This window comes from Vitis riparia, chromosome 12, assembly GCF_004353265.1.
Source record: "Vitis riparia cultivar Riparia Gloire de Montpellier isolate 1030 chromosome 12, EGFV_Vit.rip_1.0, whole genome shotgun sequence".
Taxonomy (NCBI): domain Eukaryota; kingdom Viridiplantae; phylum Streptophyta; class Magnoliopsida; order Vitales; family Vitaceae; genus Vitis; species Vitis riparia.
The window spans coordinates 15618489-15677424 of record NC_048442.1 but is presented as its reverse complement, the minus strand read 5'-3'; the positions used below and the strand labels follow the sequence as shown (position 1 = coordinate 15677424).

Below are 58936 nucleotides of genomic sequence, written 5' to 3'. Positions count from 1 at the left end.
TTTATTAAAAATATATTGTATTTTAAAATAAATTTAAATATTTTTAGTTGTTTCTTGGATGACATTAACAATAATTGAAAATATGGAAAATCTTTTGAAAAGCTTAATATTATAAGTAAGAATAAGTTGAGAAAATTATTTTTATATTTGAATAGAAAATAATTAAAAACAATTCTTAAAAAAATTATTTTAAAATATATTTTCAAACATATTTTCGAACAAATCCTAATTATTTTTATAATTAAGATTTATTCTTACTCATGGTGGCATTCTCTATACAAATTTGATTTTAGATTATTGAAAAAATTAAGATGTGACGTTTCACATCATATATAAATAAAAGTTTATAATATTGTATAAGTACGAGTCATTTTTAATCATGTATATTTGTTTTAAAGTCTCGAAAGTTCAATAAAATTAGAATGGATAATATTTATAAAATTGAGAATGAATTATTATAAATAATGTATCGATCTTTAATTCAACAGTAGAGTTTGAATTTTTAACTAAAGTTTATTCTTGAAAATAATTAAAAAATATTATCGGTCTCATAAATATTGGCACAAAATCACACTGCAGATTCGCTTGTACTAAATAGATTTCACAAGGATGAAGGTGGCTCACAGCTTCTTTCAATGCACAAAATAAGGGCAATTCTTACTATTTTTCTCCATTCCACTAGGTGAGTAGCTCGTGAAACAACAGGCTCCCTAACCCTAAGTATATATACACACACTTCACCCACTGCCCTTACTATTCTAAGGAGGAAAAAGCTACATCCGCTGTCCTAATTTTCCACTCCCATGGTCCCTACCCGGCACGGTCTCTTTCCCTCCTTTCCATTATTCAAACCTACAATCAAAATACCACCCTTATATGAATGTCTTTTTCTACTCATAATTCCATGACTAAGTTTATCTTTCGTTTCAAGATTTCACCAAACTTTTGAAATCATAGTAGTTTTCAATTTTTGTCCTTTCAAATTATTAATTGGAAAATAATTGTGAATATTATATTTATAACATGTTTTCAATTTTTTATTTTTGAAATATGATTACAAAAATAAAAATAAAGGTATGAGGTTGTTTAATAACAGTTTTCGGGAATAATTTTTTATTTTTTAAAACAAAGAAAACGTTTGCTAATCAAAATACTGTTTTTTATTTTCTGTTCTCAAAAACAAAAAATAAAGTGTTTTAAGAGAATATTTTTTAATTTTTTTTACTTATTTTTTTAGAGTTGTTTTTAAAAATAATTATGTAAACATGTATAATCTAGACATCAAAAATTATTTTTAAGACTTATTAAAAATATTTGTAAGTTCATAAATAGATTTATGTTTTACAAAATATTAAAAAATATATATTTTAAATTATTTTTAGAACTATTTTAAAAAATAGTTATCAAAGAGATCATAATTTCTTTTAATTTTCAACTTCAATGAAAACAAATTTTAAAGCCAAAAATAATGATATCACGATTGGTTATCTTAGTAATAAACATAAAAAAGGTAAAAAATACTAAAAAATGATGAAACATTATAATGTTATATATGCATAAATTAACTTAAAAGTATCAAACATATTTAAAAATATAAAAATAGTTATAAAGAATTAAATTAATTTTATGGGTTTTTATTTATTTAGATGAGGTTTTGTTGGTTTTTCTATTTTCATTTTCACCCCCGCCAAAAAGTAATTAAAGAAAGAAGGAAATATATAAAATAAAAAAAATAAAAAAATTGGAGAAAAAGAAAATTGAGAATGAGAATGGCCTGGGAGGAGAGGGCATCTAAAAGATTTGACAAAAATAAATAAATAAATAAATAAAAATATATATATATATATAAAAAAAATGGAAGCAAAAAAAATTGAGAACAAAATAGATAATGGCCTTGGGGGAGGAGAGGGCATCTAAAAGTTTTGACATTTCTCAGTGAAAACTCATGCGGGCGGCCGTATCTGTATGACTGAAGCGAGTGGTTAGGTACCTCTTCTCAGACAACGCTCCCTCCGTGACAGCCTTTTCTTTTTTTTATAGATAATTTAAACAAATCATCCAACTACTATATATATATATATATATAATATTTATTTATTTTTGAAAGATCGAAAGCACATTGGTCTTTGGATCTCCAACCCACATGAGCATAAGGAATGGGTCACTCCCTCGCTGTTCTACCCTGCCAAATACTCAAAACGGTGTCGTTTCAATGTACCCAGCCAATCCGAAAAGTTTACTTTTCTTTTTCAATCTGAATTTTGCTTTTTCTTAAAGATTTTTTTTTTTACTGTTTAAAAGGGCACATTTTTTATTTACAATAAAGTGCTTTTGAAGAGTTTTGGGAATTCTCAACCTTTTATCCCTTAAAGCTATACATTTTGGACCCCTTGAAAAGTGTTTTTTTTTTTTTTTTTCCTTTTGCTTTATAATTATTTAAAAAAAAAGTAGTTTCAAATGGAATTTAGAAATTATGAATTTAGTGAAAATTTAAAAATTGTTCATCAAAAATATTATTTTAATATAAATTTTAAAATCATATTTTGAAACTATAGTTTTAATTTTTACAAAATTCATATTTTTTAAAATGTATTGTCATTATGCAAAAAAAAAAAAAAAAAAAAAATTAAATAATGGTTTTAAAAAAGACCTCTATATTTTATTAACTTAAATTAATATATTGAATAAATTAAAAGTGCTTGTATAATGATTTTAAAAAATATTTTTAACCGCGTTCAGAATTTTAAAAGCTATGCCAAGCATTACATTTTTTAACTAATATAAATTTAGGAAGAAATTGATTGTTGAAAGAATCACATCAAAAACGGTGCCGTTTAGCAATCACTAACCGAAGAATCAGCCCCATTTTCAAAGTAGTCTTCATGCTCCCCACTCCACAGTCCCTATAATATGACATGACATGACACATGTTTTGCTAACGCAAGCAAGCAAGCTCCCATCACCATTCTTTTGATTTGAAAGTCGTTCAAAACGGTGTCGTTTAACAATAATCAAATTTCTTTATTATATTCGAAAGGACAAAAGATGACACACACCCAAGTAGGTACAGCATCACACAATCACCACAACAGATAGAAAACTACAAAAAAAAAAAAAAAAAAAAAGGAAAAAAATTGGAAAAAACGGAAGAGGGGTTTTTCAATGGTGTTTGGTTGGGTACCATGATACAAGTTGCCACCAATCAAACGCCACCACGTGGTCACAAAATAGTGCTATTTCTTTATTCTTGGGGTATTTTTTAATTTAAATTCTAGAATTATTTTTTAATATTTGAAATATTTTTTTCCTTAAGTCTAAAGTCAGGTAGCATATAGAATCATTAAAAAAGAATAAGAGTCTAAGGACAAACCATGAAGCGCCAATCAAGCAGAAAATTATTCCACCAAAAAGCTCACAGTCCCCACAAAAAAATATATATATATTTTTTTCTGATATCTTTTTCTGGGTTGGAAAAAGAAAAAGGCTGTAGCTTTTCATGATCCATATTTTTATGGTAGAGAGATGAGTATATTTTATGAAGGATTAGGTTTAGGTTTGGAGAAGTGGGGAGAGGTGAGTGGGGTTTTGGTAAATGAGCTTGGAAAGTGCAGAGAAAAAAAGGTGTCATCATGGTGTTCGGTTACCCACAGGAGTTGACGACCCCCAAACACGCCTTCCAAACCAGGCCACCATGGCGGTGACTTTGGTTTCTTTTCAGTTTTCACACATTTCGGCTGCAAAAAGCCTGTCACTTGTTTGGTTTCAACTTCTATTTTATTTCCCAAAAATTTTTAGTCACTTTTTGAAGATGGAGATCACTTAATGAAACTTTTGTTTTCTTATGTGAACAAATATCATTTTATTTTTGAAGGGTTGTTTTATTTACTGATCTAGTTTTTTTTTTTTTTTTTTTTTTTTTTTTTTTTTATGTTTATTTTAAATGACAAGGAAAAGAGGGATGGAAGTGGGTTGGTGGTGGTGGTGACCATGGGATAACTTCGTTGGTAGGTAAAGAACTTTGATATGGTGGTGGTGGTGGTGGTGGTGGTGGAGGTGGTTGTTGTGTCAAAGGAGTGGAGCGGTGGCGCAAGGTGTGAGTGAGTTCTTGAAATTTGTATGGATTCATGGCCTCAAAAAAGAGTTGTAAGTGTTTATTGGTTTATACTTTTTTATGATTTTACTTGATTAATTAATTAAAGGGAAAATTTGATTTACCCGAGCAAAATATAAATATACCCAAACATATTTATCTTCGAAACGGGTAAAAATAAGTACCGTAAAAAATCCAAAACCAACCATGAAAAAAAATAAAATAAATAAAAAATCATGAATTTGAGTCATATAATTGTCACCTTGCACCAAAACCTTCAAAGAAAAGACAAAACCTTTGTAAATTTACAAAAATCTACATGATATATATAACAAGTATAAATCTTATAAATTTAAATTTTTTAAAAAATTTATATTTTAAAATTAATATATACATCAATTCCTAGAACGATGAGGGACAAGTTGAGCTCCCTAATTAAGATCCTTTTTATACCTTTTCCACATATTTTTAAATAAAAAAGTTTATTTGATTAAAAAAAGATTATCTTATTTGATGACAATAATCAATGAATACCAAAAAATTGCTTATTTCATTTGACTTATTTGTAATAGGTTGAGGTTTCAATAAGGTAATTTTTGGGACAATTTATTTCTAAATTAATAAGTAAATAATTTTATCATTATATAGAAGTAATTTTTTTTTTCCTTTTAAGCCAAAATGAAATCCAACAGGCTATTCCAAAAATCCTTGATTAGGGCCCCCATAACAATTTTTGGTGATGGGTCATTTACAACTCTCATAGTGCTCAATGGGCCCAAAAAAAAATTCTAGAAAACCCATCAAAATGCCACATTGGTGATGGCATGTGTTGATTGAAAGGAAACATTATTCTAATGCCCATATAGTCAAGGCCCTAAGATAAAAGTGGTTCAAAGATCACATGAACCATCAATGACCACCCAATTTTACCTGCCCCCATTGACATTCCTTCAAACATTTACAAGGTAACAAAAGTCAAGAGCAATAACATTATTGGTTCATTTTCATCATGATAATATGATTATATATAGTGGGCCAATACTCCAAACATAACCTAATCTTTTCCAAATTAGTGTCACAAAATTTGATGCAAAAGAACATAGATTTTTCTTTTGCTAAAAGGGAGATAAGAAGAAGATAAAAGAAGAAACAATGTGATGCTGATGGTGAATGTGCTGCCTTTTCATAAAGCCATCCTCTTTACTAACTTTGACAACTATCAACAATCTCAAAAGCAAAATAAATTCAAAATCATTAGAATGAAGTGGGCAAGAAAGTTGGGGTGATGGAATGCCATGAAGTTGGTAACTTTTCAAAGCAAACCACAATTATACAAAGCTGCTTTTCATTATATTTGTTTATAAATAAGTATACAATATCAACCACTTCAATGTGCTATCAAATGACTCAACTCCACCATTGAAAAACACATGCATTGGCACTCTTGGTGGCTTCCAAGGATGGGGTAGGTGATGAATTCTTCCTATTAAGATATGGATTTGTTGGGCTTTTTTCTTTTTTGTTACATTATCATACATAAAGCTTTTTGAGGATCTTGGTGCCTTTTCAATCCAGTGATCATTTGCTCCAGTGTAGTATCTATCCAGTACTAAACAAAAAGGTTTGAGCAATAAATAATTACAAGCAACATTATCACTATATATAAAGAATCAATAAGTGGATGCCCCATCAATTATACTTGATCTAAAGTCAAGGTTTCATTAATAAGAAGTATGAAGCCAAGCAGGCTCAAGAAAGGGCCGTGACCCCAGCAGAAAACAAAAGTAGAAGAGTGAAATCAGCACCAGTTGGCCACAATGGCCTTTGGGGAAAAGCTCAACGGCAAGCTACCACAATCACTTTAGTTGGTCTGTTGGGTTCTTTCATAAGTTCATAGATCATTTTCTTCACATCAACTGTTATACTTCACACACATATATTAGATGATTTGCTCTTTATAAGTATTATAACGTTATAACTTAAAAGATTTGGAATGTCATATTTATGTTTCCATATATATAGATATAACATTCTCGTTGTTATGGTCTGTGATGACCTTGTTGTTTTTGGTTCGATCTTAAGAGCTTTAAGACATGTTTATATATACTAAATGAGAAAGGATACGACACATCAAATAATACCACTATGTGACAAGTGACAACTTGAATATTACGTTTAGGCATGCCATTTTCATGTCATTGAAGAGGTACTTATTGAACTTTTTATCTCTAATTCTCTATCACTGAAAATGAACAGTAAAATTTAGGTTGTTAGATGAGGATACAAACAATCACAAAGTTAGGAAATGAATCGAGGGAGGGCAAAATATAAAAATATATTTTGAAGGAGGCATACATGAATGAAATAAATCATGTGGTGTACAAATCTTTGCATGCTTGTGTACAAAGATTTCTTCTAGTTTTATATATGTTAGATGTGTACCACACACCTCAAAACCAAAATCTATATATAGCAAAGTGTAAAACCAAAATATTGTTGGAAGATTGCCAAAACCCACCTTTTTTTTTGGTTGATAGGCAGATTGTCAAAACCCACTTTGCCTAGCTTGTCCCACATTTCCTGGGAATAGGAAGAAAGTGGCTTGTTTTACTTTGCACTACCTTCAATATGTTGGTGGCTTGTGAAGAGGCCCAACCCACTCGTGGGATTTTGAATATGCCCCAATTGGATCCACTTTTTGTTGGGGACAAATGACATTTAGTCTTAATTAAGACATGTGAGAATAGTATTTCTTCACAATAATGACAACATAATGAGAAAAAGGCAATAGTAATCCAATCCTATGTAATTAAAATGACACTAAATATAAATATACCAAGAAAAAAACCTTTATAAAGGAGGGGATAACTCATGAAGAAAATTTATTTTATATATTTTGATAAAAATGGGAGTACAAATTCTCGCTAATTTATTCACCCTTGAAAACAAATGAAACATATATCAACGAAGAACCTTTAAGTTACAAAAGCTTTTTCAAAAGGCTAATGAACAAACCTTTATGTTCTTTCTTGAATTCAAGGATGATACTTGAGAAAATTAATCCTTATTTTTTTTTTCTCTTTTTTCTCTCCCACCATTTATCTTATTCATTTTTTCAATAATTACAAAAGAAATGCTAAACACCGCTTATATTTGACTTAAAAAAAAACCCAAGACAATAACCCAACATAGACTTAAGAAACTCTTTATAGGTTGGATTAATCTAATTCCAGTGATGGAGTCAGGGAGTGTTTAGGGGGGCAAATGCCCTTCATGAAATTTTGCGAAAAAGTATTATTGGTAGTAGGAATTGAACCATAGTCTTCAATTTTCAAGATACTAACTACCTTTTCATCAAATTGCTCAAGAAGTTTGATATTGTTTTATCCCTTTTGAATAAGTTCCTTTTAATGTCCCCTTCAACCACTTTCTTGGCTTCGCCCATATCTAATCCAATGCTTTTTGCTCCTCTTCATCGAGGGCAAAACCATATTTAAGAACAGTTTTTCTAACATATACGATTTTTTCTTACATATATTATTGCTTCAAAAGGTTAAAGTGTGTATATAATTAAAAAGTTTGAAAAAGAAAAGGAATAAAGGAAGCCAAACCCAATTCTGAAACCTCAATCAACATAGATTTGATTGGTATATATGGATATGGGGAAACTTGACAAAAAGTAAAGGGAGGAGGGGGTGTGTTTACAAACTAAAATCGGTGTCCGTATTCCAAATTTGAAAGGATAGGTGAATGTGAAACCAAAGGTAAGGCGTAAGGGAAGAGAATAATGAATTGAAACTGATGACCCTGAAGAAACAAATAGAAAAAGTGCATGCAGCCCATAAAAGGCCAGCAATAATGAGAGGACCTGGAGAAAAGTCAGCATAGTAGACAAGCTGTATGATGATTAAAAGTCCCTTGCATTTTTCTTCTAATCATTTGCATTTAACACGCAATGATAGAATTAGTTGAGAATTAAATTCATTTTTGTGTGGACCAAATTAATGCAAGTAATCAATCTCCACCATCATTGAAGATGATAAGGCTTTTGTCTCCTGCTATTTCCTTTTCAATGAATGATTAGGTCCCACAATGTAATTTCACGTAGAAGTTGCAGCATGTGGGTCTTATCCAAGCAGAAATAATTGCATCAAAACAGGCTAATCTTCAGAAAATGGAAGTCATGCATTTAAGTCTACAAATCCGCCCAGAGCGTGGAAAATATGGAAAATTTGGCGTGTTTATCCGACGAAGCCCCGACGGATGGGAAAGAGTCAAAAACTACGTCTTTGTGCCCAAAATAAGCCAAAAGTAAAAAAAATAAAAATAAAAAAGTATAATGTAACAGCTACCATTCCCACCTAGCTTCCACAAGCATTGAGGCTTTTTTGCATGTTCATTTGTTTGTGTGGTTTTTTTTTTTTTGAAAAGTGTATATTCATGTACTCGTTTAGAAATATATGTGATATGAAAACTTTTTTTTTCTTCACATTTTTAATAATATAATAGGATATTAGAATATTTATTGTTTTATATTCTTTAAAATTAAAAATAATACAAAATATTAGGACAGTTTGGTACTATATATTTTTTAAAACAACTTTTTGTTCTTTAAAAAAGAAAAGAAAAGAAAACACGTTTAATATTCAAAAACTAGAAAATTATTTTGAATTCTTAAAAATAGAAAATAAAGTATTTTTAAAAATATCTTTTAATTCTTTTAAATTATTTTAAAAACTAATTGTACAATAAGAAAAATAATTAAAAATAGAATGTTATAGATAAAAGTTATTTTTAAAATATATTAAAAATATGAAAAACAAGTTAAAAACATTTTAGATCCTGATAAACATTTGTTCTATAAAGCATCAATGAATATTTTCCAAAAACTAATTTAAAAACCGGTTTTTTAATACTATTTTTAAAAATAGTTACAAATAGGCTTTAACTTTTAATGATACATGCATTACCTTTAATTTGAAAGTGTATGAAATAAGTTTAGGTTTTATTTTATTTTACTTTATTTTATTATTTTATTATTTTCAAAAGTACATATCAACAGTTCTTTTTTTTTTTCAAATTCTTTTTAAAATATAACCGACACATTTCCTTTTTTTTTTTTTTTTTTGACCTTTTCCGTGACGATTGTTGCAACCTGCAAGGAAAAAAAAAAAGCCTGCATGCTAAGACAATACTACACTTTTTGGGCTTTGTACGTTGGTAGGTGAACTTTTGAAAAAAGTGCATGTCCTTTTTCCTGTTCAAGGATAAGTGCAATGAGCTGTTGAAAACTAGTCCGGAAAAGGCGATTGCTTGGCCTTGTGGTTTAAGAAGAATGGAAGAAGAAGAAGAAGAAGCCTATTTTCCATGTAATGGATAAACATTATTGATTTCATAAGAGAAAAATTTATGATTTAAATTTCACTTAGAAATATATTGTGAAATTAGATTTAATTCTATCATATTTAATAGGAAGAAGAACTCATACAACTCGATCGATTTCACACCAAGAAAATAGGATACTGTTATTTCAACACGACTAAGAAAAGAATTACACAAGAAGTTCAAGTTATCCACATGATAGGATCAACTAAATAAACCAAACACAAAAACATGATAATACCAATAAGACATTGATTCCAATATACTTTCTCTTAAATTCTAGGCATTATTTACATGAATTCACTGATGTTAAAACTCTCGGGAATCTCAAACTTCAACATGCTGCTGCAGTAGCTTTCCCTCTCATCTTCATTGCCGGTGTTGATGAAGGTGGACGATGAATTCAATTGAGTAGGGCTTGATATCGGAGTTGATATAACCGAGTCAAAGCCGAAACCCTGGTTATTGTTGTAGTAAAGATCGTTGTTTTGATTCTCAAGTGATTGGAAAGTCGAGGTTTCGGATGGATTGATGAAGCCATAGTTTGGTAAGGAAGCAAGGCTTTCATCAAAATTTGAGGGTGTGAAATTTTGGTAGCTGGGGTTTGCCAAATTTGATGGAAGCCCTTCTGTATTGGCCTGCATGGCTGCAGCTTCTTGAGTTGGAGTGGCGTGGAACTGATTGGACTGCAATGGCGGGGTGTTGATTTGGTTCTGAACTTGGGAATTCCAAATTTGAGGATTTTGTGGAAAATGTGGATTTTCATGTTTCAATGACAAAAGGGTGGAAGCAAGTCTCAGCAGTTCTGGATTTACCAGAGTTTGGATTCCAAGCAAGTTCGAAAAATTGAGTTGGGATGAACTGCATACAGATGAGCTGAGAAGAGATGATATGTCCAGAAGATCAAGTCGAGGACTATGTGTTACCGGATCGATTCCCATTCGTAGAAGCCTCTTTCTTATATGGGTGTTCCAGTAATTCTTGATTTCGTTGTCGGTCCTTCCGGGCAAGCGAGCTGCAATTGCTGACCACCTGAGGATGATCGATAAAAAGACCTAGAAGATTAGAATTTATCAAGATAACCAAAAAGAGAAAATACAAGAAAATTCTGAAAAAAGGGATCTTACTTGTTTCCAAGAATACTGTGTAATTGAATTATTGTCTCCTCTTCTTCAAATGAGAATCTTCCTCTCTTTATATCAGGTCTCAAGTAATTAGTCCATCGAAGACGGCAACTCTTCCCACATCTTTGTAGCCCTATGAAAATAAGAAGAAAAAGAAAAATGATAAGAATTCCTCACCATGGATTGAAAATTTAACTTTGTTGTAGAAGTATATAGAGATATAGTTAAAGTACCAGCATTCTTTGGAAGAGTTCTCCAGTTGCCAGGGCCATGCAGCTGGATATAATGGCTGAGCTTATCATCTTCCTCAGGGGTCCATGGACCTTTCTTGAGTCCATTTTTATCACAGCAAGGTGCTCTCCCCATTGGCTATGGCGGTGATGGTGTTTGTTTCCTGGGAAACTAATGGAAAAAAAGAAAGGATGGAGCTGATCGAGGAGGGAAGTTACAAGTTATTCAAGGAAGAAAAGGGTTTGCAGCAGAAGTGAATTTGTAGGTCCAAATAAGAAGAAGACCTTGGTATATATAGTTGAGAAGGAGAGATTGAAGTCAATGTAAGGCGCCGACCTTATTGCAAGTCCCTCTCTTTCACAATGGTGACTGTGTGAAGGGAGATGGCTATCTCAGAGTGGAATATGATTGAAGAAAAATGACAAGTAAGCATGGATTTGAACTTTTTAATTTTAACATGTCCTAGCCAGATTGATTGGACGGTAGGGTAGATAGGTGCTTTATGGCCTTGAGAAAGAAAATGTTTTTGTCTGTTTCTTTGTTTAAAATTGTATTAATTTTCTCTTCTTTGGACTTGGAAATGAATGAATGAGGACAATCCAGGAAGCTTCCAAGCTAGATTACGTTTGGCTGTCATCAGCATGGTTCTAGTCTAAGGATTTTCCAGTTCATATTATGCTGTAAGGAAAGAAATGGAAATGTCAAAATGAGTGTTCTGAAAGTAATGGGGAAAATCATTAGAAAAAGAAAAATATAAAATCCCAAATTTATTTCTCTACCATTTTGAAAATATATAAACTTTTAAATGATTTTTATTGCATAAAATGATGTATGTTTTATCCGGTAATTGTTTTCAAGTTCCAGAACACAAAAAAATAAAAAATAAAGATAAAAAATAGAAAAATACAAGTTTGGCAACCAAATTTTTGTTCTTAAAATAAAAAAGCGGAAGGATCTCATCTCATAATTATCCATGATTGTTCATGTCTCTAGCATGACCATTTGATGAAATGTGGAGGGAAGTGGGGTAAATGACCGATATTACTGAAAGGATTCATCTTTGGCTAATAGGTACTGTAATTGGTATTCCTGTGATCAGTTTAATAGGCATTTTCTTTTATGGTTCATATTTCGGATTGGGTTCATCCATGTAGTAATCGGATGAATTGAGTTGTCGACATGAAAACGTAAAAACTCAATGGGACCCACGCCCTTCTTTAGCCAAGTTTGTTTGATTCGAGAGGGAAGGTCCCGTTGAGTTCTTAATAATCATAAGATTTAATATTTTTTATTGTTTTCATTTATTTTCTCAAGGTTCTTTTAAAAAATAATTATATAAATACGAAGAATAATTAAAAATAAAGTACAAGATATAAAATTTATTTTTAAAATATATTTAAAAACATTAAAATATTTTAAATTATCAAATAAACCTTTATTTTATAAAATATTATAAAATAGTTCTTAAAAACTATTTTTTAAATCTGTTTTGAAAAATAATTATCAAATAAGTCCATAGTTTTTTTAAATTATTTTTTTATCATTACCAACAAAATGACAAAAGTTTTAAAATGTACAAATTCCTCTATGCCAATTTTTTCATTCCAATAAATAAAAAGAGAGAAAAATTCTCATATCTTAATTACAAATAATTTTTTCTCCAACCCATTTTCAACCTTCCTATAATGGTTAAAAGGGATATACATACATATACGCAGCATAAGCAAATTTTCTATTAAAAAAAACATGGTATTCCATCCCCTTTACAGGTGTATCCGTACAAAAGGTCAAGCCCTACACATCACACCACCTACCAAAAACCATTCCACAGGAGTCTAGCCACCTTGCATGTAAGCTCGTAGGACATGTGTCCTCCACCTCACAAGTCAAACGCCCTTCTCCCTCCCTCTCTCTCTCTCTCTCTCTCTCCATTCACAGGAGTCTAGCCACCTTGCATATACACTCATAGGACATGTGTCCTCCACCTCACAAGTCAAACAAACCCCACCCCCCCTCTCTCTCTCTCTCTCTCTCTCTCTCCCCTCAATAATCTGAGTATTAGAAGCTTAGAATCACTTTAATCACATGAATCTCAACAGTGCCTTGATTACTTGGACAGTTTTCCATGAACAACAACTGTACAAATGGCCACTTATCCACCATAACAAGTAAGGTTTTGAACATTTTATGAGAAATTCTAAGTATTGAAAGTCATCGAAAATCAGGTGTTTGTTTCATCCACCATCTATCTAACTTTCCCAGGCTTTGGTCAAATACTATTATATTCATTTCCAATCTATAGAGATTCGCATGCTCTTCAAGGGTCAAAACCCAGGTTGCAGCCTCTGAAGTTAGACTTTAGAGAACTGTTTGTTTTAAACTAACTTGAATGATACTCCTAAAGAAAGATGCTAAAATATTGCTAGTTTTCCTTCCAAAGAAAATTATGTCTTGAGGATAGAACCTTTCTAATAACTTTTATCAGTAGTAGAAAAAGTAAAAGTAAGTTAGACTAAAGGATACTTCGGTAGTTTTAAAATTTTAATTAAATAAAAATATTCTTTCGATATTATATTTGAGGATTAAAATTCTTTTAATTAAACAAGTCTATCGTAATGGTTTTTTTTAATATTAATATCGGTCTTTGCTAATCCTTATCAAATGTATTTAATTAATCTTTTGTCTCCCTGTTTGTTGTCCAAAAGACATCACATTTTTTCTGTAATTTTAATTTTTAATTAGGGTTTAAAAATGGAAGAATACAATAAGCTTGGTAATGCATGCACCGTCTTGAAATCCATACCTTAATTGAGTTGAATGTCATCACAAGCCTTCGTCATCGAAAGGAGATTATCCTTTAGGGTTCATAACCATAATTAATATACACGATTTGCTTACATAATATGCTAGTTGGTGAAATTATTTATCCTAAATCTAGGGTTTGCTTGTGCATGGTCTATCTTGAATAGCCATCCACGTCTTCTAAGTTGACTATATATATATATATATATATATATATATATATTATTTTTTATGGTAGCTAGTTATATGAATGTTGTTAAATTATAGTTGCACGGTTGCCACTGCTGCAACAACCAATTTGAATATTAATAGCCTCTTATGTGTTCATATATTTCCTGGTCTATAACTGATACGAGATCCAAGTATGTGGTGGACAAAGTGTAGCCACCAGTATTCAAAGTATAGCCATTAGGACAAAGTGTTTGTTCCTAATGTTATAATAAGCATATCTTTAATTAATATTTGTTTTCTTATGGATGATAAAAAAGAAAGCCTAGCTCATGGCTTAAACATTTTCTTATGGATAAGAAAAAATAAAAAAATAAACCTAGCTCATCACTTTCATTAAGATTATGATAGACTATTAGACACGTAGTTTATGGCCATGCACATATGTTTACACGTCAATGATAATGTTGGGTGTACATGTTGGTCACCAAGCTGCAAACATTTTTAGATTGATCAACATTTATTAATTAAGTTTTGGCTTTAGAAATGATGTACACATATTTTCTTACATCATTTCCATTATTATATAAGATATGATTAATTTATCTCTTGCCCCCTTATTTGGTTTCAAGACATCACATTTGATCTATAATGTTATTTTTTTTAGGGTTCATGAACTTTAGCAATGACGACGCAGACACATAAATAAAGTAATTAAATTAGAGAATGCATGCATCGTTGAGCTTCATATCTAATTGAGTTGAAAGCCGACACAAGCATTCTTGTCAAATTGAGATTATCCTTTAGGGTTCATAATCTCAACTAATATACAAGATTTTTGCTTACATGATATGCTGATTGGGGTAATTATTTGTCCTAAATCTATTGTTTGCTTGTGCATGGTTTACCCTAAATAGGCGTCCACGTCCTCAAAGTTGACTAAAAAATACATTATGTTTTTGTGGTAGTTATTGAATGCTATTAACTTATTGTTGCATGGCTGCTAATGCTGCAACAACCAATTTGAATATTACTAGCCTCTTAGGTCTTCCCATATTTTGTGGTTTATGACTGATACGAGATCAAAGTACGTGGTACGTAATGTATGTATGACCATTATTCTTTAATTCCATACACTGAATCCAAATAAGGTCTAATCTAGATTCTTAATGTACAATCAGTCATTCCATGAACATTTTATTATAGAAAAAAAAAAAACCCTAAATCGTGTCTAGCATTGGGATTATGCATATTTCATGTAAACATTACACGTTGTGGAGGTCAATGGTCTACGTGTCTCGTGTCATTGTTTTGCATGCAGGTCGACAGTGAAATATAAGGAGAGAAAGATAACCCTAGGGTTGGGGTGATTATAATTCACATTAATCCTAGTTTAGTTAATAATTGAAAAAATGAAGGGATGGTGATTAATTCTAAGGATAACAACGAGATGGATTAGGGAGGATCGCCTCTATCCCAATCCAATGTCGTTTATTTAAAATAGTTTTCATTCGTATCCCATTTAAAAAATTAAACAAGATGGGGTGGGACACGTATGTGAATTTTCCATATCCATCCCCCTTGTTAGTTTATTAATTTATTTTTTGAAAATTTTAAAATAGTTTTTAAAACTTAATTTTTTATATAATGGGGACGGTGGGGTAGAATAAGACAATATCTATATTTGCCCTGAACCCACGCGGAGTATTAAAAAAAAATCCAAACTCATCTAAAATCAATATATTTAAATTTCAAACTCATCCTATTAAGGGTAGGGTGAGGATGAGGTGGGTATCCTAAAAAATCCACCTCATGGTTATCCCTAACTAATTCTTAAGAACTTTTAATGTAAGAAATGAACTATTTATGTGTTCTAATATAAAGGAGTTGGGTTTGGGCATGTCAAACGGACAAATTAATTGGATCGGGAACAAGCAGGCCCAGTACAAGTTGTAGCTAACTTGATGGATTTTTGCATGGAAAGTAACTTAGTTATAGTTGGGACCAAACTTGATTCAATTATGTTTTAGTGAGACTAATATAAATTCGTAGGTTGGAATAGTAGAGGTATCAAAATTCGTAGCTTGTGTTTTGTATGTGAAATAGAAGTGAGAAAAAAAGAAAAAAAAAAAGAAATGCAAGACCTTGAGAGAAGCCCAATAAGCGTGGGCTGCCAGCCCAGTCAGAATTAATATGTTGTGCTTTGGGCCCATTTGAGAATTTTGTAGGCCAAACTCATGGGCCTTTCATTTTGTCTAGTGTGAGCCTCTACAATGAAATGGGCTTGGCCCCAAATGCTGAAAGGGAAGCCTGCTCTAACCCTAATGCAGGGACCATGGGCTACACTTGGTCCCCAACAAATATAATAAAAATAGATTTTTAAGTTTTTTTCAATTATATATATTTAATTCAATCATACAATGCAGTTTCAAGTTGCATAAAATCAATTTTAATTTATATATATATATATATATACATATTATGAATAACTACCTATATCTAGTTGAAGAATTATTCTTAAATTTGTTGTTTTTCTTTTTTAAATTTGAGCATGTGCATACTTACTCAACCTTAGACTAGTTTATATCTAGGAAGTATTTTATAAAACTTAATACTTAATGATTTAAGTTGACTTTAAGTTAAATTATACTTAAGTTATTGATTTAAAACTTATTACTTAATTTTTATTTTAAGTATTAAGATTTTTTGACAAAATTAACTTAAAATTTATTCCACAACATCACATTGACATCTTTATCTTCATAAATTATAATTAGGGTAGCAATAGAGATAGTGGAAATAATTAGGGCAAATGACAATAAAAAGGTAAAATAAAAATATAAACTTAAAAATAAGTTAATTATTTTTATTTATTACTTAAAATTATTTTTACTTTAAGTCATGCTATTAAGTTATTTTATTAAACATACTTAATTTATTTAATAACTTAAATTAAGTTATTAAATCACTATAAGTTATTAAATTGATTTATTAAACACTCACTTAAAATCCGTTTAGTAGTAATTTTAAGAAGCACTTCTAATAATTTTAATACTTAAAAATTTGTATCTTTCAAGTAAAAAAGCAAAATTTAAGAATAATTATATAAGAGTTTTTGTATTTTATATAAACTCATTTTTTCTATTTTTATAACAAAAATATGTAATATATCCAAATAATACTTTAAATTATTTTTATTTTTATTTTCAAAAATAGAAAATAATTCTCAAATAAATGTATAGACCATTTTTTAGAAGAAATATTATTATACAACAACTTGCAATAATTCCAATTAGTTATTTCTTTAATCAAATTAATTGGTATCACTTATGACACCATCTTATTAAAGTAAGTCAGGGAGTTGATCAAAGTGGAAAAAACAAAGGGGAAAAAATCATTCTCAGATCTCAATCTTATTTTCCAATGGATTTTAATGTTAAAACTGTTGAAAGGTAACATCAAAAAACTAATTCCACTAGTCATTTTTTTATTCACTTCAATAGAGAAGTAAACGATGATGAGATAGTCAAGGGAAAAAAATTATTAATGTTATCAATTTGAAAATTTTTAAACATGAAGGTACAGTTAAGCCAGCAAATTAAATATCAAAATTTAAAAATTATTCATATAAAATATAAATTTTTTGAAAAATAATTATAAATAAATGAATAAACGGTATAGACAAGAATGAGAATAAATATAAATAATTGAACCACCGAATCTTTTGGCATCCCTAAATTTGCATCATGAGGCACACGAGGCACATGGAACATAGAAAAACCCCATCATTTGAGGCAGACTCTTCCGCTACCACCAATATTATTCATTCCGAATCTGCCACCAAATTTATAAAATGGTCACAAGTTGGGCACCCTTCAGTTTTTTTTTTAGGAAAAATGCCTGCGTGTGTACCTCATCTTGTATTTTATGTAGCCTAAGATGATCAAAACTTGTATAAATTTGCAGTACTTCTGTAGCATTTTCGTATCATCTTGCTCACATGGCTTTATTTGAAACGGTAAATGTCCTAGAGCGCTGCCAGGTCGCTCCACCTCCGGTCATGGTTGATGAGAAGTCAGAGTCACTTCCTCTCACCTTTTTCGACATGCCATGGCTGCATTCCCATTTGATGGAAAGTCTTATCTTTTATGCATTCCCCCACCCCAAGACCCACTTCATAGAAGCCATAATTCCTAACTTCAAGCACTCTCTTTCACTCGCTCTCAGGCACTTTTACTTTCTTGCTGGAAATCTAATATTTCCTCCAAACTTCACCAAGCCTGAAATTCGCTACAAGGATGGTGATTCAGTTTCATTAATCTTTGCTGAGAGTACCAGAGATTTTAATTATTTGATCGGCAATCACCCTCGTAATGTTGCTGAATTTCATCCTCTTGTACCACAATTATCACCTGTCTCCATGTCCTCTAGCATACTAGCCGCTCCCCTTCTGGCCATCCAAGTGACTCTTTTTCCTAACTTTGGAATTTCTTTGGGATTCACCTTTCCCCATTCTGTTGCAGATGGCAATACATTTTCTCAATTCGTACGGCTATGGGCTTCAATTAATAAACTAGGAGAAGAGACCGCCATGTTACAAGATCGTATTCTCCCTTTCTATGATAGAACTGTGGTGAAGGACCCTCTTGGAATAGAGTCCATTTTTTGGAACCAAGTGGGGAAGATAAAGTTCGAAGGATATCGACCTCGGCCTCCTACAAACAACGTCCTAGCCACATTTGTACTCAGCCAAGAGGATCTCCAGCGACTCAAAAGATGGGTTGCAGCCAAATGCCCTACGTTATCACATGTATCAAGTTTTACAGTAGCATGCGCTTATGTATGGGCTTGCATGGCTAAAGCTCGAGCAAAGAGTGGTGAAGATGTGGGTGAGAATGAGCCGGAGCATTTGGCTTTTGTGGGGGACTGTCGAGCCTATTTTGATCCACCCATACCTGCAAACTATTTCGGTAATTGCTTGGCTCCATGTTCAGCGACAGTGAAGAGTTTGGAACTGATTACAGAAGATGGCTTCATAGTTGCAGCCAATACTATAGGAAAGGCAATTCAAGAAAGACTTCGAAACAAAGAAGGAATTCTGAAAGGGTTGGAGAAATGGATGTCGAATTATAAATCTTTAAATCCAAAGAGAATATTTGGAGTCGCTGGATCGCCAAAGTTTTCGTGTTATGGTATAGATTTTGGGTTAGGCAGACCTTGCAAGGGAGAAATCATATCGATAGACGTGACAAAATCCATATCACTCAATGAAGGCAAAAACAATAAAGAAGATGTCGAGATTGGCTTATCATTTCCCAAGACTAAGATGGATGTTTTTACCTCTATCTTTGTTAATGGTCTCAAGATTTACGATTAGTAAAATTGTAATAAGAAAATAAACTTTGTTTATTCTTTTCATATGGGTGTGGAGTGCAATTAAGTTTCAAATTTGTTAGTCTCCATTTCCTTCTTGTGTTGAAGATGCAACATTTTACTTCAAAATAGAGAGATAGTCCAACAATGTTAATAAGGGTGCTTCACTTTTTACATGTTACATCCCCTAAAATTCACATCTTAAAAATTGAATTATTTTATAATTTAAAATTAACATTGAGTAAATGTATATTAGTTTACAATAGTATTAATTCAACACATATTGACATTTAATTAATAAAAAAAATTCACTGAAAGACAAAGTTGTATTTAAAAATTCATTCTCAATATATATTTTTTTATTCATTATCAAGAAAAAGAAAAGTTCTTCATTTTAATCACTATTGAAATCATGTTTTAAAATTTAAACATCGATGTCATTGAGATGTGCAATCAACCAAGTGACATGGCACCCGGAAACATTAAGTTATTAATAATTATATTTAAAAGAAAATCAAAAAACAATTTTTCTTTATTTTTTCTTAATCAATTCCATCCACCATGCCAAGGAAATTCTTTTATTTTATAATTATATAATTATGATTACAAATTGGTTGATAGATACGTATTATCCCCCTCAAAATATAAAAAAAGCTTATTGGAACTTATTATAATAATATTATTAACATTAATTATCCATTAATAAGAGTTTAACTTAAAGGAATGATGTTTGATAAAGTTTAATATTTAATGACTTAAGATGACTTTAAGTCACATTACGTTTATTTTGTTAAGTCATAAGTTATTAAATTGATCATCCAAATTATATTTAATTTTAAATTGTAATATTAAGTTATTTTATTAAATATATTTAACAATTTAAATTAAATTATCGAGTCATTATTAGACAGCCTATTAGCCTTAGAATTTGTTTCTTATTAGCATAGTTAAGAATTAAATTTTAGATTATATAATATAAAGAGATAGCCAAACAATATTACTAAGGATGTTTCAATTTTTACATGTTACATCTTGTAAAATTCACATATTAAACATTGAATAAATCTATATTAGTTAATAGTGTTAATTCAACACATAGGAACAAATATAAATAAAGATAAAGAGATTTTAAGAAGGTTTGATGATTATTATGATTTCTATGTTCATAGAATACACTAATGTTCAAGAATTGATTAATCAAATGAAAATAAAAAGTTATAATGATTAAGGTTTTCTTCTCTTTTCCATTAGGGTTGCACACACGATTTTTTTTTTTTTTCTCTCTAATGAAATCATAAACCATAAGAGGATAAAATATAACAAGGGTAAACCTGTAATTCAATACAAAAAAAATAAAAATAAAATATCCAAGGGTGCTACATCCTTCAACCCCTATGAAGGAGCTAGACTCTTGACATTTTGTGAATTATATAATTGGATTAATTTTTTAAATAAATAAGATATATTACTCGTTGAATTAACTAGATTATTACTTGATAGAACTAAAGAGTATGTTTGATAGTTGTTCTCAAAACTACTTTTAACTTAAAAAGTGTATTTGAAATTTTTTTAAGGTATTTTACAAAATCTAGAAACCATTTATAAAAATATGAAAAATCATTTATAATATTGAAAAATTATTTGAACTTATTTTATAATATGTTTGATAATGATTTTAAAAAATGTTTCTAATTTTTCTAATATTTAAAAGATAATTTTTTTTAAGTATTATAAAAATTAAAAATATTTAAAATTATTATCAAACAAATTCTTAATAATACTTTTAAAAATATTTTTTAAAAAACCACTTTTATTAAAAACATTTTAAGCATAAACACCCTTGAGTAAATTTTAACAGTGGGTCATACCATTCACAACACTAGTGAAAAAAAAGGTTATTATTTACTTATTTATTAATTGTATGTGGACTGTACACAAGGACAAATGAATAGGATTCCTTTATAAAATGGTGGGGCGATTAGAATGAAAAAAGAGGGAAGAATCAATCTCAATAGAATTTTCAAAATTTAATTTTGTGAAAGAAACATGCGTGAAGAAAAGATTGGATTTAAGAATCTAGTTTTATGAGAAAAAAAACGCTCACTTAGAGATACTTAAATAAACCAGGTGGAGCATGGCACCTGAAACATTAAGTTATTGATAATTATATATAAAAGAAGTCATATAAGATAAAAAGTTTTGCAGTCTATGATATAGATTTCGGGTTGAGGAAGCCTAAGAAAAGTGAGGTGGTGTCGATAGATATGACAGGTTCCATCTCACTTAATGAGTGCAAAAATGACAAAGAAAGTTTTGAGATTGGCTTGAATCTTCCCAAGATTAAGATGGATGCCTTTGAGGATATCTTTGCTAATGGGTTCCAAGTTTAGCAAAATTGGTAAGGATGCACTTTTCTTTCTTCTTTCTTTTTATCCGTCCTCAGACTGATGTTGCATTAACTAGTCGTTGATTCAAGTTGGAGTTAATCTATATCTATATGTTTACTTTTATATGTGTCTAATTGTATGCCTTTTATGAAAAAATATCCCATGTTATAAATTATTTCCTAATATATCCTCTCTTTTTGTTTTTAATTTTTGGTAGGATTTTTTTATTTTTTATGTCTTTATTGTTTGATTGAAATTGTTATAACTAATAATTCTAGCTCATTCCAATGTATCTATATTATCTCTTACAACCAAATGTGAAATATGCATACTTAAATCTTTCCCACCAAAAATTAATAGATGTTGTATCAAAGTACTATTTAGACCTATTGGAATAATAGAAATAAGAGAAAGTATGTCATGGTTTTTAATATGCCTAATATAAACACTTAGACCATGTTTAGTTCCTGAAAAGTACTAAAACAAAAATGTTAAAAAAAATGTTTTTTTTTTCATATTTAATAAATTAATTTGATAACTTAATTTAAATTATTAAGTATGTTAAATGCTTTTGGTGAAATAACTTAATATTGTAACTTGAAATTAAAAATAATAAATTGAAGTAAATAATCTTTTCTAAACCATTTTGTTTTTAAAGAGATCACCATTTTAAATCATAAAGCATCTAATACTTAGTTAATTCTACCATAGCCTGCCCTTCATGGGTCAAAGTAATACATGACCGAAATATACATGGAGTTTGGGGGAAAAATAATCATTTTTTTAAAATATAAATCTTATATCCAAGTTATTTTTTAAAATATTCATCGATCTAATATTTCATTTACATTAATTTTCATTTTATTATATTTTAAATTTTTCTTTATATCATTAAACCATAATTACTAGTTGTAGTATTATCTTTAAGTTAAAATTAAAGTTACCAGCATCATAGTTGATGAATGTGGTTTTATCTTAAAGTTAAAATCATAATTACTTATCGTAGTTTTGAGACGAAAAAAATGACTAAATGGAAGTTGACATGTACATATTACTTTGATGAAATTTTCAACACGAATTTAGATTGAAAACTTTTTTTTTTTTTTTTTTTTTAAGTTTAAAAAGGGTTACTTTGATTGCAAACTCTATATACATGCCTTCTGAAGTGATAAAATGTTCTGGTTGTAGGAGAAAATTTGTGGGTATAATAATATTGAAGTTAATATAGTACAAAAGGAAATAATGCAAATAATAAAATTGGAACAGGAAGTGCTATAAGATGTGTTACAGAGTCGCTTTCCTTGAGATGTTATTTGCCTCCACTGATTCTATTATGCACAAGAGTTTGGCAAGCACACCTCCAAGATAGATATAATGAAATTATGTTTGTCTACCTAAGTCGTGCACCGGCGAAAGCAATATCCTCAAAATATAGAAAACATATATAGAATTTTTAAAATATTGTGTACTAGCTCTATTTATCATCATTAACACTTTCCTTTTGGAGTCCTTACTATCATATTTAAAAGATTTTTATCAACCTCTTTAATAAGAGACTTTTTATAATAAAAACTTTAATTTTGTTTCTAAAAGTAAAACTATTAGATTCTTGTTTGTTTGTTTTATGACTTCATCATCTCTGAGAAAACTTTCATCAAAGTACATGTTGTGTTAGTACTCCAATATCAACATAGTAGTGCAAGAACACAAAACTCAAAATAATACAAATATAGAAGGTGTGAAACCAAAGTTTGGTTAATCTTGATTTTGATGATAACAAAACAAGGTTTAGAACTAATGACTACATTTTAAGTGTGATTAGACAAGACGACTTCCAAAGTGGTAATCCAAAGACAAATCAAGCCAAGGAGAAATCATGAAGAAGAAGACCACCTCAAAGAGAAGAGTTTTTCAAGACCAAAACTTCTTAGGATCTCTTTGTAAGGTTGTTGGTGCATTAGGACTTTCATGCATTTCATTTTTTATTTATGCACCAAAATCATCCAAGAGTAATATTATTTTAAATATCTTAAGAATTGGATGATTTCATGTTTTCAACTAAAACCTTGTGTTAAATGATTTTCAAACTTGTGTTAAAAGGTTTTAAATTGAAAAGGGTTGAGTGTTGAGCCAAAAAAATGGCTCAACCGGTTCAACCGGTCGACCGGTTATGCTCGTTCGGTCGAGGACCGATTGAGGGAGGTCAAAAAGTTTCTCTCTCTCCCAGTGGCCTTCTCTTCCCGGTCAAGGTTGAACCTCAACCGGTTGAGATCCGGTCGAGGTCCGGTTGAGGCCCAACGGTCACTTTCCCTAACGGCTAGTCAACTGGTCGAACCCCCAACGGCTAGTATGACTTTTTTCTTCTATAAAAGGCTCCAAACTTCATTGTTTCACAAGCTAAACCTTCCCAAATCTTTCTTGATTATATTTGAGCCTTGGAAGAGTATTTTTGAGTGCACCATTATTCCAAAACTTGCATATCTTTAGTGCATCATTCAATCCTAATTTCTCTTGTATCATTTGAGCTTAAAGTTCTTGTGTTAGGATTTTTGAGAGATCATTTTATTTGTAAATCTTTGAGAGGAATTTTCTCAAGTGAGGGGTATCACTTGAGAGGTTGTTCAAGAGTGGGATAACTCTTGAGAAGTGTAAAGGGTGCTTAGAGCCAAAAGTCCAAGAGAGTGAATTGAAACCATAATCCAATTGTAAAGAGATTGGAAGCTTGGTTAAAGCTTCAAGATAGTGGAACCCTCACTCGGTTAGGAGGTTGAGGAGAGTGCACGTAGGTAAGAAAGTGCCGAACCACTATAAACTCTCGTGTTTGCACTCTCTCTTCCCTAACTCTTTTAAATTATATGCAATTGTGTTTATTTTGTTTATTATATATTAGCATATAATTGTCTCTTATTTTTGTATAGTTTAAATTTGTGAAAAAGAAACCATCACCCTATTTACCCCCTCACCCCCCTCCCCTCGGCCTTTAGGGTGATTACCATAGTTTGGATTAACCTCAAATTCCTAACAGAAGGTTTTAACATTGTCTAGTTAACCATGCATGCATTTGAGGATGATAAATATTGATTTACTATATCATAAAAAATGCTACAAATGACAAAAATCATATACCATTAGGTTTTGAAACATTTCATATTTTCCTCCTTGTATATATACCTTGAATTGTGAGGTCTTTCTTTATTGGATGTGTTTCATTCTTTCTCGCATGATCTTAATATATTCAATACAGTCTTTACATGTCAATCTCCATCTCATAACGTTTTCTATTAATGAGTTAAAATATTTATAAAGATATTCATAATAACTTTATTTTTTAAGAAAATTTAATACTAAAAATATTTTATAAAAAAAAAAAAATACACCATTTAGGAATTGAAGATATGTTTCAATAATCTCTATCTTGAATCAAATTCTATCAACTCTATATTCCATTTATCTATGATACATGCTTTCAAGGAAATTGCTCGATGCACTCTACTTGGAAATTTGTTCAAACCAAATCCTTACTCCGCTAAACAAATTGTTTGTTGCTTGTTAATTGCTTTTAACTTTTGCTATTTAACATAATTATTGAACCAACACAGAAGACTACAATTGAGTTGCTTCACAAATTCAAAGCTTTGAATTATGGGGCCCAAGGTTAATTCCTTAAATCTAAAGTTGCTTCTCCAAGTAACTCCTGTCAATTTACATCAGGATAATCAAGCTTTTCTATATCATTAGGGGCACACAGGCTTTCATCCCTAAGTTCTCAAATTATATGATTGATAGATGACATGGCAATAGGGTAGGGTCTAATCCATGGTTGACAATAAAGACCATCAATTTTAGACTTTGTGGTTGGAACTTAACGTGTAATGGATAACCTTCACCTTTTTGTAGGCACCTTCCAACCTACAATTCTATTTGGCCTTCAACAGCCAATCTCAAAAAAATACTTACCATTCTCTTTGCACCTTCAACAGCCATTCTAAAAAAATATGTATCATCTCAATTCTTTTTAATTAACTTCAGCTATTGTTAAGTAAATCGATTTAAGTAACAAGAATGAAATGAAAAAAAAAAAGAAGCTTATTTTGCACTAGAAATTAAAACATTTAAAAAAAAATTATTTTTGTTTGAAAGAATAAAAATAATTAATACCTTTATAAATTTCTTAATATTGAATGGTTCTTATCATTAAAATGTTTGAAGTTCTTATATTTCAAGAATAATAATTTTAGTATTTTTTTTCTTTCAAAATAATTGTTTTCAACATTTTTTTTAATGAGATATATTTATGAAATACTTTTAATGTTTATTTTTTATTATCAAAAACATGTTAACTAAACCATTTCCCTTTTTTATCTTTTCATTTCCCACGTGAATCACCATTTTTATCTATAAAAGTGCTTTAGGATACGTTCCTGCAAAGTTTTTATAAAAAAAAAACACAAGAAAAATCTAGGAAAAAAAAAAGAACGAAAAAAGGTAAAAAAAAAAAAAAACACCTTCATTAGGGCACACAGGCTTTCATCCCTAAGTTATCAAATTATATAATTGATAGATGACATGGCCCTAGGGTTGGGTCGAATCCATGGTTGACAATAAAGGCCATCAATTTTAGATTTTGGGGTTGGAACCTAATATCAATTTTAGACTTTGTGGTTGGAAATCAATGTGTAATGGATAACCTTCACCTTTTTGTAGCCCCTTTCAACCTACAATTCTATTTGGCCTTCAACAACCAATCTCAAAAAAATACCAACCATTCTCTCTGCCCTTTAACAACCATTCTAAAAAAAAATATATCATCTCAATTCTTCTTAATTAACTTCAGCTATGGTTGAAAAAAATTCTTATTTTGCACTAGAAATTAAAACATTTTTAAAAAAAATTATTTTTGTTTGAAAGAATAAAAATAATTAATACCTTATAAATTTCTTAATTTTGAATGGTTCCTATCATTAAAATGTTTGAAGTTCTTATATTTCAAGAATAATAATTTTGGTTTTTTCTTTTCAAAATAATTGTTTTCAACATTTTCCAACTACCATTCCAAGATACCTCGTTACCGAATGCTCTATTTGTAGACTAAAACGATTGGGAATATGCGAGTAAACATAGCAAGTAGCATTTGATCACATATGGCTTCATCTGGAATGGTTCATGTGCTTGAGCATTGCCGAATCGCTCCTCCTCCGGGCAGTGTTGATGGGAAGTCACTTCCACTCACCTTCTTTGACTTGCCATGGCTCCATTTTCCTCTTATGAAACTTTTTTTCTTTTATGAATTTTCCCATCCCAAGACTTATTTTGTGGAGACCATCATTCCTCGCCTCAAACACTCACTTTCTCTTACTCTCAAGCATTTTTTTCCACTCTCTGGGAATCTAATATTTCCTTTGGATTGTAGCATACCCGAAATTCGTTATAAGGATGGTGACTCAGTTTCATTAACCTTTGTAGAGGGTAGCTTTGATTTCTATCATCTCAGTGGAAATCATCAACGAAATGAGATTGATTTTCACCCTCTTGCTGTCCAAATGTCACCAGCGTCCACAACCTTTGGCCCATTAATTGTCCCTCTCCTAGCTATTCAAGTGACACTTTTTCCGAACTCTGGTATATGTATTGGGTTCACATTTCATCACATAGCAGGCGATGCGAACACATTCTTTCGGTTTGCAAGAACATGGGCTTCCATTAACAAACTGGGTGGAGATGCAACATTGGCAGAGAGTCTAATCCTTCCGTTCTATGACAGGACCGTGGTCAAGGATCCAATTGGGCTCCGCTCAACCTTCTGGAACTATTTTGGAAAAGTGAAGTTTGAAGAGTGTCAATCTCAGCTATCTACCAATAGTGTCCGAGCCACATTCTTACTCCGCCGAGCTGAAGTTCAACGACTCAAGAAATGGGTTATTCCTCAAATCCCAAAGCAATCACATGTCTCAGCTTTTACAGTAATATGTGCTTATGTATGGTCTTGCATGATCAAAGCTCGATCAAGAAGTGGTGAGGATGTTGGTGAAAATGAATTAGAGCATTTTGCTTTCACGGCTGATTGTCGGACCCTTCTGGACCCGCCTATACCTGCAGCTTATTTTGGTAACTGCTTAATGGGTGGTTTAGCGACCACAAAGAGTACGCGACTAATTCAGGAAGATGGCTTTATAGTCGCAGCCAACTCAATACGGGAGGCTATTCAAGAGAGAGTTCGGAACAAAGGAGAAGTTCTGAAAGGTGTACAGAAATGGGTCTCAGATTTGAAATCGTTAAACCGAATGCGAATGGCTGCAGTAGTTGGATCTCCAAGGTTTGAGGTTTATAATATGGATTTTGGGTTGGGTAGACCTAAGAAATATGAAGCCATATCACGAGATAGATACTTTACACTTGATGGTTGCAAAGATAACAAGGAAGATTTTGAGATTGGGTTGTGCTTCCCCAAGGCTAAAATGGATGCCTTTGCGGAGATCTTTACCAATGGCCTCGAGGCTTATTCCTGTTTATAATAATAAGGATAATGATAGTAAGGAAAAATAAAATGAAAATAGTGAATGATATTGTTACCATCAACATTGTAGCTAATTTCTCTTTGATCATGTGGTATGAATAGTGTATTTTCACTTCCTTGTTTATGAAATAATGAACGTTGTTGTGATATACTAAAGATAACATTAGTTTTTCAATGTTATGGTTGCAAAAAAATCTCTCGCCTTTTAACATATATGGTCCGACATTGGGGCTCATTGAATGTGTTAGTCTAACACATGAGTGTATTAGAGAAATCTGATACTCAATAATGCCTGCCTAGCTAGTACGCCTATCTAAGGAGCTAGTAACTGTTTTTGAATATTGTAATTTCTCCTAGCAACGTGTGATGTGCTTGAATAAATGCTCTAATATCTTCCTTTCTCAAGTGATTATGCATGCTTGTTGGGGTCCTTTGTGCATACTAAGTCCTCTTCTAAGCTCAAAATCAAGACACTTTTAACTTCTGACCTTGTACCAAAACCATCATTTTGAGACTTTGTGGTTGGAAGTTTGTTGTAATTCCTGTAACAATTCCTAATGAATAAATTAGAGAAAAATAAATAAATAAATAAAATACCCAGGTTTAACATGGTTCGACAGAATGTTTATGTCCACAGGAATAGGGTTGATGACTTTCACTACACCAAAAATTAGGGTTACAAGAAAGGGTACTTATACTAAACCTCATGTATTGAAAAATTCCAAAAATATGAGCCACATACTACAACAATCTCCACCTTGGCGAATATTCACCCCTTAGGAAAAACGAAAAGAAAACATAGCTTGGAACTCCACTTGGGACAATAGGTTGGGACATCTCCTATCTAACATCTGGAGACATTAATCAAGTTCAAGCAATGCTTGAACTTTTCTGTGGTAATAGGTTTTGTCAACATGTCTGTTGCATTCTCAAAAGTGTGAACCTTCTTAAGTAACAATTCACCATAAGAAACCAATTCCTTGATCTTGTGAAACCTCACATCTATGTGTTTGGTCCTTGCATGATACACTTGGTTCTTTGCCAAAGAAATGACACTATGACTGTCACAATATAATTGAACTCCACCTTGCTGAATACCCAACTCTTTGACCAATCCTGTAAGCTACAATGATTCCTTTGCAGCCTCAGCTACTGCCATATATTCTGACTCAATAGTAGATAGTGCAACTAGAGACTGTATCATAGACTTCCAACAAATAAGCCCCCCACCAAAAGTGAATACATAACCCGTGGTAGACCTCTTGTCATCCAAGTCTCTTGTATAGTCTGCATCCATGTATCCCTCAATTGAAGAATCACTCTCTTGTTTGTTGAACATGATGTCATAGTCTGTAGTACCCCTAAAGTATCTAAAGGTCCACTTGATTGCATCCCAATGCAATATTCCCGGATTTGACAGAAACTTGCTCACCACACTAACAGCTTGTGCCAAGTCTGGTCTTGTACAAACCATAGTATACATCAAACATCCCACTGCACTTGCATATGGAACCTTTGACATGTATTTCACTTCATCATCTGTCTTTGGGCACTAATTAGTAAACAATCTAAAATGATTCACCAAAGGTGTACTTAATGGTTTTGCATTATCCATGTTGAACCTCTCCAACACTCTCTCGACATAGCTATGCTGAGATAAACATAATCTCCCTAAAGCTCTATCCTTATGAATCTCCATCCCAAGAATCTTCTTGGTGGCATCTAAATCCTTCATGTCAAACTCTTTGCTCAACAAAGACTTCAACTTATTGACTTCACTCATACTCTTTGCAACAATTAACATGTCATCCACATAGAGTAATAGAAAAATAAATGAATCATCATCTAGGCTCTTTACATAAACACAACAATCATACTCACATCTCTTGTAGCCAATCTGGATCGTGTAGGAGTCAAATTGCTTGTACCACTGCCTTGGGGACTGCTTCAACCCATAAAGTGATTTCCTCAATTTACAGACCAAGTGCTCCTATCCAAGTTGAATGAACCCTTTTGGCTATACCATGTAGACCAACTCTTCCAAATCACCATGAAGAAAAGTTGTCTTTACGTCCATTTGCTCCAATTGCATATCAAAATGTGCTACCAAACCCAACACTGTCCTGATGGAAGTGTGTCTGACCATGGGGGAAAAAAATATCATCATAGTCAATCCCTTTCCTTTGTGAGTAACCCTTTGCTACTATATGTTGAGAATTTTCACTATAAAGAATAGAAAGCTATTTTCAACCACTGGTAACGAAAAGTGAAATGCAGGACCTTGAGAGAAGCCCAATAAGCCTAGGCTGCCAACCCAGTCATATTTAATATGTTGTGCTTTGGGCCCATTTGAGAATTTTGTAGGCCAAACTCATGGGCCTTTCATTAATTTTGTCTAGTGTGAGCCTCTACAATGAAATGGGCTTGGCCCCAAATGCTGAATGGGAAGCCTACTCTAACCCTAATTCAGGGACCATGGGCTAAATTTGGTCCCCAACAAATATAATAAAAATAGATTTTAAATTTTTTTTCAATTATATATTTTAAATTCAATCATACACTACATTTTCAAGTTGCATAAAATAAATTTTAATTTTTATATAATAATACATATTATGAATAACTACCTATATCTAGTTGAAGAATTATTCTTAAATTTTGTTGTTTTTCTTTTTTAAATTTGAAAGCGTGCATATTTACTCAACCTTAAACCGACCTATATCTAGGGGGTATTTGATAAAACTTAATCCTTATTATTTAATGATTTAAGTTGACTTTAAATTAAATTATACTTAAGTTATTGATTTAAAACTTATTACTTAATTTATATTTTAAATATTAAGATTTTTTGATAAAATTAACTTAAAATTTATTCTAAAACATCATATTGACATATTTATTTTCATAAATTATAATAGGATAATAATATAGATGGTGGAGATAATTAGGGCAAATGACAGTAAAAAGATAAAATAAAAATATGAACATAAAAATAAGTTAATTATTTTTATTTATTACTTAAAGTTATTTTTACTTTAAGTCATGTTATTAAGTTATTTTATTAAACATACATAATTTATTTAATGACTTAAATTAAGTTATTAAGTCACTTTAAGTTATTAAGTTGGTTTATTAAACACCCATTTAGAATTCGTTTAATAGTAATTTTAAGTACTTTTAATAATTTTAATACTTGAAAATTTGTATCTTTCAAGTTAAAAAGCAAAATTGAAGAATAATTAATAAGAGTTTTTGTATTTTATATAAACTCATTTTTTCTAATTTTATAACAAAAAATGTAATATATCCAAATAATACTTTAAATTATTATTTTTTTCAAAAATAGAAAATAATTCTCAAATAAATGCATAGACCATTTTTTAGAAGAAATATTATTATATAACAACTTGTGATAACAGTTAAAAAAAAATTTCCCATCATTTAGAATAATTTCAATTAGTTATTTTTTTTAATCAAATTAATTGGTATCACTTGTGACACCACCTTATTAAAGTAAGTCCAGGGGTTGATCAAAGCGGAAAAAACAAAGGGGAAAAAGTCATTCTCAAATCTCAATCTTATTTTCCAGTGGATTTTAATGTTAAAACTGTTGAAAGGTGACATCAAAAAACTTCTTCCACTAGTCCTTTTTTTATTCACTTCAACAGAGAAGTAAACGATGATGAGATAATCAAGGGAAAAAAATTATTAATGTAATCAATTTGAAAATTTTAAACGTGAAGGTACAGTTAAGCCAGCAAATTAAATATCAAAATTTAAAAATTATTAATATAAAATATAATTTTTTTAAAATAATTAAAAATAAATGAATAAAGGGTATAGACGAGCTGGATGAGAGTAAATATAAATAATTGAACTGCAATCTGTTGGCATCCTAAATTTGCATCATGAGGCACACGAGGCACAAGAAACAAGGAACATAGAAAACCCCCATCATTTGAGGCAGACTCTTCCACTACCACCAATATTATTCATTCCGAATCTGCCACCAAATTTATAAAATGCTCACAAGTTGGGCACCCTTCAGTTTTTTTTAGGAAAAATGCCGGCGTGTGTACCTCATCTTGTATTTTATGTAGCCTAAGATGATCAAAACTCGTATAAATTTGCAATACTTCTGTAGCATTTTTGTATCATCTTGTTCACATGGCTTCATTTGAAACAGTAAATGTCCTAGAGCGCTGCCAGGTCACTCCACCTCCAGTCATGGTTGATGAGAAGTCAATGGCACTTCCTCTCACCTTTTTCGACATGCCATGGCTGTTTCCAGACGATGGAAAGTCTTATCTTTTATGCATTCCCCCACCTGCAGACTAGGGATGGCCATGAGACAGGTTTTTTGGGTACCCGTCCTGTCCTGCCCCTAATGGGACGGGGTTCAATTTTAATAAACGAGTTTAGGATGGATTTAAGAATTTTTTTAAAACCCGGGGCGGGTTCGAGGCACTGCCCCACCCCGATTATATATCAAATTAATTTAATTTTAATTTTAAAATTAATTTAATTTAATTTTTATTTTACTATTTTTAATATATAGATAATAATAAAATGTTTTTAATAAAATAAGTTATAAAAAATATAATAATTTAATTATTTATAAAATATATTTATTTTAATGTAATTAAAAATTTAAAAGTAATTTTTAAAAAAAAATTAAATTTTTTTTTAAAAAAAAAGTTAAATGGGGCGGGGTAGGGCGGGTATGAGAATTTATCATACCCGCCCCGCCTCGTTTAATTTTTTAAATGAGACATGGATGATAATTATTTTGAATAAACGGAACGGGGTTGGGATGGGGGCGACTCGTCTTGAACCCATCCCTTTGCCATCCCTACGCAAGAGCCACTTCATAGAAACCATAATTCCTAACTTCAAGCACTCTCTTGTACTCTCTCTTAGGCACTTTTACTTTTTTGTTGGAAATCTAAGAGCATGTTTGATTAGTGTTTTCAAAAACAGTTTTCTGTTTTTGAGAACAAAAAACACATAAAACGTGTTCGATAAGAGAGTGTTTTTTGTTCCCATGTGTTCTTCGTGTTTTCTAAAGCCCGGTTTTCAGAGAACAAAAAAATGGTGTTTTTCGTGTTTTTGCTATTGTTCTAAGAAGAAAAAAAAAGATGCAATCAGTGTTCTTGGGTGTTCTCATCTCTTTCATTATGAAGGAAAATTCTTTACACTACTAGGGAAAATAAAAAAATCGGACAATTTTTTTATTTTTTTTATTTTTTTATTTTTTGGTCATTTCTGTTTCAATATTTTTCGGATATTTCAGGATTTATCCCCATATGATTTTTCGGATGCATTTCAAAGCCAAAACCTCAATAAATTCTAGGATTTACCATAAACCAAACAAAACATAAACAATAACACAAAATACCAAGAATGCAAAAAAATAAAAAAGAAAGAAAAATTAAAACAAAAACTAAACCCTAACCAGGAATCTTTACAACAACCACAATCTAGATTTTGGCCTTAGCGAGTAATCTTTTGATCTTAGAAGAGAGAAATAGTTCAACTGTCATAAATAAAAGTTTGGATATTGGAAGAGAAATTGACACAGGAAGGATAGAGAAACAGAGGAAAGAAGAAGTAGAGAAAGGCGAACAAGTTTCAGTCCCAATATATATATATATATATATATATATATATATATATATATATAATAAGTAAAGTAGTGAAAATTAATAATTTTTTATAAATAAATTAGTTTGATTTACTTTTAAAATTTTTCTATCTTTTATATAATTATTAAATATAAAATAAAATTTAATTTTAAATAAAATTATAAATATTTTTAAACAAAAAATTATCATAAATATATCATTATTAATTAATTTTTTTATATTATTAATTACATTTAAAATAGAAAAACACTTTTTTTCTTAACTCAACCAAACATATTTTTTAGGTTTTTGAGAACAAAAACTGTTTTTCAAAATTCAGTTCCCAAACGTAATTTTGTTTCTGAAAACACAAAAAACTATTCTTAAAAATTATTATTAAAAATTCTTTTCCAAAACAATTTTTAAAAACACCAACCAAACATACTCTAATATTTCCTCCAAACTTCACCAAAACTAAAATTCACTACAAGGATGGTGATTCAGTTTCATTAATCTTTGCAGAGAGTACCAGAGATTTTAATTATTTGATCGGCAATCACCCTCGTAATGTTGCTGATTTTCATCCTCTTGTACCACAATTATCACCTGTCTTCATGTCCTCTAGCATACTAGTCGCTCCCCTTCTGGCCATCCAAGTGACTCTTTTTCCTAACTTTGGAATTTCTTTGGGATTCACCTTTCCCTATTCTGTTGCAGATGACAATACATGTTCTCAATTCGTACGGATATGGGCTTCAATTAATAAACTAGGAGAAGAGACCGCCATGTTACAAGATCGTATTCTCCCTTTCTATGATAGAACTATGGTGAAGGACCCTCTTGGAATAGAGTCCATCTTTTGGAACCAAGTGGGGAAGATAAAGTTTGAAGGATATCGACCTCGGACTGTTAGAATAATTCTAGACTCACATATATTAATAATTATTTATGATCAAACTATTCATTTATATTAATTATTAAGTATGAGTCATCTTATGTGTATAGCCAAAATCACATGTGTCTTACATTATGGTCCTAAGGCATAGAGGAAGTTAATAAATAAAGAATGAAATAAAAAAGTTTGATGTCTATTCAATTTTCTTTTGAAATACAGAACGTTCCCCTCTCTTACCTCTCATCACAAGAAAGAATATAGAAAAGTGGTTTCCTCATCTATTGCCTTAGAAGAACCATATTTCTTCAACACCGCAAAATGGATTCAGGTTTGTCCACATTCTCTCAAATAATCGGCATGTTTTCTTTATATGATTTAACATGATATTTCTGTTTTTGGGTTGATAATGGAATTATCAACACGGCCTTCTACAAAGAACGTCCTAGACACATTTGTACTCAACCAAGAGGATCTCCAACGACTCAAAAGATGGGTTGCAGCCAAATGCCATACGTTATCACATGTATCAAGTTTTACAATAGCATGCGCTTATGTATGGGATTGCATGGCTCTCGAGCAAAGTGTAATGACCGGGTATTTTATGCCACATTAGCATTTTTAGTTTGAAAAGTCTTATTTTGTGTGATGGTTGAAAAGTCAAAAAAGAAAAGTGTTTGGAGAACACGTGTCAATTTTGGATTAGTGAATTTCGTTTTATTGTGTCGGTTAATTAAACGAGTTGAAATTTTATGCCATATCAGCCTTAGGGTAGAAAATTTCTTAGGATTTTAGAAATTGAAATTTTCCGGAAAATTAAAAAAATTAATTAGAATTAATTAAGAAAAATTAAATTAAATTGATGAATAATAAAATTGAGAAAAATTAGTTTTAGATTGGTGTTAATAAATAAATTGTGTGTTAAAAAAAATGAAAAAAATGAATTGGAAATCAAATAAAACAATTAGAATAAAGAAAAGAAAAAAAAATAAAGAAATAAAATAAAAATATTCATTGGGCTTTGAATATTGGCCGTTTAAGGTAATGGGTTGTAAAAGAAATAATAATAATAATAATAATAATAATGGAGTTGGGCTTAAGTGGGTGATGTCTTAAAAAAAAAGAAAAAGATATGAAATGGATTGGGCTTAGATATGGGCTGGTGGTAGGAAGCCTTTGTTGTTAAAAAAAAAAAAAAAAGGAAAAGGGGGAGAATTGGAAAACTGGCAGCACGCGGGGGGAGAGAGAGAGAGAGAGAGAGAGGGGCTACTGAAGAAAATTTGGTCACTCGTCAAATCTTTGACCGGCTGTTTGGACGGTCAAACGACCTTCGTTTTAGCCCAAATTCGAAGGAAGTGCTCTATTTGACTAGAGGAACAAGTTTACGGTGGCTGATTTCATTTTTTAACGGTCAACTTCTCAGATTTGTGATAGGGGAAAACTAACCCTAAAACTCAAATTTAATATATTTTTCATTGGAAAAAAAATTATAAATCTGATAATTATGAGTTAATTAGGAAATTTTGATGTTGTGTGAATTTTCTGGAATAATTTGGGATTTTTTCTGGATTTTTTTGTAATTTCCAGAATTCTTTGTAATTAATAAATAATTATTTTAGGTTGTTAAAAATTGCTAGAAATGTAGGAAAATTTTGGAATTAGGGCAAGATTTCAAATCTAGTGACTTATGAATTTTTGAAAATTGATTGGAATATTTGTGGTAATTTTATTGTGAAAAATTAGTTATTTTCAAATATTGTGAATTATTAGAGTTTTTGAAAAATTCTGAAATTGTGATATAAATTCAAGTATATTGATGCTTGAATTTCTGAAAATTTGTTGGTATATTTTCGGGAATTTTAATGTGAAAATTTTATTTTATTGGGTTATTGAGAATGTTGAAATTATTGGAATTGTAGAAATTATTAAGGAATTTTGGAATTTGTGGCATTCATTTGCATCATGGTTGTATGAAGAAATGAAAAAAAAAATAAAATTGTGAAAATTGTATGAAATAGAAAAAAATAAAATAGTGATGAAAAGTGAAAACTCGTATGAGGCGAACTAAGAAGGGAAAGAGATCTCTAGGGTGAAAGACCCAAAAGTTTACCTCGGGAAGACTCCAAATGGAGAGTATATTTGGGTGTGGACGTGTATCCTTCGGTGAAAGCCCGAGAACGATAATGCATTGTATGACTGCGTGTCACACATTCATATGCATTCATTAAATGATTGGATGTTGTGGGATTGAATATAATGTTATATGTAAAATTGTGTGACTTGATTTATATTGGTAAACTGTTGTGTTTGGGTTATTGAAAATATAGTAATCCCCCATTAACCCTTTGGGTGTTAGGCACCCTACTGAGCAATGTGGAAATGCTCACCCCTTCCTTTTTACATATTTTTAAATGCAGATATTACTCCTGAGGATCCACAAGTGGGACATGGAGGACTTCAGGATGCCTTTGGAGCGGTTTAGTGGAAATGTTTTATTTTTTTTATTGTGTTGTGGTATTGAGACCTTGTAATAAGTGAATTATGGATAATGTAATAAGACCTTAGTTTGATTAAGGGGATTTTTATGAAATTTTATTTTGGGATGCAATGATGTTTATTAAATCTTGATGTGTTTAAGTAAGGTTTAAAATATTGTTAGTTGGTGAGAACCCTAGTGGGACTTATATGAAAATAAAAATAAAATTCAGAGTGTTTTAATTGACTGCCAACGTGGAATATGAGAAACTCTTAGAGTCAAACCTTTGACTTGGGGTCACGGGCCAAATTTTGGGTCGCCCGGAATTTGGGTCGTGACACAAAGAGTGGTGAAGATGTGGGTGAGAATGAGCCGGAGCATTTGGCTTTTGTGGGGGGCTGTCGAGCTTATTTTGATCCACCCATACCTGCAAACTATTTCGGTAATTGCTTAGCTCCATGTTCAGCGACAGTGAAGAGTTTGGAACTGATTACAGAAGATGGCTTCATAGTTGCAACCAATACTATAAGAAAGGCAATTCAAGAAAGACTTCGAAACAAAGAAGGAATTCTGAAAGGGTTGGAGAAATGGATGTCGAATTATAAATCTTTAAATCCAAAGAGAATATTTGGAGTCGCTGGATCGCCAAAGTTTTCGTGTTATGATATAGATTTTGGGTTAGGCAGACCTTGCAAGGGAGAAATCATATCGATAGACGTGACAAAATCCATATCACTCAATGAAGGCAAAAACAATAAAGAAGATATCGAGATTGGCTTATCATTTCCCAAGATTAAGATGGATGTTTTTACCTCTATCTTTGTTAATGGTCTCAAGATTTACGATTAGTAAAATTGTAATAAGAAAATAAACTTTGTTTATTCTTTTTATATGGGCGTGGAGTGCAATTAAGTTTCAAATTTGTTATTCTCCATCTCCTTCTTGAATTGAAGATGCAACATTTTACTTCAAAATAGCAATGTTTTTAAAAACTGACCGGATAGCCTAATTTGGTCGCTGGTCTATTTGGTTCAAACTTGATTTCTCTTCTTTCGTTGATATTTTTAATGGGGCAAAATGAGTTCAAATGGTGTGTAAAAATTTGTCACATCTTGGGCCCATTTTAAACCATGCATTTAATATTAGACATGTTGAAAAACCACTTAATTTGTTTAGTGAAAGGAATTTGATTAATCATCAAAATGGGGTAAATAAATTTTAAAATTAAAAAAAAAATTCATATTTACCCTTTTCTAATAATGATTTTTATTATTAATAATTTTATAATAAAATGTGTATTTTTTATAAATTAAATTTATTATTATAAGTTCCTTTACACAAAAATAAATAAAATAAAAATAAATTCATAAGATCATGGCGAAGATGCCACATTAGCAAATTTGATCATGACGTGATCAAATTACTTTCAAATTTAATCAGATGTTATAATTGGATTAATCTACTTATTAAATATGATATGTGATCGCTCAAAATAATTATTACTTATTTGTTTGTGGATTGTGCATCAACGCAAATCCATAGGATACCATGGTTGATTAAAAAGAAAAAAGAAAAGAAAAGAATATCATTTGGCTTCCGTATTATCATTTAATAAAAAATTCACTCAAAGACATGATTATATTTAAAAATTCATTCTCAAAATTTTAAAAAGAAAATCTCTTCATTTTAATCGTTATTAACATCATGTTTTAAAATTTAAACATCGATGTCATTGAGATGTGCAATCAACCAAGGGGCAAGCATGGTACCCGAAAACATTAAGTTATTAACAAATATATTTAAAAGAAAATCAGAAAACAAATTTTCTTTATTTTTTCTTAACCAATTCTACTATCATGACAATAATTATATAATCATGATTACAAGTTGGTTGATTGATAACATGTTATCCACCTCAAAATATAAAAAGGCTTATTGGAACTTATTATTAGGTTAAAATTTTAAGTTATTAATAATATTATTAACATTAATTATCCATTAATAAAAGTTTAACTTAAAGGAAATGACATTTGGTAAAACTTAATGTTTAATTACTTAAAATGACTTTAAGTCACACTATGTTTAAGTTGTTAAGTCATAAGTTATTAAATGGATCATCAAAGTTATATTTAATTTTAAATTATAATATTAAGTTATTTTATTAAATATATTTAATAATTTAAATTAAATCATTCAGTCATTATTAAACACCCTATTAGTCTTAGAATTTGTTTGATAAAACTTACTTGTTAATAACTTAAGATGACTTTAAGTCACATTATATTTAAGTTGTTAAGTCATAAGTTATTAAATCGATCATCAAAATTATATTTAATTTTAAATTACAATATTAATTTATTTTATTAATATATTTAATAATTAAATTAAATCATTCAGTCATTATTAAATACCCTATTAGCCTTAAAATTGTTTCTTAATAGTCATAGTTAAAAATTAAATTTTAGAGTATATGATATAAAGAGATAGCCAAACAAGGAGGCTTCACTTTTTACATGTTAGGTCTCATAAAATTGAAATCTTAAAAATTGAATTATTTTAGAATTTAAAATTCACATCTTAAACATTGAGTAAATGTATATTAGTTAATAGTATTAATTCAACACATATCGACATTTAATTAATAAAAAAATTCACTGAAAGACAAAATTGTATTTAAAAATTCATTCTCAATATTTTTTTTTATTCATTATCAAGAAAAAGAAAACTTCTTCATTTTAATCACCATTGAAATCATGTTTTAAAATTTACATATCGATGTCGTTGAGATGTACAATCAACCAAGTGACATGGCACCTAGAAACATTAAGTTATTAATAATTATATTTAAAAGAAAATCAAAAACTATTTTTTTATTTTTTATTTTTAGTTTTTTCTTAATCAATTCCATCCACCATGCCAAGGAAATTCTTTTATTTTATGATTATATAATTATGATTACAAGTTGGTTGATTGATACGTATTATCCCCCTCAAAATATAAAAAAGCGTATTGGAACTTATTATAATAATATTATTAACATTAATTATCCATTAATAAGTGTTTAACTTTAAAGAAAGGAAGTTTGATAAAATTTAATATTTAATGACTTAAGATGACTTTAAGTCACATTATGTTTAAGTTGTCAAGTCATAAGTTATTAAATTGATCATCCAAGTTATGTTTAATTTTAAATTGTAATATTAAGTTATTTTATTAAATATATTTAATAATTTAAATTAAATTATTAAGTCATTATTAGACATCCTATTAGCCTTAGAATTTGTTTCTTATTAGCATAGTAAAGAATTAAATTTTAGATTATATAATATAAAGAAATAGCCAAACAATATTACTAAGGATGCTTCAATTTTTACATGTTACATCTTGTAAAATTCACATATTAAACATTGAATAAATCTATATTAGTTAATAGTGTTAATTCAACATATAGGAACAAATATAAATAAAGATAAAGAGATTTTAAGAAGGTTTGATGATCAATATGATTTCTATGTTCATAGAACACACTAATGCTCAAGAATTGATTAATCAAACGAAAATAAAAAGTTATAATGGTTAAGGTTGTCTTCTCTTTACCATTATGGTTGCACACACATTTTTTTTTTCCTTCTAATGAAATCACAATCCATAAGATGATAAACTATAATAAGGGTAAACTTGTAATTCAATACAAAAAAAAAAAAAAAAAAACAATTATCCAAGGGTGCTACATCCTGGAACCTCTGCGAACCGAAGAAGTTAGACTTTTGACATCTTATGAATCATATAATTGGATTAATTTTCTAAGTAAATAAGATATATTACTCGTTGAATGAACTAAATTACTATTTGATACGATTAAAGAGTTTGTTTGATAGTCATTTTGAGAAATGTTTTTAATTTAAAAAGTGTTTTTGAAAATAAAAAGAGAGGCATTTTGCAAAATCTAGAAACCATTTTTAAAAATATGAAAAGTCATTTATAACATTGGAAAATCACTTGAATTCATTTTAAAATATAGTAATTATAAAAAACGTTTTTAATAAATAAAATATAATTTGTTTTAAGTATTATAAAAATTAAAAGTGTTTTTTAAAATCATTATCAAATAAATTCTTAATAATGCTTTTAAAAATATTTTTGAAAAAAATCAGTTTTATTAAAAACATTTCAAGCCGAAACACCCTTCAGTGTGGGTCATACCATTCATAACACTAATGAAAAAAAGGTTGTTATTTACTTATTTATTAATTGTATGTGGAGTGTACACGAGGACAAATGAATAGGGTTCCTTCATGAAATGGAATACAGGACCATGACCTTTGAGTGAAGCCCGATAAAATGGTGGGGTGATTAGAATGAAAAAAGAGGAAAGAATCAATCTCAATCTTATTTTCAAAATTGAATTTTATGAAAGAAACATACGTCAATAAAAGATTGGATTTAAGAATCTAGTTTTATGAGAAAAAAACGCTCACTTAGAGACAAGATAAAATTTAAGAATTCATTCCAAAACTCTCTTTCACTTTAATCATGTTAAAAAATATCATTTTTTTTTTCATCAAATGTCATTGAGATACTTAATCAACCAGGTGGAGCATGGCACCTGAAACATTAAGTTATTGATAATTATATATAAAAGAAATCATATAAGATAAAAAAATATTCTCTCACACGTAATTTGATGCAACTCCTCAACCACCACCAATATTATTTTCTCATTCACACATAATTTAATGCAACTCAGGCACCACCAAACATAATTTAATGCACCACCAATATTATTTCCCCATGTGAGAATATTAGAAGCGTTCATGGGTTTCTCTCTCTCTCTCTCTCTCTCATAATTTGAAACAACTTCTCAACCACCGCCAATATTATATTTTCATATAAGATTTAAAATGTTCATGGGTTGGTGCTCGGTATTCCGGTCTTATATAGACTCGATGAAGCCCAACTTGTATAAATTGTGGTACCTCGATAACATCTTGGTTGTATGGCTTCATTTGAAATGGTGAACGTGCTTGAGCACTGCAGACTAGCCCCAGCTCCGGGCACAGTCGATGAGAAGTCACTTCCTCTCACCTTCTTCGACATACCATGGCTGCATTTTCCTCTAATCCAACACCTTTTTTTCTATGAATTCCCTTACCCTAAGTCCCATTTCATAGACACCATTATTCCACTACTTAAACACTCACTTTCCCTCGCTCTCAAGCACTTTTATCCCTTTGCTGGAAAGTTGATATTTCCTCCAAATTTTGGTAAGCCTGAAATTCGTTACGTCAGTGGCGATGCTGTTTCCCTAGTCTTTGCAGAGTCTAAGAAAGACTTCAATCATATCACTGGAAATCACCAACGAAACGTTGCTGAATTTCATTCTCTTGTAGCCCAATTACCACCAGTGTCCATATTATCAGACTCACTGGTGGCCCCACTTTTAGCTGTTCAAGTGACACTTTTTCCGAACTCTGGGATTTGTATTGGATTCACTTTTCGCCGTGTAACTGCAGATGGCAATGCATGTACAAGATTCATAAGATCATGGGCTAGTATTAATAAAGTAGGCAGAGAGACCACCATGGTGGAGAGTGGTACCCTCCCATTCTATGATCGGACCATGGTCAAGGACCCGAATGGGTTAGCATCAGTTTTTTGGGACCATGTGGGGAAAATAAAGTTTGAAGGGTCTCAACGTCAGCTCTCCACCAACAAGGTCATAGCCACATTTATTCTGGGCCAATCCCATGTCCAGCAGCTCAAAAAATGGGTCCTGTCTCAATGCCCAACATCATCACATGTGTCAACTTTCACAGTGACATGCGCTTATGTGTGGACCTGTATGGTAAAAGCCCGAGAAAGAAGTGGTGAGAAGGTGACTGAAGATGAATTAGAACACTTTGTTTTTGGGGCAGATTGCAGAGCTCTCTTGCAGCCCCCATTGCCTGCAACCTACTTTGGTAACTGCTTGGTATCATGCTTTGCAACTACAAAAACAAAGGAACTGATGGGGGACAACGGCTTCATAGTCGCAGCCAAAACGATAGGAGAAGCAATTCAAGAGAGGCTTCGGAAGAAGGAAGGAGTATTAAAAGATGCAGAGAAATGGATATCAGAGTTTGAAACTCGAAAAGAGGATCGAATAGTCGGAGTCGCAGGATCACCAAGGTTTGCAGTCTATGATATAGATTTCGGGTTGGGGAAGCCTAAGAAAAGTGAGGTGGTGTCGATAGATATGACAGGTTCCATCTCACTTAATGAGTGCAAAAATGACAAAGAAAGTTTTGAGATTGGCTTGTCTCTTCCCAAGATCAAGATGGATGCCTTCGAGGATATCTTTGCTAATGGGTTCCAAGTTTAGCAAAATTGGGAAGGATGCACTTTTGTTTCTTCTTTCTTTTTATCTGTCCTCACATTGATGTTGCATCAACTAGTCGTTGATTCAAGTTGGAGTTAATCTATATCTATATATTTACTTTTATATGTGTCTAATTGTATGCCTCTTATGAAAAAATATCCCATGTTATGAATTATTTCCTAATATATCCTCTCTTTTTGTTTTTATTTTTATTTTTTGGTAGGATTTTTCTTTTTTATTTCTTTATTGTTTGATTGAAATTGTTATAACTAATAATTCTAGCTCATTCCAATATATCTATATTATCTCTTACAACCACATATGAAACATGCATACTCAAATCTTCCCCACCCAAAATTAATAGATTTTATATCCAAAGTACTATTTAGACCTATTAGAATAATAGAAATAAGAGAAAATATGTCATGACTTTTAATATGTCTACTGTAGATATAAACACTTAAATCATGTTTAGTTCTTGAAAAAGTACTATAAAAAAGAAGAAAAATATTTAAAAAAAATATTTTTCTCATGTTTAATAAATTAATTTGATAACTTAATTTAAATTATTAAGTACGTTAAATGCATTTGGTGAAATAACTTAATATTATAACTTAAAATTAAAAATAATAAATTAAATTAAATAATCTTTTCTAAACCATTTTGTTTTTAATTAATTCCACCAAAGATCACCATTTTAAATCATAACGCATCTAATACTTAGTTAATTCTACCACAGCTCACGCCTTCATGGGTCGGAGTAATACATGTCACCAATATACATGGAGTTTGGGGGAAAAATAATCCTTTTTTTTTATTTATAAATAAATCTTATATCTAAGTTATTTTTCAAAATATTCATCCATCTAATATTTCAATTACATTAATTTTCACTTTATTACTTTATTTTTTAAAAAAACTTTTTATATCATAAAACCACAATTACCCGTTGTGATTTTAACTTCAAGTTAAAATTAAAGTTACCAACATCAGAGTTGATGAATGTGGTTTTATCTTAAAGTTAAAACCATAATTACCTATTGTGGTTTTGAGACAAAAAAACAAAAAACAAAATGGAAGTTGACATGGCATATACATATTACTTTGATGAATATTTTCAACACGAATTTAGATTGAAAACTTTTTTTTTTTTTTTTAATTAAAAAAGGGTTACTTTGATTGCAAACTCTATATTCATGCCTTCTTAAGTGATAAAATGTTCTGGTTGTAGGAGAAAATTTGTGGGTATAATAATATTGAAGTTAAAATAGTACAAAAGCAAATAATGCAAATAATAAAATTGGAACAGGAAGTGCTATAAGATGTGTTAGGGAGTTGCTTTCCTTAAGATGTTATTTGCCTCCACTGATTCTATGATGCACAAGAGTTTGGCAAGCACACCTCCGAGATATAATGAAATTATGTTTGTCTACCTAAGTCGTGCACCGACGAAAGCAGACTCAAATATCCTCAAAATATAGAAAGCAATATAGAAATTTTATAATATTGTGTACTAGCTTTATTTATCATCATTAATACTTTCCTTTTGGAGTCCTTACTATCATATTTAAAAGATTTTTACCAACCTCTTTAACAAGAGACTTTTTATAATAAAAACTTTAAAGTTTTTTTTCTAAAAGTAAAACTATTAGATTCTTATTTGTTTGTTTTATGACTTCATCATCTCGGATAAAACTTTCATCAAAGTATATATTGTGTTAAGACTTCAATATCAACATAGTAGTGCAAGAACACAAAGCTCAAAATAATACAACTGCAGAAGGTTTTAACATTGTTAGTTAATCATGTATGCATTAGTGGATGAGAAATATCGATTTACTATATCATAAAAAATACTCCAAATGGCAAAAATCATATACAACCATTAGGTTTTAAAACATTTCATATTTTCCTCCTTATATATATATATCTTGAATTGTGAGGTATTTTTTTATTAGATGTGTCTCATTCTTCCTCACATGATTTTAATGTATTCAATATAGTCTTTACATATCAATCTCCATCTCATAACATTTTCTATTCATGGTTTAAAATATTTATAAAAATATTCATAATAACTTTATTTTTTTAAGGAAATTTAATATTAAAAATATTTAATATAATATTTTTTATAAAAAAGAAATATACACCATTTAGGAATTGAAGATATGTTTCAATAATCGCTATCTTGAATCAAATTCTATCAAGTCTTTATTCCATTTATCTACAAGACATGATTTCAAGGAAATTGCTGGACGCACTGTACTTGGATATTTGTTTGAACCAAATCCTTACTCCACTAAACAAATTGTTTGTTGCTGGCTAATTGCTTTTAACTTTTGATAAAAACTATTTAGCATAATTATTGAACCAACACAGAAGACTACAATTGGGTTGCTTCACAAATTCAAAGCTTTGGATTATGGGGCCCAAGGTTCATTCCTTAAATCTAAAGTTGCTCCCAGTAACTCCAGTCAATTTACATCAGGATAATCAAACTTTTTTATATCATTAGGGGCACACAGGCTTTCATCCCTAAGTTCTCAAATTATATGATTGATAGATGACATGGCAATAGGTTAGGGTCTAATCCATGGTTGACAATAAAGGCCATCAATTTTAGACTTTGTAGTTGGAATCAAGGATGAAAATATCATTAATCACGGATATATCGGTATTTCGATTTTACGGATATATCGGATATATCGAAGATATATCGGCGGATATTTTGGAAAAAAATATCAATAAACCTAAAATTGATTAAAATTTATAAAAATATAAGAAAAACTTCATAAAAATGTAATTAGAAGTATAATGATATTTTTAAGTTGTTTTATTAAATAATTTAATATATGTATAATATGATTTATCATATTTGATAATAATATCATTTGCATTGATAAAAATATGAATTTTATAAGTGTACATTTATTATTAAATTACATCTAATATTATGATATTTGATTATAATATGTCTAATTTTAAAATATATATTAATATTAAAATTATGATACATTTAATTCAATTGTATTAAACAATATAAAATAAATTATGATATATGTACAATTTTTTAATATTTAATTAATTATCAATGATATTAAAAACACTATGAAGAAAATTGTATAATTTTTATATTTTTGGTAATCACTTAAAATAAGATTTTGCAGTTAATTATAAAATAATTATAATTAATTTGCTCTTTAAAATATTTTTTAATATTTTCTTTATATAACGAGTTTAATTATATATATGTTTTTAGCCCAGATGGCAAGTTGTTTGAACTTCAAATCCCCTCAACATTAACCTACAATTCTATTTGGCCTTCAACAACCAATCTCAAAACAAAATATATCATCTCAATTCCTTTGTTAAATAAATCAATTTAAGTAACAAGAATGAAAAGAAAAAAAGAGAGCTTATTTTGCACTAGAAATTAAAACATTTAAAAAAAAATTATTTTTGTTTGAAAGAATAAAAATAATTAATACCTTTATAAATTTGTTAATATTGAATGGTTCCTATCATTAAAATGTTTGAAGTTCTTATATTTCAAGAATAATAATTTTAGTATTTTTTTTTCTTTCAAAATAATTATATTCAACATTTTTTTAATGAGATATATTTATGAAATACTTTTAATGTTTATTTTTTTATCAAAAACATGTTAACTAAACCATTGCCCTTTTTGATCTTTTCATTTCCCATGTGAATCACCATTTTTATCTATAAAAGTGTTTTAGGATATGTTCCTGCAAAGTTTTTAGAAAAAAAAACCCAAGAAAAATCTAGGAAAAAAAAAAAGAAAGAAAAAAGGAAAAAAAGAAAAACCCTTCATTTGGTTGTTCATGGAAGAATTAAGGGAAAAATAATAATTAAATTCATAATAAATATGCTTCTCAAAACTTTCTCAACCATTTACAAGAAACATGAGATTTTCTTTATTATTTATTATTTTCCCTTCTCTTTTCATTAATATTTTTTTATCTTTTTTTTTTGTCATGTTATCTAGTGAGAAAATTATTTTTCTTATATCACTTTCCAAAAACCAAATACAATCTTAGGATTTTTTTTTTCCCCTTCCTTTAACACTTTTGAGGAACCAAATATAACCTTGAATGGTCAATAAAAGAAATTAATCTATAATTTTCTTAATTCACTTGGCCAATTGACAATTTTAAGGATTTAATAGTAATGTTAGAAGGAAGATAAGAAAAAAGAGATAAAGAGAAAATATAAACATCATATCATGTATGTGGTTTGGTACAATCTCTCCTACAGCTACTATCCTCAAATTCCTCCAAGTTGCCGAGAGGTTACTCCACTGACGTAAATTAAATAATCCTCCAAATGTCAGGCTTGTTCCAAATAGAATTGGTTTTCATTCAATTTTTACAAAGTCTTTTGTATTAAAAAAATGTCTAAGTAACTAGTTATTAGGTAGAAATTCCTACTTCTTCAGTCAACTGATTGTCAACCACATAATTAACCGTTAGAAATAAATTTAAAATGTATATGTATATTATTGTTATAAATGCAAATAGACAAGTAGTTGACAACTTGGCCGTCCAAAGCTTCGTCATCCAACACACATCATATGCTAGCCACTACTAAAGTGGTTGATTTTGGAGGAGAGAGTCAATCCACGAACCAAGGATTGCCACTACTAATAATAATAATAAGAAGAAGAAGGTTGTAGGATTTCGTATTATAATTATTTCTAAAAAGCTACAAGTCTCATTTCCTCATTTGTATTATTATTTCTCGGAGCTTTGATTCTTACTCATAGTTATATCATATGATCACAATATTTTATTCATATTTAACAAATTTTGTTACATATCATTAATTTTTTATGTGGAATTGATAGAAGGAATTCCCGATCAAATATCACATTGCTTTTCTTATAGGTTCTCATTGCTATTTATCTCATTGGAAAATGAAATTGATGGAAAATATTAAAATATAAATATATATATATATATATATATATATATATATATATATATATATATATATATATATATATATATATGATGGCGTATCGTTGGGGCCAATCTAAAAGTGTATGTGGTCATAACCTATGGCAGTGGCCATCAGAAACTGTGGCCATACAAGGATCTATAGTTGTGGCCATTATTAAATCGTTGCTATATGACAACCACGAGAATTTAAATCTTATAGTCACTCTAATTACATGTGGCTGCTGCTATGAGATCTATTCGGGCCCTCTAATTACATGTGGATCTATAGTACTTTTAACAGTAGGTTTTGTCTACGACTATAAATGCACACTCGTATAATACACCTTTAAGGTTCAACTCCCATTTTCAACGAAAGAACAAAAGTTTAAAACTACATTGATTAATATTTAATATTATCCATCACCTTAAGTGGACTTACCATTTCCTCTAACAATCTTCAATCATGATCAACTTGAAATGGCAAGAGTCCGAGGGAGATTTAAAGCAATTAACGTAAGAAAACAGAATCAAAATTTTGACTCGAAATTGCCAATACATAAAGACGCTGACAAAACTATTTATCATCATTTTCACTTTTATGTAACATATCCTTCATCAATTTCAATTACCAGTCCAATCACACTTCATGATTTCATTTTTATGTGACATTCTTCATCAATTTCAACTGCCATTCTAATAATGTTTCAAGACATACTAAATATACAAAAATGGTCCAGAAGTACTCATGAAAACCACTTCCAAGACACTCACATTCAACTACTTAATTTTATCAAGAAAAAATCTCTTTTTGCTTTTCAACTTTAATCAGCCACCATTTGAACAACGCTTCAAGGACAAGTGAAAAACGCTTCAAGGACATGTGAAAAATGCTTCCAGCACATGTGAAAAACGCTTCCAGCACTCGCTCTCATTGGCATTCAATTATTTATCCCCCAAAAGAATCTTTTTTGTATATTGTTGCTTTTTAGCTGTCCTTTAACTTTGGCACTAATTGACAACAAACCATTAGAAAATGTTTCACCAATTCAAATGAAAAGATGAATTATCAGGGCCCAGGAACTCCTTATCACTTCAAAGTTTCCCTGCTCATAGACAATTCACACAACGATCAAGCAATTTATCCTTTGTTGCGATGAAATATAATTTCAAGGTTCCATTAATCTTCAAGTAGTTTATTTGCCAAACGTTGATATTGAAAGTATCAAAGATATATAAAATGTAATTATAAAATATTTGCAATAATAAATGATAAATCAGAAATGTGAAGTGATTGATATAAAAAAACTGTAACTAAATGTGGATAAATAGGGTAAAAGAGAATTTAAGATTCAAAATAAGTTAATTATTTTGATTTAATACTTTAAATTAATTTTAACTTTAAATAGTGGTATTAACGTTTGTTTGGATTTAAGAAATTAAAAGCTCTTTTGTATGTTCCATAAGAGTTCATATGTATATTTGGATTTTGTTAAGAAAAAATAAAGTTTGTGCAGGTGTGATCAAATTGTGATTGATTAGACTGGCTGTGAAATTTTGTGTACTACAAAAATTCATATCCTTTGTTATGATTGATAAAAAATTTATTCAAAAGTTTTGAATGCAAAATTTGAAACCTTTAAACTTTAATTCCAATTTTCAATAAAAGAATAAAAGATTAAAACTAAGTTGATCAATGTTTAATATCATTCATCACCTTAAAAATAGTTAGCAACAAAATACTTGAAGTAATTAAGTTAGGAGAATATAATTGGAATTTTGAAGTGGAATTACCAATAAACAAATACCCTTACACATATCATTTTCATTTTTATGTAACATATCCTTCATCAATTTCAACTACAATTCCAATAATGGTCCTAGACAAAAATGGCCCACAACATGTGAAAACAACTCCCTGGTCGCTCACTCTCACTCATACTCGATTATTTTTTATCAAGAAAATCATCTTTTCTATTTTTTCTTTTTAATGCTTCAAGGCATACTATACACATGTTTTTTAATTGATTTTTGATAAACTTAATCTGCCATTGCGTGGATGCCTCACTTCACACTATATTTAGACTAGAACGGATGTGAATAATTCTACATTATCTTGTCATATGGCTTCATCTGATGAGATGATGAATGTGTTAGAAGAATGTCGAGTCTCTCCACCTCCCAACGCTGTGGGTGAGAAGTCTCTCCCACTCACCTTCTTTGATTTGCTATGGCTACATCTCCATCTAGTCCAAAGCCTCTTCTTTTATAAATTCCCTCATTCTAAGACCCACTTCATAGAGACCACCATCCCTTCCCTTAAACACTCACTCTCCCTCGCTCTCAAGCACTTTTATCCCTTTGCAGGAAATTTACTATTTCCTCCAAATCTTAGAGAGCCTGAAATTCATTATGTGGATGGTGATTCAGTTTCATTGACCTTTGTTGAGTCTAATAGAGATTTTGATTACCTCATCAAAAACCACCAAAGGAAAATTGCTCACTTTCATCCTCTTGTGCCCCAATTGCCTCCAGTGTCGGTCCAACAAGGCACCATTGTAGCACCTGTTTTTGCTGTTCAGGTAACACTTTTTCCCAACTCTGGAATTTCTTTTGGGTTCACCTGTGACCATGTTGTGGCAGATGGTAATGCTTTTATTCGATTCATAAGGTTGTGGGCTACTATTCATAAATTACAGAGAGAGCCCTTGATGTTAGAGGGTGAAATCCTTCCATTCTATGATAGGACCATGGTAAAAGACCCGAACAAGATAGGTTCAATTTTTTGGCAACATCAGCAGAAAAGTAAATTTGTAGGATATCGACCACTGCTCCCTACCAGCAACATCCTGGCTGCATTTTTACTAAGTCAAGCCGATCTTCAGCGACTCAAAAAAAGGGTTATGGTTCAATGCCCAACGTTGTTACATGTCTCAAGTTTTACAGTAACATGTGCTTACACTTGGACTTGCATTGTCAAAGCTCGGGCTTGGAGTGGTGAGGAGGTGAGCGAGAATGAGTTAGAGCACTTTGGTTTTGTGGCCGATTGTCGAGCCTGTTTGGACCCGCCATTGCCTGAAAACTATTTCGGTAACTGTTTAGTGCCATGTCTTCTAACTGCAAAAAGTACGCACCTAATAGATGAAGATGGTTTTATAATTGCAGCCAATCTTATAGGAGAAGCAATTCAAGAAAAGCTTGGAAGCAAGAAGGGAGTTTTGGAAGGTTTAGATAAATGGGTCGTGAATTTTTCATCTATAAACATGGAGCGAGCTGTAGGAGTTGCTGGGTCACCAAGGTTTTCAGTTTATGACATAGATTTTGGATTGGGACAACTACAAAAGAGAGAGTTTATATCAATAGATGAAACAAGGTCCATATCACTTCATGAAGGCAAAGATAACAAACGCGATATTGAAGTTGGTTTGTCATTCCCCAAGATTAAAATGGATGCTTTTGCCTCTATCTTCACTAATGGCCTCTCGGTCTATGATTAGAAAAAGGAAACATGTTTATGTGGAAACACGTTTCTTCATAAATTTGATGTGAATTTCTCTGTAATCTGCATTCCAATGTGACTTACATTTGGAAAGTTGTCATTGTAAATTTTTATTTGTTTTTTTTTTTTACTTTTTTCTTCCTTGCATTTCTTTTGCACATTTCCACCTAACCAAATTAAGTCTCTTTCCCATTTTGATATTATCAAATTATATACTTCAAATGATTAAGGTGTGAGGAGGCCGGGGTGGGTAAGAGAATGTTCCACATATACCTTAGCTCGCCTCATGCCATTTAATATAATTATTTTTTTTATTTTTAAAATTTTAATTATGCCAAAAATAAATATAATTTATAAACATTATAGCATTTTATAAAAAATATTTTTATCTTGTATGTGTTGAAAAGTAGGAAATGAAAATTAAATTTATATATATATAGAAACCCCTATCTCGTCTATACTTCTAAAGTAGTTTTTTCAAGGACAAAATGAGATGGCTACATAAAATGGCAAGTTCCATTATCATTCCTAGTTATGATATATTCTTTATGGTTGCAAGCTAAATCAAATAAGCATTTCTTTCCACATGCTCTTTCTGATTTGTGGTTGATAGTGCATATGATATTAATGCATTTGGTAGATAATGAATCACCTTCATCATTATCTGTTTAGCTTTTCCCAATGTACTAATACTAGGTTCTTAGTTTTCACCTTTTAATAATATATAATTAATCTCAAAGCACAATATATATAGGACATTATATATGTATCCTATTTAGTATTTCTACTCCATCTTAGAGAGCCTAAAATTTAATGGATATTGAAACCTAAAATGTTGGGAGGTATTACGTCATCAAGATTTGGGATTTACTGTATAGATTTTGGGCAAGGATGCCTTAAGAAAATTGAAGTCATATATAGAAGTGCATGGTTTTATATCATTTGTAAAGAAGATTTTGAGATTGGTTTGTCCATTCTAATGCTTTTAGAATTAAACTAATAATTGAATCGAAAAAGTTATCGATTTACAGTTCAATAGTTGAACCATAGTTGAACCGATGATATTATAAAAATTAGTAATATATAATTAAAAAAACTTAATAATATTTAATTTTTTATATTTGATATTTTCAAAGAATAATAATAAGGATAAATCTAAATACGTTAATATTTTTCATTTTATTAAATAAATATGTGTAATATGTAAATGTGAAGATATGTTTACAATAGAAGGAAAATTATAATATTTAATTTTATCTATGTCAAACAGTATGTATTTTATTATTTTTATGTGATTATGTCTATTTAAATATTTCAAAAAAAAAAGGAAGTTTCAAAAAATTATCTTTGTGTATATAAATATTTTTATGTGACTATGTCTATTTTATCTCTGTACAACAACACTAAATTAAAATGTTTCATAGCGTAATGGAATAACAGCATTTTTCTTACCACCAAGTCCTTGGTTCGAGTCCTTTCCCAGCACAAAATTGAAAATTCATCCATTTTCCACAATTATAAGTCATCCCATCGTTCCAGCTTGGTGACTGGGCCTTGTTTGGGTGAGTGGGATATAAATGTCATTGCCATGGCAAACCCATTCTAATTTTGGGCCAAGTGTAGAATTAACCGGTTTTGTAAGAACCGATCCATCTATCTGGTTCAATGATTCAATTGTCAATTTAAACTGTTCAAAATCGGTCCAATCTATAAGCGGCTCAAGTGAGCGGACCAAACCAAAAATGCTCCTGATCAACGGTTCAATCGTCAAATCGGACGGATCAGTTCGGTTTTTAAAACAATGGTTCTTCCCAAATATTAAGATGGATGCCTTCAACAATCTTTTCCGACTACTAACCAAGACATTTGAAATCTAAGGAAGAATGAAAAAATAAATAGGTAAAAAAATAAGACTAAAGACTATTTTGTTTACTTTCACAACGATGTTTTGAAAATTGGATCGGACTAGTTGGTCTGACTAGTCGGCTTTTCAATCTGGTCCCTTCTTTTGAACCATTGAATTGACTATGAACCACTTGAACCCACAGGTGGATTAGTAAACCAACTAAACGGGATGGTTCATTAAGAATCCAACGGTCAATGTCCCCTCTTTTTTTAATCCAAACAAGCCCAATTCCAACCCATATTGCCTCACTTTTTCTTCATCCAAACAGGCCCAAGTCAAAAGCCCAAATAAGGCTGCCATTTGGTGGGTTGTTCCTTAATTCCAAACACTACAACAGACGCTGGATGAGACAGGAACCACTCAACCATGTACATCTTCATGCATAATAAGCAAACAAAAGAAATATATTCCCATTTAAGAAAATTTATAATATCAAATAAAAATAATATAATTGTTTTAAATTATAAAATTAGTTAAAATTAATTTTTCTTTCATTTTTAATATATTCATATTTAAATATTATATATATTTCATTTAATAAAATTTAAATATTATACCTATATATGATTTAATTTGATTGTATCAAAGTTTAAAAAATAGATATTATTGATTTTTAATATATATATATATATATATATATATATATATATTTAAATTTTTTATAATTTTTAAATTTTTTAATAATATATAAATTACATATTTATAACATCATCAGTTTGATCGTGGTTCAAACACTGATCCTCCGATTCATAAAATATTATTTCACAACACGCAATTTTGTTATTACTTAGTTGTTTATAGAAAAAATTAAGGAAAGAAAATTCAATAGAAATTCACTTTTTCAAAACTTTCTCAATCCTTTTCAAGACAAATGGGCAATAAAAATCTTTTAATATTTTTTTCTTCTCTTTTTTAGATATATTTTTTTATCATTATGATATTTAATTATGAAAGAAAAATAATTTTTTTAGTATATTTGTTCCCATTCTTCGTTACTTTCCAAAAAGCACACTTACCTTTTTAATTAAGTGAAAAAAAGAGAGAGAAATCTATCAGTTTTTTAATTGATTTTTGATAAACTTTATCTACCATTCCATGGATGCCTCACTATATACTATATATAAGATTTTGAGTTAAAAGATGAATGCGTTCATTAATTTCTCCAAGTACCGAAAGATTTGAAATTGGAAGAAAGATGACAAAATGAATAGGTAAAGAAGCAATGGTGTCTAAGAATGAAAAAAATAAATAAGTAAAGAAATAATATATCAGATACCATTTTATTTACTTTTGCAATGCACAATTTTATTCCGTTTATAGAAAAATTTCAGGAAGAATATTCAATAGGAATTCACTTTTTTCAAAACTTTTTCAATCTTTTTCAAGAGAAATGGGGAATGAAATCTTTTAATATTTTCTCCTCTTTTTTATAGTTTTTTTTTTTTTTATCATTATGATTCTATGATATTTAAATATGGAAAAAAAATCATTTTCTTGAGTTTTTTTTTTTTCATTCTTTAGCACTTTCCCAAAAGCACACTTTCCCTTTTAAGTGAAAAAAACAAAAAGGAAATCTATCATTTTCTTAATTGATTTTTGATTAACTTTATCTACCATTCCATGATGCCTCACTATATACAATATAGACTAGGATAGATGAGGATAGTTCTGCATGTTATCTGAGATGGTGAATGTGTTGGAAGAATGTCGAGTGTCTCCACCTAGCTCCAGGCGTTGTGGATGAGACTCCCGCTCACCTTCTTTGATTTCCTATGGCTACATTCCCATCTAGTCCAAACCCTCTTTTTTTACAAATTCCCTCATTCTAAGACCCACTTCATAGAGAACACCATCCCTTCCCTTAAACACTCACTCTCCCTTGCTCTCAAGCACTTTTATCCCTTTGTAGGAAATTTGCTATTTCCTCCAAATCTTGGAGAACCTGAAATTCGTTATGTGGATGGTGATTGAGTTTCATTGACCTTTGCTGAGTCTAATAGCGATTTTGATTACCTTATCAAAAACCACCAAAGGAAAATTGCTGACTTTCATCCTCTTGTGCCCCAATTGCCTCCAGTGTCGGTACAACAAGGCACCCTAGTAGCACCTGCTTTTTCTGTTCAAGTAACACTTTTTCCCTACTCCGGAATTTCTTATGGGTTCACCACGAACCATGTTGTGGCAGATGGTAATACTTCTATTCGATTCATAAAGTTGTGGGCTACCATTAATAAATTGCAGAGAGAGCCCATGATGTTAGAGGGTGAAATCCTTCCATTCTGTGATAGGACCATGGTAAAAGACCCCAACAAGCCAGGTTCAATTTTTTGGCAACTTACGTAGAAAATTAAATTTGAAGGATATCGACCACTTCTCCCTACCAGCAACATCCTGGCCACATTTTTACTAAGTCAAGCTGATCTTGAGCGACTCAAAAGAAGGGATATGGTTCAATGCCCAATATTGTTACATGTCTCTAGTTTTACAGTAACATGTGCTTACACTTGGGCTGGCATTGTTAAAGCTCGAGCTTGGAGTGGTGAGGAGGTGAGTGAGAATGAGTTAGAGCACTTTGGTTTTGTGGCCGATTGTCGAGCCCGTTTGGACCCGCCATTGCCTGAAAACTATTTCGGAAACTGTTTAGTGCCATGTCTTCTAAGCAAAGAGTATTCAACTAATAGACGAAGATGGTTTTATAATTGCATCCAAGCTTATAGGAGAAGCAATTCGAGAAAAGCTTGGAAGCAAGGAGGGAGTTTTGAAAGGTTTAGAGAAATTGTCCTCGAATTTTGAACCTCCAAACTTAGAGCGCTTGGTTGGAGTTGCTGGTTCACCAAGGTTTGCAGTTTATGACATAGATTTTGGATTGGGGAAATTAAAAAGAGAGAATTCATAGAAATAGATGAAACAAGGTGCATATCACTTCATGAAGGCAAAGATAACAAAGGCGACATTGAAGTGGGTTTGTCATTCCCCATTAAAATGGATGCTTTTGCCTTTGTCTTTTACCAATGGCCTCATGGTCTATGATTAGAGAAAGGAAACAAGTTCCTTGGTAGAACCCTACAGATATTTGTTGTGGAAAAAAGCAATCTTGACAGTTATTTTCTCTTTAATCTGTAGTCATTTTATATACAAACTTGGTAGAATTCTCCTTTCATTTTTAATACTATTAAATTTCATTTGTAGGGAACATCCCATCCCATCCCCATGCTAAAAGGAGGATAAATAAATGTACTATATATTATCATGCTTTATGGTTGGCCATGTGGGCTTTCACTTTCAACTATTCTCATACTTTATGGTTAACAGCTAATTTCACACAAATTATCTGGAAAAGTCTTTTATGGGAGCAAGAAAAGAAACCCTACCACTTTTAACAGATTTCCACTAACATTTAATCCATACGTCAATCCATTGTATATATAGAATAGAATGGAATGGATGTGATAAGTTCAGTATTATACTATGGTCATTTCATATATGGTTTCATATGAAATGAACACTGCAGCATCTCTCCACCTCCTAGTACTGTGGATGAGAAGTCTCTCCCTCTCACTTTCTTTGATATGCTATGGCTACATTTTCCCTCTTATTCAAGACCTCGTCTTCTATGAATTTCCATATTCTAAGGCCTACCTTTTGAGATCACCATCCTTACCCTTAAATACTCAGTCTCCCTTACCCTAGAGTCAAATAGACTTGTACTGTTTTCCTATCCATACACAAGCCAAACAATCCTTGAGAAAATCTAATAGCTAGATAAGGTGAGATTATTTTTTGTACAAAAGGGAGAGTTCATATCAATAAATGAAACAAGGTTCATCTCACTTCATTAAAGCAACGATAACAAAGGCAATATTGAAGTTGCTTTGTCATCCCCAAGATTAAAATGGATGTTTTTGCCTCTATCTTTACCAAAGACCTCATGGTCTATGATCAGAAAAAGGAAACTTGTCTCTTTGTAGAATTCATTTCTCTTTGTTGTGAAAAAAATCAATCTTGAGAGTTCATTTCTCTTTAATCTATAGTCATTTTATGTATAATAACGGTACATTCAATTCCATTACTATCTGAAATAAATTTTTTACTAGTTGTTGGTGTGCAACTTACATTTGGCAAGTTAATGGTACAAGGGAAAAGGATGGCAAGAAATGGAAGAAAATAAGAGAAAAAGTAATTTTTGAGATTTTTTCTAAGTACTTAGAAACAAAAATTTCATAGTGTCAATTCTCAACTCAACCAATTCAACTAAAGTTGTATAGTTCTGATAGACTATTTTCATCAAAATTAGGTTTTCTATTTAATTTTAAATAAAATATAAAGGATTACAAGTGTAAATTTTGATTTTCTTTTCTTTCTTTTCATATTTTTTTCTATATTTACTCCTTAACCAAATATAATTTCTTTCCCATTTTAATATCATCAAATTATATACTTAAAAAAAAAAAGGTCTAGGAGTCCTTCTAATTTGTCTTACCTCTAACATGTCCACCATATAAAAGAGTTGTATTTTACTAAATGACATGAGTTGCATTAATTCAGTGGGTTAAAATTTTAATTTTGCCACAAAAACTACCTAGATCAAAATTATTTCACTCCCATTGAGAACTATATATGAGATGTTCAAGTTGAAAATACTGAAATTGAAGCTTAAGTTAATATGTTTTGAGTTTAAATTCACGGCAAGATAATGAGATTATAAAACTAATATTTTAGTTGTTATTAATGAGCATAATGTCACAGACTTAGTCGTTTACTAAGCTCGTGCGACACTTAGACAAGTCAAGGCGTTTGATCTTGCAAAGTCAGTCTTACTCCCAATGCTTAGCTTGTCAGGCTAAGACAGTCGCGATTCGGAAGTTGTAGAAGGCGTAGTAGGCAACTCTTAAAGAATAGAAGCTCTCATTACTCAAAGAAGCCTTTACAAGTGCTTTGAGGACTCACTTGCTTGGTTAGGAAGTGATTTGGGTGGTGCCTTGGCCAAATGAGGCCCTCACCTATTTATAGGCACCAATGAAACTCTTTGGAACCTTGGAGGGTTCCTTACAAATCAAGAAGATTCTAGAATACCCTACACAACTCTATGTACAAGAGATTTCTAGAATTTTCTAGAAAGCCTTGGACTCTTTTCATGCCTTCCACCATAGTG

The 58936-nt window shown here is 30.5% G+C and overlaps 6 protein-coding genes across 6 annotated transcripts; 5 read left to right on the top strand and 1 right to left on the bottom strand.

The window, feature by feature from the left end:
• Nucleotides 1-9641: 9641 nt before the first annotated feature.
• On the bottom strand, nt 9642-11069 carry LOC117927166 (transcription factor MYB41-like). Its single transcript, XM_034846587.1, has 3 exons — nt 10830-11069; nt 10600-10729; nt 9642-10504 (listed from the first exon to the last, which is right to left on the bottom strand). Exons 1-3 carry the CDS (start codon nt 10960-10962, stop codon nt 9763-9765), a joined length of 1005 nt encoding a protein of 334 aa, XP_034702478.1. The 5' UTR covers nt 10963-11069; the 3' UTR covers nt 9642-9762.
• Nucleotides 11070-17789: 6720 nt separating this feature from the next.
• LOC117926169 (phenolic glucoside malonyltransferase 1-like) lies at nt 17790-19217 on the top strand. Its single transcript, XM_034845246.1, has one exon. The coding sequence runs from the start codon at nt 17798-17800 to the stop codon at nt 19172-19174; it is 1377 nt and encodes a 458-aa protein (XP_034701137.1). The 5' UTR covers nt 17790-17797; the 3' UTR covers nt 19175-19217.
• Nucleotides 19218-26680: 7463 nt separating this feature from the next.
• On the top strand, nt 26681-28246 carry LOC117926170 (phenolic glucoside malonyltransferase 1-like). The gene has a single exon (XM_034845247.1). It carries the CDS (start codon nt 26699-26701, stop codon nt 28067-28069), a length of 1371 nt encoding a protein of 456 aa, XP_034701138.1. The 5' UTR covers nt 26681-26698; the 3' UTR covers nt 28070-28246.
• A 13802-nt stretch (nt 28247-42048) lies between these two features.
• Nucleotides 42049-43544, top strand: LOC117927066 (malonyl-coenzyme A:anthocyanin 3-O-glucoside-6''-O-malonyltransferase-like). The gene has a single exon (XM_034846452.1). It carries the CDS (start codon nt 42060-42062, stop codon nt 43422-43424), a length of 1365 nt encoding a protein of 454 aa, XP_034702343.1. The 5' UTR covers nt 42049-42059; the 3' UTR covers nt 43425-43544.
• Nucleotides 43545-50512: 6968 nt separating this feature from the next.
• On the top strand, nt 50513-52006 carry LOC117927019 (phenolic glucoside malonyltransferase 1-like). Its single transcript, XM_034846382.1, has one exon. It carries the CDS (start codon nt 50521-50523, stop codon nt 51874-51876), a length of 1356 nt encoding a protein of 451 aa, XP_034702273.1. The 5' UTR covers nt 50513-50520; the 3' UTR covers nt 51877-52006.
• Nucleotides 52007-55524: 3518 nt separating this feature from the next.
• On the top strand, nt 55525-56680 carry LOC117926016 (malonyl-coenzyme A:anthocyanin 3-O-glucoside-6''-O-malonyltransferase-like). Its single transcript, XM_034845107.1, is given in 4 exon segments — nt 55525-55747; nt 55862-56101; nt 56273-56459; nt 56461-56680. Coding segments are annotated over 4 exon segments (870 nt in total).
• The last annotated feature ends 2256 nt before the right edge of the window (nt 56681-58936 follow it).

What these genes read in the sequence shown, in the direction of transcription:
- LOC117927166 (XM_034846587.1), bottom strand. Translation starts at nt 10,962, where the DNA reads ATGGGGAGAGCACCTTGCTGTGATAAAAATGGACTCAAGAAAGGTCCA. An exon ending in AACTCTTCCAAAGAATGCTG is followed by an intron (nt 10,730 to 10,829) that starts GTACTTTAACTA and finishes TTATTTTCATAG; the next exon opens with GGCTACAAAGATGTGGGAAG. An exon ending in CACAGTATTCTTGGAAACAA is followed by an intron (nt 10,505 to 10,599) that starts GTAAGATCCCTT and finishes GATCATCCTCAG; the next exon opens with GTGGTCAGCAATTGCAGCTC.
- LOC117927019 (XM_034846382.1), top strand. Translation starts at nt 50,521, where the DNA reads ATGATGAATGTGTTAGAAGAATGTCGAGTCTCTCCACCTCCCAACGCT.
- LOC117926170 (XM_034845247.1), top strand. Translation starts at nt 26,699, where the DNA reads ATGGCTTCATCTGGAATGGTTCATGTGCTTGAGCATTGCCGAATCGCT.
- LOC117927066 (XM_034846452.1), top strand. Translation starts at nt 42,060, where the DNA reads ATGGCTTCATTTGAAATGGTGAACGTGCTTGAGCACTGCAGACTAGCC.
- LOC117926169 (XM_034845246.1), top strand. Translation starts at nt 17,798, where the DNA reads ATGGCTTTATTTGAAACGGTAAATGTCCTAGAGCGCTGCCAGGTCGCT.